Genomic DNA, 72,089 nt, shown 5'->3' with positions numbered 1-72,089 from the left:
TGCCTACAACTTATAGAATACTTTTATACACTTGCGAGTGTATATATATTTATAAACGGAAATCTTGTGGTCTATTAATATATTGAAATGATTGTTATGATAAACCTATGAACTCACCAACCTTTTGGTTGACACTTTAAAGCATGTTTATTCTCAGGTATTAAAGAAATCTTCCGCTGTGCATTAGCTCATTTTAAGGATATTACCTGGAGTCATTCATGACATACTTTGAAAGACGTTGCATTCGAGTCGTTGAGTTCATCAAGATTAATATTAAGTCAATTATAGTTGGATGTAATATGAAATGGTATGCATGCCGTCAATTTTTGATGTAAAGAAAGTTTGTCTTTTAAAAACGAATGCAATATTTGTAAAACGTATCATATAGAGGTCAAATACCTCGCGATGTAATCAAATATTGTGAATCGTTTATAATGTATATGAACGGGTCCTTTCAGTACTATTGCTAATTCTACGACAGAAGCCGAGTATATAGCGGTAAATGAAGCTGCTAAAGAGGCCATGTGGATAAAGAAATTCATCGGGGATCTAGGATTGGTTCCTACAATCCATGATCCTGTTGAGATTTTCTGCGACAATGTGAGTGCGGTTGTCTTGGCTCAAGAACCGAGGTTACAAAAGCGCACACGATATATACTCAGAAAGTACCATTACATCCGTCAACTAGTAGCAGAAAATGACATATTATTAAGTAGAGTAGACACGACTAAGAACTTGGCTGATCCTTTCACCAAGCCTTTGCCACAGACTAAGCATGATGCTCATAGCATGTCTATTGGCATTCGTGTCATTGATGATAAAGTTTGATTGTATTTATTATGTTAAGTTTAAAACTTTAAACATTGGGCAATAATATATGTTGCAATTGATCTGATGATTAATATATTGAGATTATATTATACGCACGATGCGATCATTTCATTGTATATTGCCATGTTTCATTTTGCATGTTTTAACTTCCAATGAATACTATTTCATAAACTTCCACAGTCGGTCATTCTCTAAGGAAGAGAGAATTGAATTAAGGCTGCTATGAAGTGTAGTAATATAGGCTTATATGAAACTACATTCATGAGGAACTTGATAGTTGATTCAAGATTCTGGAATGACCACACTTAGATGCTACTTCATGGTTTTAAGTCACAAGTAAGCTCTAAGATGGAAATATCATTTATCCTAGAGTGGATATGTATGAGGAATTCTGACACAAACTATATTCTACTTTGACCTGTATTTAACGCTGTGTGTAAATGCCAGTCATAAGGGTGCAGATCAGGTACAATATGGGATGTGGTGGATGTCTATACAGTTGAAGCAATTTGTTCCTTCTTCTCATAGCAAGTTGAAGCGATATCTCTGGGCCCCTCATTGATTTGTGCTGCATTAAATGCATGGCCATGCTACGACTGAATTGATGCAATAGCAGTCTATTTGATCACCACAAATCTCTATCGGGAAATATAATCTTGAACGATGATGATTGACACTTAACCATGTCACACGTTCATAAAGATATCTAGAACAAAAGGATGATTGATATAAATAAAAATATAGGAGTGTAACGTAGCAGACTAGTTGTTACACATGGTGTGTCTTTAAGACTAGCCAATATTATTAATGTCAGTGCAAGTGGGAGTCTGTTGGAAATATGTTCTCGGGTTGGCTATGGTTCGACCGTGGTACATATATTCCTAAGATATGCCCATGACATTAAATAATAAAAGTCCATTTATCCTATTCGGTCACACACAAAGACCAATCGTAAATTGTTTGATATACCTTCTAATCGGAAATTAATTTATTAATCATTAGTTAATGGTTTAATAAATTAAGTAAGTTTTTTTTATGTGTGTACATATACTTACAAATCTAAATATGTAGAGATTTGATTAGATTTTGCAAATCATATTTTATATAATATATAAGATTTGATTTGATATAAATAAGATTTGATTTGATTTATAAATCTTATTTTATATAAAGATTTGTACTATAATCATATTTTATATAATATATAAGATTTGATTTGAGTTGTAAATCTTATTTTATATAAAGATTTGATTTTGCAAATCTTTCAAAATCTTTATATTTGTATTATATGTATTATTGTATCAATTTTAATTCTATATAATACCAAATCTTGGTATTGAAAAGATATAGAAATTTGAGATACAAAAACACACATACAAAATGATATTTCTCTTTCTCTTTTTCAAGTAACCAAAATACTTGAGATCTATAATTGGGTTCGGTTTTGGTGGAAATAAGAAAAAAAGAAAAGATCCGTTAAGTAGAATGTATAGATTGAAACAAGGTTGGAACTTTGGGTGTCTACCGTTTAGAGGAACTCTTCTTTGGGTTTTTCAGATTCGATCTTCAAAAGGCTACAAAGGTTGTATTCTAATATTCTCTTGTTTAATTTCGTTAATTTTGTTTTGTTTGCTAAAGTTTTGTACAATGATCCGTGGAAGAGTATGATTTTGTAAAGTTTTAAAAATGCTTCCGCTCGCTTTGAATTTGTATCATACTCCAACAAAAGGCGACATGGGTAGATACTTAAAGTCAGAGATAACATTGAGTGCAATGTTGCAGCCCAGCGAAGTCGAACTCCTGACCTCTTCCTAAGACACTATCAGTTGAGCTACAACTCAATGTTTCAAATAATTTATTCTACATCTATATAATTTTTCAGTGGAGGTATATATACACAGACGGAAACTATTTTAGTATTGGGAATCAAATGTAATTGATTATGCTCAAGATAGAACACATCGTCTATATATCTTCTATATATGTGTATATTTTAAAAGATTTACACCTAATAGTCTACCAGAAGTATGAATTCAGATGACCTTATAGCGTACATTGTCAATTCTCTTTTTTTACATCGATATTTACAAAGATTGTACCAAATTAATCCGATCACCATTCAACAAAGTATGACCGGACCCTGAAGTAACCAACTTCCGGCACACTGGACAATTAGGATGAACCTTCAACCACGTATCCACACACTTAATATGAAACAAGTGTCCACATTCAGGTAACAATCGTATAACATCTGTTTCTTTATAATCCGCCAAAAAAATCGAACAACCAGATCCATCAGTATCATTACCACTCTTTGACATCATATTATCAGAGTAAACAAAAGCCGGTAAAGTCATGAGGACATCGTCCTCAACACCTCTAGTGATTGTCATAATCTGCGCGTTGTTGGTATTGATATAATTAATGTTGTTGTCATGCGGCGACGAACATGTCATGCTCACGTACTTGTATATAACATACCCTACGAAGACCATGAAGGCAAAAATGATAAAGCCGATGCCATAGCTGAATCCTATACCGGCTTCTCCTGCATTACTGAAGAGATAGGAACCGTCTCCAGAGTTGAAAGGACCCGTCCTAATCCATCCGGACGAAGTCCGTATCGATTATAAACGATTCACAATAGTTGATTACATCGCGAGGTACTTGACCTCTATATGATACATTTTACAAACATTGCATTCATTTTTGAAAAGACAATATTTCATTTCATCGAAAGTTGGCGTCATGCATACCATTTCATAATATATCTAACTATAATTTACTTAATATTAATCTTGATGAGCTCAACGACTCGAATGCAACGTCTTTTGAAATATGTCATGAATGACTCCAAGTAATATCTCTAAAATGAGCAAATGCACAGCGGAAGATTTCTTTCGTACCTGAGAATAAACATGCTTTCAAGTGTCAACCAAAAGGTTGGTGAGTTCATTAGTTTATCATAAATAATCATTTCGTAACTTTTAATAGACCACAAGATTTCATATTTCCATTTCTTATAAACATACGTCCCATACATAGAGACAAAATAATCATTCATATGGATTGAACACCTGGTAACCGACATTCACAATATGCATATAAGAATATCCCCATCATTCCGGGATCCTCCTTCGGACATGATATAAATTTTGAAGTACTAAAGCATCTGGTACATTGGATGGGGCTTGTTGGGCCCGATAGATCTATCTTTAGAGTTCGTGTCAATTAGGGTGTCTGTTCCCTAATTCTTAGATTACCAGACTTAATAAAAAGGGTGATATTCGATTCGATAATCCAACCATAGAATGTAGTTTCGATTACTTGTGTCTATTTCGTAAAACATTAATAAAAATTGCGCATGTATTCTCAGCCCAAAAATATAAAGGGTAAAAAAAAGGCAAATGAAACTCACCTAATGTATTTTGTAGTAAAAATACATGTGACTATAATGAACAATGCGGGGTTGGCCTCGGATTCACGAACCTATATCATTTGTATATTCATTAATATATATAATCGTAATTGAATAAATATATATATTATTATTATTAGTGATGTAAATTATATATTTAATAAGTTATAAGTTTCATTATGTATTTATATATTTTTATTTTATATATATACAGAGGTTTTAATATAGTTAACTTAGGTGATTTAAAGATATTTTTGTATATAAAAATCTTTATGTTTATACTTATAATTTTTTTAACAACATTAATAAAACTTTCATTTTTATATTCATAGATTATTTTAATAATGATAATATCGATAATAATTATAATAATAATATTGATAGTTTTTAAGAATTACAAAGAGATAACTTTAGTAAAAATTAATATTAATGATAATACTTTTAGTAGTAACAATACATATATTGAAAGTTCTTGTTAAGTATAAATGACAATCTTTATAATAATAATAATAATTAAAAAATAATTAAAATAAAAGTAATAAAAATATACCCTTGAAGCTTTTTGTAAAAAGAATTGCCCCATACGGGACTCGAACCCGTGACCTCCCGTTCACTAACCCAACACCCTAACCATTCATCCATTTTCTCTATTCTATTTTGATATATAACTTATATTTCTATAACCCATATTTGTTGCTCCTCCTTCTTCTTCTTCATTTTCAATAAAAAAATGAAAATGCCACAGGTCAGGATTGAACCCGTGACCTCCTGGAAACCACACAACACCTCTTAACCATCTGATCCATCTCACTTCTCAGATATTATTCAGATCAAAATTTATTTAATCCAAGTAAGTTTCTCTTGTCTGTTTAAGATTTATGGCCCAAATAATAACTTAAGTTTATCAACCCAATTAGAAACTGAAACCCAGCTAGCGATTTTAATAAGTTCAAACACGAACCAAAGTTAAAATTATATCACTTTGTCCAGGTAATTCGTGAATCAGATAGCAGTCGACATCCCAAAAAAAATTTTGATGTTTGATTCGTATATATATATATTTTTATATATATATCCCAACTTTACACCTAAACACCACTCATCACTTTTACATTCTTTTTTTTTTATCATCACAGCCACTTTCTTTTCTTTTAAAAATAATCATGGTCCTTACAACTAATCAAACACCATCTTTGTTCTTTATATCCTTATCATAATACTTCACATCTTTGTTTTCATCAGAGAACTATCTTACATCTTGTAATCTTCAACAGAATATAATAGAAACAGAAACGGTTATGCAACAGCAGCAGAAGCAGGTAACAAACAATATAGTTTACATAAAATTACACGAAAAGTGAGGTAGTGTTACCAAAATACCCGGTTCGTGTGCATCCCATACGGATCGCGAAGTTTTCTATTATCCCTAATTATTTGTTGTTGCAGGTAGTAGAAAGACGTTTGGTTGGGTGGTCTTTTACAACATACAAGGTGTTGTGGCAGTCAACGGTGGTGTGGGTGATTTGCCGTGATGTTGGGTGGCTCGAAACAATAACCAGAAAAACAGAAGAATGGTGGTGATCATGGGTAGGTTTGTCGAACAATAATTATACAAGTCTTGATTCTTAGTCAAGCAATGAAAACAAGAAGTGTTAATCGATCAATGGTTCTTGTTAATCATTGGTAACGATTGTGGTGGTGATTCCATGGTGAAGATGGCGGTTGATGGTAGTAGGGTGGCGTGGTGGATGAACCTAGGTGGTAACAGTGGTTTATGGCCAAAGATTTATAGTTCAAAAGGTAATCGATTAAAAACATACACAAAGAAGTAGAAGGTGGTCATGGTTGTTATGGTGAATAAGATGGTGGATACGTAGCAGCACAATAACGGTATCACGATAGTGATTCATCGGACTTGTATAGGAGAGAGAATAGAGAGTAAAATGATGGTTCATACATGTGTGTATGTATGAGTAGATATGATGCTGTTTGTGTAATTCCAATCCAAAAAGAAATGACAAAAGTGTTGTTTAAAAGAATCAAACAAAGATTACATGTCGACATAATCTTCAATCAAGAATAATTAAATAAAAATAAAAATAAAAGTTGAGTATGACTCTCAACTGAATTTGGATATGTGTGCGTGATTAGTGTTATTACATGAGACTAGAAACAAGATGGGTAAAGTTTGATTGTGATAATAAATAGATTTTGGATTCAACTCTCAGACTACATACATAATTAATATTTATAATTAGTGCATATAAATATAAATATAATAATAATAATAATAATAATAATAATAATAATAATAATAATAATAATAATAATAATAATAATAATAATAATAATAATAATAATAGAAGAAATAATAATAATATTAATAATAGTATAACAATAATAATTGTTTATAGAATTCATACACATTTATATATAGTTTTATTTCTTAATAACTAATTTATTACCTTTTATAGTATTTTACATACTTAATCTTAATGACCTATTGTATTTTATGATTTAAATTTATTATACATACTTTTATTTATATTTATATATATATATTTATTTACAACCATTTGTTCGTGAATCGCCGGTAATAGCCAAAGGTTATTGATTACATGAATATAGTTTCCAAACTTTTGAGACTCAATATTACAGACTTTGCTTATCGTGTCGATTATAGATTAAGATTAAGTTTAAATTTGGTCGGAAATTCCCGGGTCATCACAGTACCTACCCGTTAAAGAAATTTCGTCCCGAAATTTGAGTGAGGTCGTCATAAATAACTATAAAAACGTTTTCATGACGAATATGAGTTGCTAAATAGAGTTTTATCATCATTGAGTAATATGGAATAACAATTCGATTATTCGAAGCGTACGAGTGAAGCTATCACGGAAGAGTGAAATAAGAAAGACATGTTTCATCATAACTTTTTGACTAGTCATGGTTGAATTCAGAAAAATAAGGTGCGTCTTAACTTTTGACGTTGTCTTGGTTGAATTCCGAAATTCAAGGGATTTAGAGGAAATCTTCGAAATCTAAAAGATTTGATTCTTCAGTGAATAAGGAAATTAAGATCTCTATAATTAAATACGGTGATCCGCCTCGGTTATTCTGTCTGTTATTTCCCTTATAAATTAAATTCTTCCGTTCAATTATTCTCATCATTCCTATACTTTCTTTCTTAGTTCATACATCCAAACGATCGTAAAAATGCTTAATCCAGGTCTGACCCTTGTCCTCATTCTTACTATCGCAACAATCATTCTCCTTTTCCAACTTCTACCAGAGGAATTTTCTTTCTACTAATTCACCCTTGGGGTTATAATGTTTTTAATTCTCACGTATCTTTATGTTGCAATAAACATTGATATACACGGTTTGTAATTTCCGTGTTGTTATTGGGCTTTATATTTTCTCTTATATTTTGGAGCTCTTTGCCTTTTTTTTAATTATTTTCTCGGCCTCTATCAAAGCGAGTAACGGTCCAGAATTCGTAATTATGTAGTTTCGAATGAACTTAATGTTCTAAACAAGAATAAACGTAATAGCAAGATTTGATTTGTCAAATTACCAGAATCACTGAGAATAGAACTATCAAGAATGTACATTTTTGATATGTTCAGAAGTTAAGCAGAACGAAAGAGTCATGTAACATGGCACATAATGACGTTATGATTTGTGAATCATCACGTTCCATTAGAAACTCAGCATGACTTACTATAATATAATCACGTTGATCAAGTGTCATTATATTATACTAACTCATGCATCAGTTCCCAACATTACTTCAATAACATTCTTATTTTAAGCTCGAAAGTTTACAGAATATAGAAACTAACAGTTTCTATATGATGTAATACTGATAGCACGAAGAGATTAATGATTTCAGATAAGAATAGTTATAAAAATATCTCAAGAAATATGGAGGATATTTATAATGAAAGATACGATAATATCTCGGAATATCTAAGATCAGAGGATGGTAGAAACTATTTTCTGCAAGGGTTTAGAGTAAGGAGCAAGGTATTCACTAAAGACTTTAGCAGACATTGAATCATTTGGATTCTTTGAAGTCAAACTTATTCTTTGTGATTTGTCCAAGGCTTTCTTCATAGTTTTGCATAATCTGCATTTCGGTACTAAATTTTCTATTGAATGTTTCCAATATAATGATACACAGGAAGCACAAAGAGGTATATAATTTTGGATGAGAATATTTATGAAAATATCCTCAGAAATATCGAAGATATTGATGATGATATTTTGAAATTTCTAAGTTCGATGGTTGATGGAAAAATATTTTTCGAAAGATTTTAACATGACTTCGGGGCAAGATATTCGCTAAAGATTTCAACGGTTCCAGAATTATCTGGATTCTTTGAATATAGGGTATGGTCCTTGTATTTGTCCTTGGTCTCCTTCATGGTTAACTTTATCCGTTTTCAGTTCCAACGTTTCTGAGATTTTCCAACATTCAGAGTATCGATTCGTAAACTGTGTGCCTTTTCAAAATTTCAGAATTGAAGATCGTAATCCTAGGAGATAATTGTTATATGTATACATATAACTATTGATGTAGAAATGCTACTAGATTCGAAATACTGATTGCTGATTCTCGGTAATTGGTATGGCAATTATTGTTACAGGGTATAGATGAATACAAGATGGGGTTTCAATGAATATAATGATTTTTCGGAAAGTCCAAATTCATTGAAGTTGCTGGTAATTTTACTGCTAATGTGGTGAAATATAAACGGTTCTCCGGTAACGATGACGACAAGCAAACTTATATATCGAGGTTATAATAAGGCTAATTCGAATGGAAGTTGAAGTTGATTTGTTGAAGCTGTGATAAAATTGGCTAATTTTGAAAAAAAATTGCATTGTTATTTTCGGTAATAACAATGCCAAAGGAGCTAACACAGACACGGGTTAAACTTTTACTTAGGGTCCAGGAGTTTTCAGGTGCATAACTATATGCGTCAATCTTTTCTTCCATAGATGAAGTGCGGTTGGTTCATCTTCTCAGTTGTTTCTTAATTGAGAGGTTTCAAGAATCATGAAAGATTTGAATGCAGATTGTAATCGTCGAGATACAAATGAAGTTTAAGATGAATTCAAGTGGCAAACTTGAAGAAATGTTTAGTTTCATATGTTATAGTCAATATTTTAATTCATTTTAATTGTCCAATGTTGGTAGTCCACAGTTGATAGTCCACAGTTAGCAATTCAATAATTCATATATAGTTTAATATATAACATTCGAATTAATTAATACGTGTCGTGACCCGTATACGTCTCAGACTCGATCACAACTCAAAGTATATATATTATTGTAGAATAAACCTCAACCCTGTATAGAGAACTCGATCATTACTGCATATAGAGTGTCTATGGTTATTCCAAATAATATATATAGATGCGTCGATATGATATGTCAAAACCTTGTATACGTGTCCCGATATTTAAAGTGCGTAAAATAAATAGCAGGAATTAAATGACGATAAATAAAATTGCAAGAATTTAAATTGCGATAATTAAATTGCGATAAATAAAGTGTAATCAGTTAGCTAGGAACAGTTAGCTAGGATTTTGTTAGCGTGGATTCTTAACAAAATTTCTCATAGTTAATTTGTTTGTTTCTATCAAATTTTATTTTGTCCAATGTTTTCTTCATTATGCCACTTGTTGAATTTTTGATGAGTCAAAATCGAAATATGAAATTGAATGAAAATAGTTATTCTTTTTGTAAACGGATACGTATATCGATGATTGTAAATAGGATAGTAAATGACTGTTGAATTAGATTTGAAGAATGTACAGTGTAACTTATTAATGTGAAATCTAAATATTCCTCGGGTATTACCTACCCGTTAAAATATTTTCACCATTAACAGTTTGTTCAAAAGTATTTTCAATTACAATCTTTATGAAAATATACTTACATATATATTTCCTTCAGATGTAATCATAGATTTAATGAGTTAATATAATATTAATCTCATTTGATTTACCGTTATAACTAGAATACATAATCTCTAAAACATTAGAGATTACATAATCTTCATGAAGAACGAAGATAATTGATGTAGAACGATACATAGAACGATGATTGTACTCGAGGTACTGAATGAGATGTTGAGGCACGGATTGTTGGTGATACTGGTGCTGTTGCTGATGGTACTGTTGGTACCGGTGATGTTGCTGAAGCTGGTAAGTTTTGCACCATATTCTCAAAATTGATTACACGGGAGCGCGAAGTTTGTTGACTTTTTCTATTATTCCGGGATGATTTTCGGTCAGAACGAGCGGATAAATAAGGTTTGGAATCTGAGTTATGATATAGTCGTGGTGAGATACTCTGAGAGAGATATTGGTGTTTCGAACAGGTTCGTCGGTAAGTGTTTCAGGTTCTTCGCCAAGAAGTGAATTCGGTTGACGGAAAAGATCGCCTTCTTCGCGTCTCCATTGATTAAGTCGACTACGAACACATCAGATGAATTGGAGATGGCTGATTGGTTGATTCATGCCGATGACGCTATTTTTGGAGCTTAGGTGAACATCTATGTCGGAATAGCTGTCGGAATAACTATCAGAATTGCTATCAGAATCTGAGGGACTCGAACTGGTTGCAGGATTCATCTCGTACGATCAGATGAAGGATTTTCGATAAGAAATAGATTATAGGATGTAGATTAGTACCCTGCAATACATAATTTACATATGCATATATAATACTAAAATCCCATAAGTTACGGAGGAATCTACGGAAGTTGTCAGGCAAAGTTACAGTAACAGATACGCTAAGATATGAAGTAGCAAATATGCTAAGATATGAATTTTGTCTATACACTATTCATGCAGTCAATGCAGTAAAACGTGTCTAGACTAAGAATGATAAGTAAGTGATTCTCTAAGAATGATAAGCAGGTAATTTTTGACACGAAATGATAAGCAAAACTTTTAATATGCAGACACGGTCAAAGTCCAGACTCACTAATGCATCCTAACGACTTATCAGTTAGACACACTAATGCAGACATGGTTCGCTAAGACCACCGCTCTGATACCAACTGAAAGGACCCGTCCTAATCCATCCGGACGAAGTCCGTATCGATTATAAACGATTCACAATAGTTGATTACATCGCAAGGTACTTCACCTCTATATGATACATTTTACAAACATTTCATTCGTTTTTGAAAAGACAATATTTCATTTCATATGCATACCATTTCATAATATATCTACCTATAATTTACTTAATATTAATCTTGATGAACTCAACGACTCGAATGCAACGTCTTTTGAAATATGTCATGAATGACTCCAAGTAATATCTCTAAAATGAGCAAATGCACAGCGAAAGATTTCTTTCGTACCTGAGAATAAACATGCTTTCAAGTGTCAACCAAAAGGTTGGTGAGTTCATTAGTTTATCATAAATAATCATTTCGTAACTTTTAATAGACCACAAGATTTCATATTTCCATTTCTTATAAACATACGTCCCATACATAGAGACAAAATAATCATTCATATGGATTGAACACCTGGTAACCGACATTCACAATATGCATATAAGAATATCCCCATCATTCCGGGATCCTCCTTCGGACATGATATAAATTTCGAAGTACTAAAGCATCCGGTACATTGGATGGGGCTTGTTGGGCCCGATAGATCTATCTTTAGAGTTCGCGTCAATTAGGGTGTCTGTTCCCTAATTCTTAGATTACCAGACTTAATAAAAAGGGTGATATTCGATTCGATAATCCAACCATAGAATGTAGTTTCGATTACTTGTGTCTATTTCGTAAAACATTAATAAAAATTGCGCATGTATTCTCAGCCCAAAAATATAAAGGGTAAAAAAAGGCAAATGAAACTCACCTAATGTATTTTGTAGTAAAAATACATATGACTATAATGAACAATGCGGGGTTGGCCTCGAATTCACGAACCTATATCATTTGTATATTCATTAATATATATAATCGTAATTGAATAAATATATATATTATTATTATTATTAGTGATGTAAATTATATATTTAATAAGTTATAAGTTTCATTATGTATTTATATAATTTTATTTTATATATATACAGAGGTTTTAATATAGTTAACTTAGGTGATTTAAAGATATTTTTGTATATAAAAATCTTTATGTTTATACTTATAATTTTTTTAACAACATTAATAAAACTTTCATTTTTATATTCATAGATTATTTTAATAATGATAATATCGATAATAATTATAATAATAATATTGATAGTTTTTAAGAATTACAAAGAGATAACTTTAGTAAAAATTAATATTAATGATAATACTTTTATTAGTAACAATACATATATTGAAAGTTCATGTTAAGTATAAATGACAATCTTTATAATAATAATAATAATAATAATAATAATAATAATAATAATAATAATAATAATAATAATAATAATAATTAAAATAAAAGTAATAAAAATATACCCTTGAAGCTTTTTGTAAAAAGAATTGCCCCATACGGGACTCGAACCCGTGACCTCCCGTTCACTAACCCAACACCCTAACCATTCATCCATTTTCTCTATTCTGTTTTGATATATAACTTATATTTCTATAACCCGTATTTGTTGCTCCTCCTTCTTCTTCTTCATTTTCAAAAAAAAAAACGAAAACGCCACAGGTCAGGATTGAACCCGTGACCTCCTGGAAACCACACAACACCTCTTAACCATCTGATCCATCTCACTTCTCAGATATTATTCAGATCAAAATTTATTTAACCCAAGTAAGGTTCTCTTGTCTGTTTAAGATTTATGGCCCAAATAATAACTTAAGTTTATCAACCCAATTAGAAACTGAAACCCAGCTAGCGATTTTAATAAGTTTAAACACGAACCAAAGTTAAAATTATATCACTTTATCCAGGTAATTCGTGAATCAGATAGCAGTCGACATCCCAAAAATTTTTTTGATGTTTGATTCGTATATATATATATATATATATATATATATATATATATATATATATATCCCAACTTTACACCTAAACACCACTCATCACTTTTACATTCTTTTTTTTTTTATCATCACAGCCACTTTCTTTTCTTTTTAAAATAATCATGGTCCTTACAACTAATCAAACACCATCTTTGTTCTTTATATCCTTATCATAATACTTCACATCTTTGTTTTCATCAGAGAACTATCTTACATCTTGTAATCTTCAACAGAATATAGTAGAAACAGAAACGGTTATGCAACAGCAGAAGCAGGTAACAAACAATATAGTTTACATAAAATTACACGAAAAGTGAGGTAGTGTTACCAAAATACCCGGTTCGTGTGCATCCCATACGGATTGCGAAGTTTTCTATTATCCCTAATTATTTGTTGTTGCAGGTAGTAGAAAGACGTTTGGTTGGGTGGTCTTTTACAACATACAAGGTGTTGTGGCAGTCAACGATGGTGTGGGTGGTTTGCTGTGATGTTGGGTGGCTCGAAACAATAACCAGAAAAACAGAAGAATGGTGGTGATCATGGGTAGGTTTGTTGAACAATAATTATACAAGTCTTGATTCTTGGTCAAGCAATGAAAACAAGAAGTGTTAATCGATCAATGGTTCTTGTTGATCATTGGTGACGATTGTGGTGGTGATTCCATGGTGAAGATGGCGGTTGATGGTAGTAGGGTGGCGTGGTGGATGAACATAGGTGGTAAGAGTGGTTTATGGCCAAAGATTTATAGTTCAAAAGGTAATCGATTAAAAACACACACAAAGAAGTAGAAGGTGGTCATGGTTGTTATGGTGAATAAGATGGTGGATACGTAGCAGCACAATAACGGTATCACGATAGTGATTCATCGGACTTGTATAGGAGAGAGAATAGAGAGTAAAATGATGGTCTTACAACTTCATACATGTGTGTATGTATGAGTAGATATGATGCTGTTTGTGTAATTCCAATCCAAAAAGAAATGACAAAAGTGTTGTTTAAAAGAATCAAACAAAGATTAAATGTCGACATAATCTTCAATCAAGAATAATTAAATAAAAATAAAAATAAAAGTTGAGTATGACTCTCAACTGAATTTGGATATGTGTGCGTGATTAGTGTTATTACATGAGACTAGAAACAAGATGGGTAAAGTTTGATTGTGATAATAAATAGATTTTGGATTCAACTCTCAGACTACATACATAATTAATATTTATAATTAGTGCATATAAATATAAATATAATAATAATAATAATAATAATAATAATAATAATAATAATAATAATAATAATAATAATAATAATAATAATATTAATAATAGTATAACAATAATAATTGTTTATAGAATTCATACACATTTATATATAGTTTTATTTCTTAATAACTAATTTATTACCTTTTATAGTATTTTACATACTTAATCTTAATGACCTATTGTATTTTATGATTTAAATTTATTATACATACTTTTATTTATATTTATATATATATATTTATTTACAACCATTTGTTCGTGAATCACCGGGAATAGCCAAAGGTTATTGATTACATGAATATAGTTTCCAAACTTTTGAGACTCAATATTACAGACTTTGCTTATCGTGTCGATTATAGATTAAGATTAAGTTTAAATTTGGTCGAAAATTCCCGGGTCATCACAAGAGTCATCCATAGCGCGTGCCGCTTAATTATATTGTATGTGAGGCAGAGTTTGATGGTGTTTATGTTTAGTGTTAGGTTGTTTTTATATGTCAAGAGATTTTAATTCTCTTAACCTTTGGGTTTAGTCAAGAAACAATATCAATGTTGAACTTGGGAGAATATCATATAATATAAAGAGGTGATGCAAATTGCACGTTATTGGTGTCATTCAAGCGAAGAATTAAATGGTCAATGATACACATATCTTTTGTAAAGCAAATTTTATTTTAGTTTAAATAGTAAATTCAATATATAAAATATGTGAGATAATTAATAATTATTTGTTTTGAAAAAAATTAAAGACTCTTTCTCATTGAATGGCCGGAAGAGTGTAAATCTGCAACAAAATAACATTTTTGTCAGCCATTTGGACATTTGGTATGGATCAAATTAAAGAAGAAGAAATTACATGGATAGGCTTAAAGTTTCTTTTGGCACGAATGATCCGTTATGAATCTGGATATAACGAGATTTCTAACGACCCGTCCTAATCCATCAGGACGAATACATTACATTTGGTTACATCGTGAGGTACTTGACCTCTATATGATACAATTTTACAAACATTGCATTCATTTTTAAAAGACAAATTTCATTACATCGAAAGTTGACGGCATGCATACCATTTCATAATATATCCAACTATAATTGACTTAATAATAATCTTGATGAACTCAATGACTCGAATGCAACGTATTTTGAAATATGTCATGAACGACTCTAAGTAGTATCTCTAAAATGAGCAAATGCACAGCGGAAGATTTCTTTCTTACCTGAGAATAAACATGTTTTAAAATGTCAACCAAAAGGTTGGTGAGTTCATTAGTTTATCATAACATTCATTTCCATCATTTTAATAGACAACAAAATTTTCGTTTCTCATAAATATACGTCCCATGCATAGAGACAAAAATATCATTCATATGGATTGAACACCTGGTAACCGACATTAACAAGATGCATATAAGAATATCCCCTATCATTCCGGGAAATCCTTCGGACATGATAAAAACAAATTCTAAGTACTAAAGCATCCGGTACTTTGGATGGTGTTCGTTAGACCCAATAGATCTATCTTTAGGATTCGCGTCAATTAGTAAACTAGTTTACTAATTCTTAGGTTACCAAGTAAAAAGGGGCATATTCGGCTTCGATCATTCAACCATATAATGTAGTTTCGATTACTTATGTCTATTTCGTAAAACATTTATAAAAATTGCGCATGTATTCTCAGTCCAAAAATATAAAGGGTAAAAAGGTAAATGAAACTCACCATAATGTATTTTGTAGTAAAATACATATGACTATATTGAACAATGCAGGGTTGGCCTCGGATTCACGAACCTATATCATTTATATGTATATTAACACATATAATGGTAATCGAACAAATTTAGGTATTATTATTAATTGTTATTTTAGTAACTTGTATGATTCATTAATAACTAAATTAACTATATTTATTTTATATACATTAGATAGATAATTAATATTTATTACAAAAATATTAGTATGGTTATGTTTCATGTTAATAATATGTTTTTATATAGAAAATCTTTATTTGATATATTAATAATACTAATAATGATATTGATAATAATAACAATAATAATTTTTATAGTAATAATAATAATAATAATAGTTGTGATAAAAATAATAATAATGTTTCTAAAAAATAATTCAATTGATAATAATAATAATAGTAATTAAAATGATAATTTTAATAAAAGTGTTATTTTTAATAGTAATGATAATAGTAATTTTAATAAAATAATACTTTTGCTAAAATGATACTTGTCATAGTAATGCTACTAATAATAGTAGTAATAATAATTATATTAATAATAATAATAATAATAATAATAATAATAATAATAATAATAATAATAATAATAATAATAATAATAATAATAATAAAATGACCATTTTTATAAAAATGATACTTTTAGTAATAGTCGTAGTTTTTAAATGATAAGTTTAATAATAATGATAATAATAATAATAATAATACTAATACTTAATAATACTAATACTTAATACTTAATAATAATAATAATAATAATAATAATAATAATAATAATAATAATAATAATAATCATCATCATCATAATTAGAATAATAATAATAATAATAATAATAATAATAATGGTTAGAATAATAATAATAATACCTAATAAAAGAAACAAATTACGCGTTTTATTTTCATTACCCAAAATCAGATCTAATCTCAGCAGATGTCATACGCAGAGAAAAACACCATCATCGTTAGTTCAATCGACAACCATTTTCATCAACCATAGATCAATCGATCAACAATAATCCTCGATGATTCATCAGTATCATCATTTAATTGCCCCCATCAGTATTAATCATCATCGTTATCGAATAAAAATAAAGAAAATCGAAGCAGTAGTTGGTGTCCGTTCAATCAACAATCACCGTAGCGTATATATACGGGTACTGCACCAATTTTTCATCATCATCCTTCAATCGTCGTCGATTATTATTATTATTGAGTAACAACATAGAACAGAATAGTTTTTAGTGTTCTTCTTATTCGTTTACATATCTACTGATATAAAATATATATTTCTATTAACCGTCATCGTTCATCGTAGGTTATAATCATTTAGATTTACTGCCATATAATCTATCTGTTTTGTTCATATACAAAGTATTGGAGCATTTTGTTTTCTTTTGCTAATTTGAAAACAGGCCCGATTTAATTCGTGTAAATAATTTGATGGTATTTTGTGGAAAGGTTGTTTGATGGTATTGAATGAGAAGGCAGTAGCAGTCTTGGTAAGTTTGTTGTGTCTGTGGTTTTTGAAGCAGGAACAGATTGTGGCAGCATAGATCTCAAGTAGGGTTCATAAGTGTTGTTTTGTTGGTTTGAGTTCTGATGGTAGTAATTAGAAAACAGCTGGAGACGAACAAGATGGAATATTTGGTGATGGTTTGATTATTGCAGTGAAAGTGATCAGAGATGAGGGTTTGTTTGGTGAGTGTCAAATAATATGGTTGCAGTAATGTTAACCTTAACAAGTAGTAGTAAGAGTCATTGTATTTGGGTGGTATAATCATTGCAGGTGTAGCAGCTTCAATGGGTTAGATTTTAAACAGGAAGACAGAGAGGAAATGTAGCAGGCAGTTCAAGTGTTGGTGGTGTGAGGCTTGTTTCCAGAAACAGAAGAGAGGAAGAAGGAGAATAATCGAATGATAATCCTTTCAATTAGTGAAAGCCTTTCCATATATGAGTATATGTATATGTATATATTATATAAAGAGAATGAGTGATTGTTTTGGTGTCGATGTTAAAATGTAACAGAAGGTAGAAAGGAAAAGTGGTAATTGGTTCAGGAAAACAAGAAGGAAATGTGGGTGATGGTTTGTAATGTATGAATGCATCTATATTTATGCATACCTATTATAATATTACAACATGTTAAAGATTAAAAAGGACAACAGTGTAGCCATCGATTTCTTCCTTCTATGTTTGAAATATTGGTCATAAAGTGTTGTTGTGATTGAGATGTGGAACAGAAAGGGGTTTTGTGATGTAAGTGCTTTTGGATTACTTGTGGGAAAAATGAGATAGAAATAAAGAATTGATAGATGGGTAGTGGTTTGGTTTAGATTGATATCTCCATATTTTGTATGTATGTCGATAAATATATATAGAATATATGTATTCTTGTAAAAATAGTAATTAATGGGAGTGATGATTAATCTTTCTACATAAACATAAATATTGAATTTGTGGAAACAAGAAAGAACCAAGTAATGAGATAGATAGATGACTAAGTTTAATAATCAAGTGCGGAGAAAAGGAAACAACTTATAATAATGATAATCTTAAATATAAATAAATTTATAATTTTACTAACAACAATGATACTAATAATGTTAATATTAACATTTATCCTTAATCATATTGAAAGTAATATTAACTACATTAATAACTACATTGTAACTTTTAATTTCTTTTACAATTTATTAATTGTATCAATTCATAAAAATGATAACACCCATATTAATATTAAACATTTATTCTAATAATAGTAATAAAGGTAATAATAGTAATATTTGTAAAGATAACAAATTAAATGCATTAACTTTCATACATATATACTTTTCTATTTATAATTAAAGGTTCGTGAATCGTCGGGAATAGTTAAAGGTCCTTTTAATATATAACAACAGTTCAAAATTTTTGAGACTCAATATTATAGACTTTGCTTATCGTGTCGTATTCATATAAAGATTAAGTTTAAATTTGGTTGAAAATTTTCGGGTCGTCACAGTACCTACCCGTTAAAGAAATTTCGTCCCCAAATTTGACCGAGGATGTCATGGCTAACAATAAAAATGTTTTCATGACGAATATAAGTTGATAAATAGAGTTTTATTATCATTGAGAAATATGGAAAAGACAATTCGATTATTCGAAGCGCACGAGTGAAGCTATCACTAAATAGTGAAATGATAAAGACGGTTTCATCATAACTTTTGACTAGTCATGGTTGATTTCTAGAATTCAAGGAATTTAAAGAAAATCTTCTAAATCTATAAGATTTGATCCTTCGGTGAATAAGGATATTAAGATCTCTTTAATTAAATGCGATCATGTAACGACCCGGATTTTTCCGATCGTTTTATACATATAAGATTAATATTTACATAAATTAAACATTACCAACATGATAAGCAATCCAAATTGTTGAGTCTTGTGCTTTTGAAAAGAGTTTTACACAATGTTTGACCGTCCAATTTGACCGATGATATCACGAACTATATAACATACGATAATTATACGATTGTGTACATATATGTATTTATACATATTTAACATGATTTAAGGATGGTTTAACATATCATTGTGTACTAATAACAATGAGTTATAAGTATACTTTGAGACTACTAACTTAAGTTTTCAAAACGGTAACTATACGTAACGTTCTTTGACATATATACCTATAATCTATAATGCTTATACAAGTATTGTATAAATACGTATTTAATCACTTTTAAAGGGCTTAAATACATAAAACAACATAAGTATATTCACAAAATATAGTTATATTTGAATTCTCGTTCCATTTCCTCAAGATTTCTACACGTATACTTAGGGTATATGTACCCGTATTATACACAGCTTCTAGATGTATTTACTATTGATAAATACCAATTATTAGACCTCAATTATCTGCTCTTAGCAGCCATTGTTAGTCAACAACATGTGGAATCAATTAGGAAGACTTATGAGCTAAAAAACAAACTTAAGGATTTTTTTTTTCTATATAACAAGTAAATTTGTTTTTATGATTTTACCCCATTTTTTCATTCCATTTTCTCATACTTACACTCCAAATTCTCTCTCAAAATACTCCTAACATCATACTTGATCATCTCCAAGCATTTTCACCATCTTTTAGCTTCATAATCAAGGTAAAACTATGTTTAAACTTTGATTCAATTCATGTAAGTTATTTATCTTAAATCAAGATATAAACTTACTTACAACCTTTGTTTCTTTTCATGATTTCACTTCTTAATCTTCCAAGTCATCAAGAACAAGTTCATATCTTGTTTATTCAGTAACTTTCTTCATCATACTTGAGGTATAACCTTTGTTCATCATCTTGTTCAATTATAACTATCTTATTAAAAATATACAAATCATAACAACAAGAACATAGTTTGAATGATTTCAAACTTGTTCGCAAACTAAATAGATCCTTCTAACTTGACTTTTAAAACACTTCAAGACCTGTAATATATCATAATGATATGCTAACTTAACAAGATACAACTTGATTTTACAAAGAACACCTTAAAACTGAATCTACATCGTTGGAGTGCAACCGGGGGCTGTTTTGGGTTGGATAATTAAAAATCATCTTAAACTTTGAATTGGAAGTTTATATTCTGGAAAAATTATATTTCTTATGAATTGTTAATATACAAAAATCTCATGCTGTAACTCAAAGTGTAAGTATTTTTGTAAAAATGATCATATAGGTGTTGTTTTTACAACAGAAATGATCACTTTCATAAGATTCACCAAAGTTTGACCTATAACCTGTGATTTTGAATGCAAACTAAGGTATTTACAGTTCATATTCATAAATAATGGCTCGATCCAAGGAAGTGGCAAGTTGAACCAACAAAAACGGAGTTGTATTGAAGAAACTGCGGCTAAAACAAAATTGGGTATCCGAAGCTAGTTTAGCTACGAAATTAATTGGAGTAAAACTAAACTAATCATGTCTTTGCTAATTAATATGATATTTTATATATATTTACTTATGATTTGATTTTATATATTTCAGGACCACCCGTAAACAACACGAGAGGATTAATTATAAGACCTCATGATTGTACGCAACACGTCATTTGAAAACACGGTACTTTATGTACGCAACACGTCATTTGACAACATGGTACCATGGGTCGAGATTAATTCCAATAAATACGAATACGATGAGGTCTTTATTTATTTTATTGAGCAACTAATTGTGGACCACTAACATCGGACTGCTAACTACGGACTAATAGATATTAAAAGTATTATAAGTATATATGAAACGATTATTTGAAAAGAAAATATGTTGATATATTATATATATGGTTAGGTTCGTGATATCTATCAGAGACCAAGTCGTGTTAAATATCTTCAAGGCAAAAGTGAGTATATAGTCCAACTTTTAAACTCTAAATATTTCGGGATGAGAATACATGCATTTTATGATTTACGTTATGGACACAAGTGATAAAAAATATATATTCTACGTTGAGTTGTACCACTGGCATACTTCCCTGTAACTTGGTAACTACTATTTACATGCGGTATTGTAAACGCGAATCCTGTTGATAGATCTATCGGGCCTGACAACCCCAACCGGACTGGACGACCAGTATTCAACGGTTGCACAGTACTTCATTTCGGTGACTACACTTGGTACGGTGTAGTGAGATTTCATAATAAAGGGAATATGCGACGTTGATTAAATGTTAAGTATGGTTATCAAGTGCTCAACCATTTAGAATATTTTTATTAAAACGTTTATGTATATTAAATCTTGTGGTTTATATTTATAACGCTGCTAGCATTAAACCTATATCTCACCAACTTTATGTTGACGTTTTAAGCATGTTTATTCTCAGGTGATAATTAAAAGCTTCCGCTGCATTATGCCGAATTTAAGCAAGATTTGGAGTATGCATATTTGTGTCAAAAATAAAACTGCATATCGGAAGATTTGTAATGTGAAATATGTTGGAAATCGTATTGTTATTATCAAATGTAAAGTTTGTAAAACTAAGATTATCACTAAACGATAATCATTATTATGCTATTTGAACCTTCGATTATAATAAAGGTTATGGTTTATATTATAAAAACGTATGCAGATATTGAAAAATGTCACATATAGAGGTCAATACCTCGCAATGACACCAATGAGTACGTGACATTTATATTCGATATGAACGGGACGCTTCAGGTGGTATCAGAGCGTTGGTTTTAGAGAACCAGAAAATTTGCATTAGTGTGTCTTATCGAGTTTGTTAGGATGCATTAGTGAGTCTGGACTTTGACCGCGTTTGATTTCGAAAACTATTGCTTATCCTCATTGGTTAAAAATTAATTTGTAAATATTATGTGGTACTAACATGCTAGTTGTTGTGTGATAGATGTTTGGCTTAGAACTTGTTATCACATTCAGCGACTCCGAACCAGAATCCTCAGATGGTGTTCCAGTCATTAACCTATCCGATGATGAAAATGACACCTTTGGGGAAGACTCACAATTTCCGGATGAATCAATTGAAGAGGAACCGGAAAGTGATCCTGAGGAGGAAGAAATACAGGAAATTACGAAAGACAAGTTCGAACGAGGAAAGAAACGAAAGGCTACTGAATTGGAAAATCCAAATCCCGAGTTTAGTGAGGATGTTGTGGCACCAACTCCACCAGACACTTCCACCCCTATTCCCGCTATTCCTATTAGTTCTATCCCGGCATCCAGTTCTTCGGCCCCTCAGCCAAAACGTAGGGAGACATCCAGGAGAAGCTTTAAGCGATTTCTTTGAACACAAACATTTTGGGTTAAATGATGCGCTGTTGTTTTAAACCATGGGATCGTATAACATTTTGTATAATATTACTAGTGTGGTTTGCTTAATGTTTGATGTAAGATAAGCATATGTAAAATAGTGAAGTGTGAAATGCAATAATTTTCCATGGTGGAGTATTATTTGGATGGTAGTAATTGATTTCCGTACTATGCTATTAAGTATGAACTTTAACGGGTAGGTACTACCCTAGATATAATTATAAAACGCTAATAAGAAGAAAAGGCTTTTATAATAATAACTGGTTCATATTATTAATAAGCTACGATGTACTGTAAATACACACTACATCTATAATATTCCATGTGAATAATTATTTTTTCATTCTTATTGAAGAATATGGCGCGAATGAACCGAATGACGGAACAAGAAATCGAGGAACTCATCAATCAGTGAGTGAACAACAGAATGTTATGGATCGAGGCTGCAAGAGGTGCTGCAGTTAACCCAAATCCTCGTGTGGGATGCACCTACAAAACTTTTCAAGGTTGCAAGCCCTCATCATTCAGTGGAACAGAAGGACCGATCGGTTTAACCCGGTGGATCGAAAAGATTGAGTCTGTGTTTAAAATCAGTGGTTGTATTGAGAAGGATATGACCAAGTATGCATCGTGCACCTTACAAGATAGTGCACTCACGTGGTGGAAAAACTATGTGAAGGCTGTAGGAGGAGATGTAGCTTATGATACTCCATGGGAAGAATTCAAAACAATGCTAATCAACGAGTATTGTCCAAGGAACGAGGTTAGGAAGTTGGAAGCTGAATTACGAAGCCTGAAAGTTGTTGGTACTAAACTCACCAACTACAATCGGCGATTCATGGAATTAGCTTTGCTATGTCCCGAATTGGTACCAACCAAAGAACGGAAGATAGAACTGTACAAAGATGGTTTGCCTAAAAATGTCAAGGCAAATGTTACAGCATCGAAACTCAAGACTATTCATGAAGCCATCACTATGTCAAACGAGTTGATGGACCAGATTATTCTGGATAAGAACACCGATGTCAAGACATCAGAAAACAAAAGAAAGTGGGAAGGTAATCAACAATCCAATAAGAAACAAGAAACCACGCAAGGTGTGGGTAGTGGTTCAAGCTCAGGTTACAAAGGATGAAATCCTTTATGTAACAGGTGCCACAAACATCACTCTGGTTATTGTAATGTGGTGTGCGATAATTATAATCGAAGGGGTCATCTTGCTGAAGATTGTAGGATTCCCGTTACAAATATCAATGGCACCAAGACTCCTGCCACCAATGCAAATAGGGTCATTATAAGAGCCTTGGCCACTGTTACTTGTTATGGGTGTGGGAAACATGTTCATTATAAGAGCCAGTGCCCCGAATCCAGAGAAGAATAACGGATCTGCACGTGGAAGAGAATTATTATTAATACTAGAGAGGCGTGTGAAGACCTGGAGCTTGTTACGGGTACGTTTACCATTAATAACTTATCAGCATCTATTATATTTGATACTGGTGCCGATAGAAGTTACGTGTGTAGAGACTTTTACGCTAAATTGAATTGCTCATCATTACCTCTAGATGCTAAGTACATGATTGAGTTAGCTAATGGTAAACTAATTAAAGCCGATAAAATTTGCCGTGATTGTAAAATAAATTTAGCCGGAGAAACGTTTAAAATTGATTTGATACCCGTAGAATTAGGAAGTTTTGATGTAATAGTAGGCATGGACTGGATGTCCAAAATAGGAGCTGAAGTTGTGTGTGCCAAGAAGGCAATTCGCATTCCTCGTAAGGATAAAACACCAGTAATGATTTATGGAGAGAAGGGTAACTCAAAGCTAAAACTCATTAGCTGTTTGAAAGCCCAAAAGTGCTTGAAGAAAGGGTGCTATGCTATCTTAGCACATCTTAATAAAGCCGAAACAAAGGAAAAAGAGAAGAGCATCAATGACGTGCCTGTAGCAAAAGATTTTCCTGATGTATTTCCGGAAGAGTTGCCGGGATTACCTCCATTTAGATCTGTAGAATTTCAAATAGATCTAGTACCAGGGGCGGCACCAGTGGCTCGTGCTCCATACAGACTTGCACCATCTGAGATGAAAGAATTACAAAGCCAGTTACAAGAATTACTGGACCGTGGTTTCATTCGACCGAGCACTTCACCGTGGGGAGCTCCGATTTTATTCGTCAAGAAGAAAGATGGATCCTTCCGAATGTGTATAGATTACCGTGAATTAAATAAGTTAACTATCAAGAATCGGTATCCACTACCGAGAATTGACGACTTATTTGATCAACTGCAAGGATCATGTGTTTACTCGAAAATCAACCTAAGATCGGGCTATCATCAACTACGCGTCAAAGAAGAAGATATTCCGAAAACTGCTTTCCGGACACGCTACGATCATTACGAATTTTTGGTCATGCCATTTGGATTGACGAATGCGCCAGCTGTATTCATGGACCTCATGAATCGAGTTTGTAGTCCGTATTTAGATAAGTTTGTTATCATTTTTATTGACGATATTCTCATCTATTCCAAAAATGAGCAAGAGCATGAGCAGCATTTAAGGTTGGTATTAGAATTGTTAAGAAAAAAACAGTTATACGCCAAATTTTCTAAGTGTGCATTTTGGTTGAAAGAAGTGCAATTTCTTGGTCACGTTGTTAGTATTAAAGGAATTCAGGTTGATCCAGCTAAAATTGAGGCCATTGAAAAATGGGAGACTCCTAAGACACCAACACAAATACGTCAATTTTTGGGTTTAGCCGGTTATTATAGAAGGTTTATTCAAGATTTTTCCCGAATAGCTAAACCATTAACAGCGTTAACGCAAAAAGGGAAGAAGTATGAATGGACTTCTGAGCAGGAGAGTGCATTTCAATTACTGAAGAAGAAGTTGACTACATAGCCTATTTTATCGTTACCTGAAGGGAACGATGATTTTGAGATATATTGTGACGCTTCGCGACAAGGTTTTGGTTGCGTCCTTATGCAACGAAAGAAATTTATTGCATACGCATCCCGACAATTGAAGATTCACGAGCGAAATTATACGACGCATGATCTAGAACTGGGAGCAGTCGTGTTTGCATTGAAAATATGGAGACACTACCTATATGGGGTTAAATGCACTGTGTTTACCAATCATAAAAGCCTTCAACATATTTTCGATCAGAAACAGCTGAACATGAGGCAACGTAGGTGGGTCGAACTGATAAACGACTATGATTGTGAGATTCGTTATCATCCCGGGAAAGCGAATGTAGTGGCCGACGCTCTAAGCAGAAAGGAACAAGAGCCAATTCGAGTATGAGCGATGAACATAAAAATTCGCATGAATCTTAACTCACAAATCAAAGAGGCTCAACGAGAAGCTCTTACTAAAGAAAACATAGGAAATGAAACAATGAAGAAGTATGAGAAGCAACTCATTATACGGGGAGATGGAATTCGATATTTTGCAAAACGTATATGGGTACCAAAGTTGGGTGGATTAAGGAAGTTGATATTGAACGAGGCACATAAGACAAGATACTCGATACATCCTGGAGTTGGAAAGATGTATCAAGATCTTAAGACGCATTATTGGTGGCCTAATTTAAAGACAGACGTTGCAACATATGTCGGGAAATGTTTAACTTGTTCCAAAGTCAAAGCAGAACACCAGAAGCCGTCAGTGTTACTTCAACAACCAGAAATCCCAGAATGGAAGTGGGACAGTATTACCATGGATTTTATCATGAAGTTACCCAAGACTGCATGGGGTTATGACACCATTTGGGTAATAGTTGATCGTCTCACCAAATCTGCACATTTCTTGCCTATAAAAGAAACGGATAGAATGGAGAAACTATTACGATTATATATAAAGGAAATTGTTTCAAGGCATGGAATACCTATTTCCATTATATCCAATCATGATAGTAGATTTACATCAAAGTTCTGGCAATCACTACAAGAGGCCCTGGGAACTCGTTTGGATATGAGCACCGCATATCATCCGCAAACTGACGGGCAGAGTGAAAGAAAAATTCAGACTCTTGAAGACATGCTCAGGGCATGTGTGATCGATTTTGGAAACGAATGGGATAAATATCTACCATTAGCAGAATTCTCGTATAATAATAGTTATCATGCGAGCATTAAAGCTGCACGATTTGAAGCACTGTATGGAAGGAAGTGTAGATCCCCTATCTGTTGGAATGAAGTAGGAGATCGACGATTAACTGGTCCCGAGATCATACACGAAACTACTGAGAAGATAGTACAAATCAAGGAGAGATTGAAAACAGCCCGTAGTCGCCAAAAGAGCTACGCTGATGTTCGAAGGAAACCATTAGAGTTTCAGATCGGTGACATGGTTATGCTAAAGGTGTCACCTTGGAAAGGTGTAATACGTTTCAGCAAAATGGGTAAACTGAACCCAAGGTATGTAGGCCCGTTCAAGATCATCGAACGCATTGGACCGGTAGCTTATCGACTCGAGTTACCACAACAACTCGCCGGAGTACATAATACATTTCACGTTTCAAACCTTAAGAAGTGTCTTGCAAAAGAAGACCTCACCATTCCCCTTGAAGAAATCCAAGTCGACGAGAAACTACAATTCATAGAAGAACCAGTCGAAATCATGGACCGTGAAGTTAAACAGCTCAAGCAGAGCAACATACCAATCGTTAAGGTTTTTTGGAATGCTCGAAGGGGTCCAGAGTTTACTTGGGAACGAGAGGATCAGATAAAACAAAAGTACCCACATTTGTTTCGCGAGAACCCAAAATAGGTACAACTTTAAAATTTCGGGACGAAATTTATTTAACGGGTAGGTACAGTAACGACCCGAATTTTTCCGATCATTTTATACATATAAGATTAATATTTACATAAATTAAACATTACCAACATGATAAGAAATCCAAATTGTTGAGTCTTGTGCTTTTGAAAAGAGTTTTACACAACGTTTGACCGTCCAATTTGACAGATGATATCACGAACTATATAACATACGATAATTATACGATTGTGTACATATACTTATTTATACATATTTAACATGATTTAAGGATGATTTAACATATCATTGTGTACTAATAACAATGAGTTATAAGTATACTTTGAGACTACTAACTTAAGTTTTCAAAACGGTAACTATACGTAACGTTCTTTGACATATATACCTATAATCTATAATGCTTATACAAGTATCGTATAAATACGTATTTAATCACTTTTAAAGGGCATAAATACATAAAACAACATAAGTATATTCACAAAAGATAGTTATATTTGAATTCTCGTTCCATTTCCTCAAGATTTCTACACGTATACTTAGGGTATATGTACCCGTATTATACGCAACTTCTAGATGTATTTACTATTGATAAATACCAATTATTAGACCTCAATTATCTGCTCTTAGCAGCCATTGTTAGTCAACAACATGTGGGATCAATTAGGAAGACTTATGAGCTAAAAAACAAACTTAAGGATTTTTTTTTCTATATAACAAGTAAATTTGTTTTTATGATTTCACCCCATTTTTTCATTCCATTTTCTCATACTTACACTCCAAATTATCTCTCAAAATACTCCTAACATCATACTTTATCATCTCCAAGAATTTTCACCATCTTTTAGCTTCATAATCAAGGTAAAACTATGTTTAAACTTTGATTCAATTCATGTAAGTTATTTATCTTAAATCAAGATATAAACTTACTTACAACCTTTGTTTCTTTTCATGATTTCACTCCTTAATCTTCCAAGTCATCAAGAACAAGTTCATATCTTGTTTATTCAGTAACTTTCTTCATCATACTTGAGGTATAACCTTTGTTCATCATCTTGTTCAATTATAACTATCTTATTAAAAATATACAAATCATAACAACAAGAACATAGTTTGAATGATTTCAAACTTGTTCGCAAACTAAATAGATCCTTCTAACTTGACTTTTAAAACACTTCAAGACCTATAATATATCATAATGATATGCTAACTTAACAAGATACAACTTGATTTTACAAAGAACACCTTAAAACTGAATCTACATCGTTGGAGTGCAACCGGGGGCTGTTTTGGGTTGGATAATTAAAAACTATCTTAAACTTTGAATTGGAAGTTTATATTCTGGAAAAATGATATTTCTTATGAATATGTTAATATATAAGAATCTCATGCTGTAACTCAAAGTGTAAGTATTTTTGTAAAAATGATCATCTAGGTGTTGTTTTTACAACGGAAATGATCACTTTCATAAGATTCACCAAAGTTTGACCTATAACCTGTGATTTCGAATGCAAACTAAGGTATTTACAGTTCATATTCATAAATAATGGCTCGATCCAAGGAAGTGGCAAGTTGAACTAACAAAAACGGAGTTGTATTGAAGAAACTGCGACTAAAACAAAATTGGGTATCCGAAGCTAGTTTAGCTACGAAATTAATTGGAGTAAAACTAAACTAATCATGTCTTTGCTAATTAATATGATATTTTATATATATTTACTTATGATTTGATTTTTTATATTTCAGGACCACCCGTAAACAACACGAGAGGATTAATTATAAGACCTCATGATTGAACGCAACACGTCATTTAACAACACGGTACTTTATGTACGCAACACGTCATTTGACAACATGGTACCATGGATCGAGATTAATTCCGATCAATACGAATATGATGGGGTCTTTATTTATTTTATTGAGCAACTAATTGTGAACCACTAACATCGGACTGCTAACTGCGGACTAATAGATATTAAAAGTATTATAAGTATATATGAAACGATTATTTGAAAAGAAAATATGTTGATATATTATATATATGGTTAGGTTCGTGATATCTATCAGAGACCAAGTCGTGTTAAATATCTTCAAGGCAAAAGTGAGTATATAGTCCCACTTTTAAACTCTAAATATTTCGGGATGAGAATACATGCATTTTATGATTTACGTTATGGACACAAGTGATAAAAAATATATATTCTAAGTTGAGTTGTACCACTGACATACTTCCCTGTAACTTGGTAACTACTATTTACATGCGGTATTGTAAACGCGAATCCTGTTGATAGATCTATCGGGCCTGACAACCCCAACCGGACTGGACGACCAGTATTCAACGGTTGCACAGTACTTCATTTCGGTGACTACACTTGGTACGGTGTAGTGAGATTTCATAATAAAGGGAATATGCGACGTTGATTAAATGTTAAGTATGGTTATCAAGTGCTCAACCACTTAGAATATTTTTATTAAAACGTTTATGTATATTAAATCTTGTGGTCTATATTTATAACGCTGCTAGCATTAAACCTATATCTCACCAACTTTATGTTGATGTTTTAAGCATGTTTATTCTTAGGTGATAATTAAAAGCTTCCGCTGCATTATGCCGAATTTAAGCAAGATTTGGAGTGTGCATATTTGTGTCAAAAATAAAACTGTATATCGGAAGATTTGTAATGTGAAATATGTTGGAAATCGTATTGTTATTATCAAATGTAAAGTTTGTAAAACTAAGATTATCACTAAACGATAATCATTATTATGCTGTTTAAACCTTCGATTATAATAAAGGTTATGGTTTGTATTATAAAAACGTATGCAGATTTTGAAAAATGTCACATATAGAGGTCAATACCTCGCAATGACACCAATGAGTACGTGACGTTTATATTCGATATGAACGGGACGCTTCAGATCATCCGCCTCGATTGCTTTATCAAGTAATTTCATTATAAATTTACCTCTTCCGTTTTATTATTCTTACCATTCCTATACTTTCTTCCCTAATCCATACATCTAAAAATTGTAACAATGCTTAATCCAGTTCTGATCCTTGTTCTTATTCTGACTATCGTATATGTCTTTATTCTTTTCCAACTCCCACCGGAGGATTCTATTCACTTCTACTATTACCTTGGGGTTATAGTATTTCTAATTCTCTCGTGTCTTTATCTTGCTATTCGCGTTGATATACACGGTTTGTAATTCCTGTGTTGTTGTTGGGCTTTATATTTTCCTTTATATTTCGGAGCTCCATGTTCATGTTTTCTCTTCCCGATTCTAAATCAAGCGAATAATGGTCCAAAATTCATTTGTATGAAATTTTGAATGATCATAATATACTAAGTAGAAGAATTGTAATAGCACGATTTGATTGGTTAAATTACCAGAATTACAGGAGATAGAACTATCAAGAATACATTTTTCTTGATATGTTCGGAGGTTAAGTAGAATGAAAGAGTTATGTAACATGACACATGATGATGGTATGATTTACTGTGAACTATCATCTCGTTTCATTAGAAACTCAACATGATTTACTGTAATATAATCACGTTGGCCGGGCGTCATTATATTATACTAACTCATGCTTCAATTTCCAACACTTCTCCACAATTCATTCATAATTTATACTTAGATTTTACAGAAGTTTCCAATATAATGGAATACATAAAACACAAAGAGGTAGATAATTTCGGTCAAGAATATTTATGAAAATATCCTCAGAAATATCGAAGATATTTATGATGATATTTTAAAATTTCTAAGTTTGAAGTTTGATGAAGAAAAATTTCTCGCAAGATTTTAACATGACTTCGGAGCAAGATATTCTCTAAAGATTTCATCGGGTACAGAGTTATCTGCATTCTCTGAATATAGGGTTTGGTCCTTGTATTTGTCCTTGGTCTCCTTCCGGGTTAGCTCAATCCGTTTTTTAGTTTAACTTTTCCGAGCTTTGCCAACATACTATTTTTTATCATCAAACCTTTGACGGTTAAAGTCATTTACAGTTTTTGCTGCTTCCTCAGCAGTTTTCAGAATTTGGAGTGTTGATTCGTGAACTGAGTGTTTTTCAGAAGTTCACAATTGAAGTACGTAAGTCTAGGAGATAGATGTTATATATATATATATATATATATATATATATATATATATATATATACATATAACTGTTAAAGTAGAAATGCTGCGAGATTCAAAATACTGATTGCTGATTCTCGGTAATTGGTATGGCAATTCTTGTTACAAGATGCAGATGAGTATATGATAGATGGTATATGACAGGGTTTAATGTAATAATTTTTTGGAGAGACTGAATCCGATGAGTAATGAAGTTGCAGGTAAGTTTCTGCTAACGTGGTGAGATATAAACTGTTCTCCGGTAACGATGAGGAAGGGGTAATCTTTATAATAAGGTTTATTCGAATGAAACATTGAAGTTGATTTGCTGAAGCTGTGACAAAATTGGCTAATTTGAAAAAGAATTGTAATGTTAATTTCGGTAATAACAATGCCAAAAGAGCTAGCACAGATACGTGTTAAACGTTTACTCGTGTTCCGAGTGTTTTCAGGTGTATAACTATATGCATCAATCTTTTCTTCCGTAGATGAAGTGCGGTTGGTTCATGCTCTCGATTGAGGTGTCTTCAAGAATCGTGAAAGGTTTGAACGCAGATTATAATTGTCAAGATACAAATGAGGTTTAAGATGAAATCAAGTGGCAAACTTGAAGAATTGTTTAGTTTCATATATTATAAGCAATATTTTAATTCATTTTGAATTGTTCAATGTCGGCAGTCCATAGTTGATACTCCACAATTAGCTGTTCAATAAATTAATATATAATATTCAAATTAATTAATATGTATCATGACCCGTGTACATGTCTCAGACTCGATCACAACTCAAATTATATATATTATTTGAGAATCAACCCCAACCCTGTATAGCTAACTCCATCATTACTACATATAGAGTGTCTATGGTTATTCCAAATAATATATATAAATGCGTCGATATGATATGCCAAAACCTTGTACACGTGTCCCGATATTTAAAGTGCGTAAAATAAATAACAGAAATTAAATGACGATAAATAAAGTGCGTAAAGTAAATAACAGAAATTAAATGACGATAAATAAAATTGGGATAATTAAATTGTAATAAATAAATTGCGATAAATAAAATGTAATCAGTTAGCTAGGAACAGTTAGCGTGGATTCTTAACAAAATTTCTCATAGTTAATTTGTTTGTTTCTAACAAATTTTATTTTTGTCCAATGTTTTCTTCATTATGCCACTTTTTGGATTCTGATAGGTCAAAATCCAAATATGAAATAGAATGAAAATGGTTATTCTGCGTTGAACGGATTCGTATCTCTGTAGTTGTAAGTAGGATAGTAAATAGCTGTTGAATCAGATTCGAAGAATGTACAGTGTAACTTATTAATGTGAAATCTAAATATTCCTCGAGTATTACCTACCCGTTAAAATATTTTCACCATTAACAGTTTGTATGAAAGAATTTTTAATTACAATCTTTATGAAAATATATGTACATATATATTTTCTTCAGATGTAATCATGGATTTAATGAGTTAATATGATATTAAACTCATTTGATTTACGGCTAGAACTAGAGTACATAATCTCTAAAACATTTAGAGATTACATATTCATCATGTCATACGAAGATAAATGTTGTAGAACGTCATATAGAACGATGATTATGCTCGAGGTACAGAATGAGATATTGAGACATGGATTGTTGATGGTACTGGTGATGTTACTGATGGTACTGTTAGTACCGGTGGTGTTGCTGAAGTTGGTAAATTTTGCACCATATTCTCCAAATTGATTACTCAAGCGCGAAGTTCGTTGACTTCTTCTATTATTCCCGGATGATTGTCGGTCGGAACGAGCAGATGAATAAGGTTTAGAATTTTAGATAGAATATAATCGTGTTGAGATATTCGGTAAATGAGGGTGAAAATGGTGTTTCGAACAGGTTCACCGGTAAGTGCTTCAGGTTTTTCGCCAAGAGGGATAATCGGTGGGTGGAAAGGATCGCCTTCTTCTCGTCTCCATTGGTTAAGTCGACTACGAACTCATCAGATGAATTGGGGATGAATGATTGGTTGATTCATTCTAGTGACGCATGCTTTCGGAGCTCAGGTGGATATCCATATCGGAATAGCTGTCGGGATCCGAGGAATTTGAACTGGTTGAGGGATCCATCTCGTACGATCAGATGAAGGATTTTCGATAAGAAATAGATTATAGGATGTAGATTAGTACCCTGCAATACATAATTTACATATGCATATATAATACTAAAATCCCATAAGTTACGGATGAATCTACGGAAGTTATCAGGCAAAGGTAACAATAACAGATACGCTAAGATATGAATTTATCTATACATTGTCAATGCAATAGAGGCAGTAAGACGTATCTAGACTAAGAATGATAAGCAAGTGATATCCTAAGAATGATAAGCAGGAAATTTTCGACACGAAATGATAAGCAAAATTTTTGACATGCAGACACGGTCGAAGTCCAGACTCACTAATGCATCTAAACAACTATCAGTTAGACACACTAATGCAAGACCTGGTTCGCTAAGACCACCGCTCTGATACCAACTCTAACGACCCGTCCTAATCCATCAGGACGAATACATTACATTTGGTTACATCGCGAGGTACTTGACCTCTATATGATACAATTTTACAAACATTGCATTCGTTTTTAAAAGACAAACTTTCATTACATCGAAAGTTGATGGCATGCATACCATTTCATAATATATCCAACTATAATTGACTTAATAATAATCTTGATGAACTCAATGACTCGAATGCAACGTCTTTTGAAATATGTCATGAACGACTCTAAGTAATATCTCTAAAATGAGCAAATGCACAGCAAAAGATTTCTTTCATACCTGAGAATAAACATGTTTTAAAGTGTCAACCAAAAGGTTGGTGAGTTCATTAGTTTATCATAATATTCATTTCCATCATTTTAATAGACCACAAGATTTTCATTTCTCATAAATATACGTCCCATGCATAGAGACAAAAATATCATTCATATGGATTGAACACCTGGTAACCGACATTAACAAGATGCATATAAGAATATCCCCTATCATTCCGGGAAATCCTTCGGACACGATAAAAATGAATTCGAAGTACTAAAGCATCCGGTACTTTGGATGGGGTTCGTTAGACCCAATAGATCTATCTTTAGGATTCGCGTCAATTAGTAGACTGGTTTACTAATTCTTAGGTTACCAAGTAAAAAGGGGCATATTCGGCTTCGATCATTCAACCATATAATGTAGTTTCGATTACTTGTGTCTATTTCGTAAAACATTTATAAAAATTGCGCATGTATTCTCAGCCCAAAAATATAAAGGGTAAAAAGGCAAATGAAACTCACCATAATGTATTTTGTAGTAAAAATACATATGACTATATTGAACGATGCAGGGTTGGCCTCGGATTCACGAACCTATATCATTTATATGTATATTAACACATATAATGGTAATCGAACAAATTTAGGTATTATTATTAATTGTTATTTTAGTAACTTGTTTGATTCATTAATAACTAAATTAACTATATTTATTTTATATACATTAAATAGATAATTAATATTTATTACAAAAATATTAATATGGTCATGTTTCATGTTAGTAATATATTTTTATATAGAAAATCTTTATTTGATATATTAATAATACTAATAATGATATTGATAATAATTATAATAATAATAATTTTTATAGTAATAATAATAATAATAATAATAATAATAATAATAATAATAATAATAATAATAATAATAGTTGTGATAAAAATAATAATAATGTTTCTAAAAAATAATTCAATTGATAATAATAATAGTAATTAAAATGATAATTTTAATAAAAGTGTTATTTTTAATAGTAATTTTAATAAAATAATACTTTTGCTAAAATGATACTTTTCATAGTAATGCTAATAATAATAGTAGTAATAATAATTGTGTTAATAATAATAATAATAATAATAATAATAATAATAATAATAATAATAATAATAATAATAATAATAATAATAATAAAATGACCATTTTTATAAAAATGATACTTTTAGTAATATTCGTAGTTTTTAAATGATAAGTTTAATAATAATAATAATAATAATAATAATAATAATAATAATAATAATAATAATAATAATAATAATACTAATACTTATTAACACTAATACTTAATACTTAATAATAATAATAATAATAAAAATAATAATAATAATAATAATAATAATAATAATCATAATAATAATCATAATTAGAATAATTAGAATAATAATAATAATAATAATAATAGTTAGACTAATAATAATAATAATACCTAATAAAAGAAACAAATTACGCGTTTTATTTTCATTACCCAAAATCAGATCTAATCTCAGTAGATGTCATACGCAGAGAAAAATACCATCATCCCTAGTTCAATCGACAACCATTTTCATCAACCATAGATCAATCGATCAATAATAATCCTCGATGATTCACCAGTATCATCATTTAATCGCCCCCATCAGTATTAATCATCATCGCTATCGAATAAAAATAAAGAAAATCGAAGCAGTAGTTGGTGTCCGTTCAATCAACAATCACCGTAGCGTATATATAGAGGTACTGCACCAATTTTTCATCATCATCGTTCAATCCTCATCGATTATTGTTATTATTGAGTAACAACAGAGAACATAGCAGTTTTTAGTGTTCTTCTTATTCGTTTACATATTTACTGATATAAAATATATATTTCTATTAACCGTCATCGTTCATCGTAGGTTATAATCATTTAGATTTACTGCCATATGATCTATCTATTTTGTTCATATACAAAGTATTGGAGCATTTTGTTTTCTTTTGCTAATTTGTAAACATGCCCGATTTAATTCGTGTAAATAATTTGATGGTATTTTGTGGAAAGGTTGTTTGATGGTATTGAATGAGAAGGCAGTAGCAGTCTTGGTAAGTTTGTTGTGTCTGTGGTTTTTGAAGCAGGAACAGATTGTGGCAGCATAGATCTCAAGTAGGGTTCATAAGTGTTGTTTTGTTGGTTTGAGTTCTTATGGTAGTAATTAGAAAACAGCTGGAGACGAACAAGATGGAATATTTGGTAATGGTTTGATTATTGCAGTGAAAGTGATCAGAGATGAGGGTTTGTTTGGTGAGTGTCAAATAATATGGTTGCAGTAATGTTAACCTTAACAAGTAGTAGTAAGAGTCATTGTATTTGTGTGGTATGATCATTGCAGGTGTAGCAGCTTCAATGGGTTAGATTTTAAACAGGAAGACAGAGAGGAAATGTAGCAGGCAGTTCAAGTGTTGGTGGTGTGAGGCTTGTTTCCAGAAATAGAAGAGAGGAAGAAGGAGAATAATCGAATGATAATCCTTTCAATTAGTGAAAGCCTTTCCATATATGAGTATATGTATATGTATATATTATATAAAGAGAATGAGTGATTGTTTTGGTGTCGATGTTAAAATGTAACAGAAGGTAGAAAGGAAAAGTGGTAATTGGTTCAGGAAAACAAGAAGGAAATGTGGGTGATGATTTGTAATGTATGAATGCATCTATATTTATGCATACCTATTATAGTATTACAACATGTTAAAGATTAAAAAGGACAACAGTGTAGCCATCGATTTCTTCCTTCTATGTTTGAAATATTGGTCATAAAGTATTGCTGTGATTGAGATGTGGAACAGAAAGGGTTTTTGTGATGTAAGTGCTTTTGGATTACTTTTGGGAAAAATGAGATAGAAATAAAGAATTGATAGATGGGTAGTGGTTTGGTTTAGATTGATATCTCCATATTTTGTATGTATGTCGATAAATATATATAGAATATATGTATTCTTGTAAAAATAGTAATTAATGTTAGTGATGATTAATCTTTCTACATAAACATAAATATTGAATTTGTGGAAACAAGAAAGAACCAAGTAATGAGATAGATAGATGACTAAGTTTAATAATCAAGTGCGGAGAAAAGGAAACAACTTATAATAATGATAATCTTAAATATAAATAAATTTATAATTTTACTAACAACAATGATACTAATAATGTTAATATTAACATTTATCCTTAATCATATTGAAAGTAATATTAACTACATTAATAACTACATTGTAACTTTTAATTTCTTTTACAATTTATTAATTGTATCAATTCATAAAAATGATAACACCCATATTAATATTAAACATTTATTCTAATAATAGTAATAAAGGTAATAATAGTAACATTTGTAAAGATAACAAATTAAATGCATTAACTTTCATACCTATATACTTTTCTATTTATAATTAAAGGTTCGTGAATCGTCGAGAATAATCAAAGGTCCTTTTAATATATAACAACAGTTCAAAATTTTTGAGACTCAATATTATAGACTTTGCTTATCGTGTCGTATTCATATAAAGATTAAGTTTAAATTTGGTTGGAAATTTCCGGGTCGTCACAAGATTCACAAGGATGTTTGATTAATTTTGTTTCCTAATCGTTAATATGTAATATTAAAGAAGAAACACAATAACGACTTGGGGAAATAATTGCTTTTTATTGCTATCATTCTCTCTAATTACATTCAATGGTAAAAAGAGGCCATCCCCTTTTAATCCGTCCTTGCCTATATTCAACCAAATGAGATCACCAACATGAAAATTCCTTTTTAGTCGATAACGATCATGGCGTCCTTTGTACTTTTGTTGAAAACGTTGCAACTGTTGCTCCACAGTTTGGTGCACATGTCTTATTTTATCCAAAAACCTTGTAGCCCTTTCTGAATCCTTGAAGCTTTTTTTGTTTGCTGTAAAGAAATTGAAAGTCCACTCCATTTTAAACGGGCCATGAGGAAGGAACTTGAAACAAACTTCAACGAGTGTGTAATTTTTCAAACTGTGCACCACGTGATTAATGACTCGGTCAGGTGGTAACAGATCTATCTCAACAAATAGATCTGAGTATCTACGTCCAAACTCACTTATTTCGTTAGTAGCATTACTACCAGTGATGGAAAAAGTTGATACCCCGATGTCTACCTTAGTAGAGCGAAGCAACAATAATACAAAACATTTTGTTGTAGTAACCAGCTTCCTTATATGACCAGTCGTTACCAGATCAACACCTTATGGCATTTTATTATTTTTTGTAACGACCCGACAAAATCGTCATTGACGGCGCCGTTAACTTAGGTCCCGTTACGTGGTCATAGTCCCTAAATGAGACGCGTTTGACCAAAATTATGTCGCATTCATTTGAAACGTGTATGACTTGCAAAGTTTAAGTTACCAAACGGTTCGACAAAAAGTTTAAGTTTACAAAAGTATAAAGTATAAATGAAACAACTTGCGACATAATATAAGTTGAAAATCACGGTTGCTATAAATAGCGTAAGTATGTATGCTTAAAGTTCGAATCCAAAGGTGCTATCACTAGCGTATGCATGTATGCTTGACCCCAAGCAAGTAATCAAAGTATGCGGAAGCATGTATCAATTAGCCAAGTATGAACCTGAGAAACATATAGAAAACTGTCAACGAAAAACGTTGGTGAAATCATAGGTGTATTTGTAAACGTATGTTTTTGAACCACAAGATTTTGTATAGTTGATTATCCAAATCGTTTGCATTCCAAAGATGTTGTTTGTATGTCGAGCACCCAATTATCAAGGCTTTAATGAATGGTACCTCTGAATCATAGTGTTAGAACCTACATTATACATGATAAAATTACATTTCATCCGCTAACGGTAGCGAACCCTCCGAATGAGGGTTCGTCAAACCCGTATGGCCACACAACATAATTTCACGCTTACACCCTACAAGTGTAACTAATGATAATTGAATTGAGGCTTTTTGTTCTAACTCGTACGTGAAATGTTTGTTTTCGTACTTGTGTTCAACGTATAAAAGTATAAACCGTATAAGTTTCTCATCCCATGATTTAAAAGTAATAAAGTTGTTGAAAGATGGCTCGTTATGACTCGATTATTATAGCATGTGAGTCAAATTGTCAAGTTTCATGCAAGGTATAAGTATAAAAGCATGTTAGAACGATTGCATAAGTGTTTGGTTAAGTTTGACTAAAAGTCAAACTTGGTCAAAGTCAACGGGGTCGGGTCGGGTTTCCAACCATTCCACATAAAAACGTAGTCATATATAAGCATGTTGGCAAAATTTCATGTTAAACGGAGTTGCGGTTAAGCGGGAACGAAACTGTGAAAAACAAAGTGGTTTTTGGTCAGGGGCACCTCGCGATCGCGAGGTCCAGATCATGCGATCGCGAGGTTGTGGTTTTCCATGCTGTTTGCTGAATTTTTGACTAGTGCACGAATTTAACTTCAAACAATCACAATTTATGAACCGTAAACAATTAGGACACGTATCTTATATCGTTGGAAAGGTAATTTAACGAGGAATATAACTAAACACATTTCATCAAACAAAAACATCATTTACAATAATCGAATCCTCGTCAAGTGATCATTAAAGGTTCATTTTCAAAGTTTCAAGTTCATAAATTGCATAAGATGATTCGGGAACTTAATACACACATATAATACGCTGTTTCGTAGGTAATTACGCATACAATACTACTAAACACTTACAAACAACATTGCAAGGCTTTTAATGCATCAAAAATCACATTTAAAGCTACCAAACCCTAACCAAAAATCACAAAATCAATAATCATGTTAGTGATGTTTTTTCAAGTCAACCTACACATCAAATTGAAGCTAATGATGCTAGTAACACATTTAATACATAAACTTTAACATTAAAACAAAATTTAATCAACCAAAATCAAGGATTAAATACACCCATTTCAAGTTCATGCTAGTTTATGCAAAACAACAAGATCGAGCAAATAAATTACATATTCATGCTAGACTCGAGCCATAGACACTAACTAACACCATTTCAAGGCTATAAAATGAATTTAGAAAAATCTAGAGTTTTTAGAAACCTTACCCCAAGTAGTGAAATTGGTACCAAATCGAAGAGGATGAAGAGAAGATCACGAATATGTAATTTGTTTTGATGTTTGCTTCCTTAAAATGATTTAGATGATGATTCTTTGTATTGTGAGTTTGAGAGAAAATGGTGGAAGTATTAAGAAAAATGAAAAGGAGATGGATAATGAATGGTGGAGATGGTAGGTTGACTAGTTGACCTTGTCAACTAGTTTGCCCACTAGACAACTTTGGTCCCTCGAGTTTAAAGCGGGTGCTTGAATAAACCACCGAATTTATTTTAAATACGCGAGAGTAAACGGGAGATGTTATAATCGAATAACGGAATTATTTAAGAATGTTAGTTAACAAAGATACGAATTTAGATGACGAAAAATATTATCTAAAAAAAAAAAGAGACGGCGTTAAAATTATTTAATGGAAAAATGCGGGATGTTACATTTTTAACAACGAACAATCTTCCATCTTTTTCCAACTGGTATTTTTGCTCACGATGATAATAAATAGCATTTCGTTCCCACAAATATGGACTACCAAATATAACTTGGCAAATGTCCAGTGAGACAACCTCGCAAATAACTTCATCAATGTATTGGTTAGTTATAGCGAAACGTAACTTACATTGGAGAGTGACCCTTGTAACCGTGTCTTTTTGAACCCAGCCCAGCGTATACGGATGTGGATGAGGAGTCGTTTCTAACCCCAAGCGTTTACAAGACTAGCCGAAACTAAATTCTTTTCGCTTCCCGTGTCGATGATTGCATTAATCAATTTTTGTTTTACCTGTAGTTTTAGTGTAAACAACTCCTCCTTCTCGGCATCCCCACTCAACGTGTTAGTCACCCGTGTCTTCTGGCCCGCTATTAAGGCTAAACTCTTATCCACCGAATTAATAGGCTCGAGTTCTACTACTCCATCGCATGTTGTAGTTGTTGTAGTACGCTTCCCCTTGTCCTTATTAAACTTTTTTGGCAACAAGGATAGGTTTGCCCTCCAGCACTTGTCTTTGGTGTGACCATCAATCATCCAATGTTCAAGGTACATGGTTGAGTTTGTGGATTTTTTTTTCTAAGTTCTAAGATTCATTCTTGGTTGTACTACTTTTCGATCCACCACCTTTACTTCGATCATCCTGGTTGAACGACCCCATCATGTTCTTCTCTTCTATTGCCATAACGATATTACTAGTGTTTGAGATGCTAGAAATAGAGTGCAATCGTAATTCTATCCCGATTTTTTGTGTCAAACCTACCACATATTTGGTGCAAGTCTCTTCAGTGTCAATGGCAATACCCAATGACACCGCAAGCCTCTGAAATTCGGTAGTATACTCCTGCACCAACTAGCCATTTTGTTGTCATAAATTGTGCCAACGAGTCCAAGGGTCTTGAGAATAACCCATAGGGTAAAATTCTTGGCGCAGTAATCTGACAAATTCAGACCACCTTACTTTGTCACCATGCAACGTCTTCAAATACGAATTCCACCAAGCCAAAGCGTGACTTGCTAGCTTCATACGAGCAAACGAAACCTTCTCGGTACTACCGAAACCATAAAGAGTGAAGTATATTTCGAGTTGATCGATCCACGAGTCTAATTTAACGGTGTCGATGATCCCATCATATGTGGGAATGCCGATCCTTGCCTCAACCTTAAAAGGCCTGTTTGATTTTCATCTTCGGCATCTGATTGTGAATTCGATTTATCGTCTATTCTCCCTTTCAATGGTGTTGCTCTAGCCTTGGGTTTCGATTATGTTTGTATCCACAATAGCACAGATTCAAGCTGGGATGTGAGTTTGTCCACTTTAGCAGAAAGTTTGGTTGAACAATGTGAAATCTCTTCATCTCCAGCCATTGTAGATGTTGATGCTTTATGGGTTGTCGACTTTCGATGCTTTTGTAATTCTAACAACGGTTCACCGGTTGCTTGATATGCGGATTTAGTGTGCACCATACACGAGGTAGGAACATGGCTCTGATACCACTTGATCTGTTATGAGATTTAAGTACACGGCGATCTCGTAAGGGTATAGAAGTTTACATTGATGTTTTGATAATTGAACAATAATTGAAGGAAGATATATATAAAAAACAATATAATATGGGAAAAATAAAAGTTTATTACTTTCTCTCTATGATTACATACAAAGTAACTAAAGGCTTAAAACCACTTTTTCTCTTTTGCTCACATATACATGAAACCAGAGGCCTTCCCTTCTTTCATTTTTATATCCCTACACACACACACATACACATACATACATACATACATACATACATACATACATACATACATACATACATACATACATACATACATACATACATATATATATATATATATATATATATATATATATATATATATATATATATATATATATATATATATATATATATATATATAAATGAAGCAACTATCTCCATAATCCTAAATAATCAGATCATGGGCCAACTCTCCCACTTTATGCGCACGTGGGGATGTGGAGCAAACATCACCAACTGATTTTATTCCAACTCTTTCTTCAACATATATATTTATAAAGAAATTATGTAAAAGAAGCTAGCTCTCCATGTCCTATGTAATTGTAACAACATGGGATTATGGGTGTGATCATGACTTTTTCTAACATGCCACTACCCACATTTTTAGTTGAGAAATTATTGAATCCACATTTGTTCTCGGATACGATTACGGGTATGAATCCTCCGGATCGATGAATGACCCAGTCGTTTAACATATGTAACACGGTTGGTACACTAGCCTAACGATCGTCAGTCAATCTTGGTCAAGTGCCCACATATATAAGGCATTTGGGGTAGAATCGTTATTTAATTATTCAATTTTCTCAAAATTCAGCCATCTTCATTTCTTTCTTATCTTCAAGACTCTTTTGCTTCGTTGGTCTTGTATTATACCTCATATTGCTAACAGTGTTCCTCGAGATATTTTTTCTTTTGTAATCCTTTATTTTTCAAAAATTTACAATCAACATCCCTCCGCCTAAATTCCGTTAAAAATGTCCGTTAACCTTTAACATTTGCCTTGCATGTGAAAGTAAATTCGTCTTTGTACATGTTTCTTCACTAAAAACGAAAGACCACCGGCGCAATTTTTTTTTTAGAATTTATATATTTAATTTATAAATTTATAATGTCAAATAAAAATCTATAAACATAATTGTATACTTACTTTTATTTTAATTTAATTTACTTTTAAATTTTTGTTTATCTACATTATACAAATTAAAAAATAAAAAGAGAAAATCAGATCTACATCTTCTTCATCATTCTTGCAAAGTCATCTTCATCTTCTTCATCACCGTCATCATGTTTAATCTTCATCATCGTCATCATGTTTAAATTTGGGCATTTTCATCTACCAATCTTTTAACCTAATTTTCAATCTCAATATCAACTTCAAATCAATTTTATAAGTTGCATCGTTATTCTCCAATACATATTTCGAGTTCGCATTACTTTTAAGAATCATGTATTTATTACAATTACTATTACTAGTACTATTACTATTACTACTCTTTCTAAAACATAAAGTTTTATGAATAATAAACTTTATATTCTTTACAAAGAGCACACGACATTTTGAATTTTATAAAAGATCACAAAACATTTTAGTTTTACAAATGAACGCGCACGTTCTATTTTACGAAAGAGCACAAAACTTTTTGCTTCTTACAAATGAACACATCTACTAAAACAAAACATATTTACTTTTTATGAATGAACACAGATCTTTTCGCTTATTACAAATAAACACGAAACTTTTCATTTTTTACAAATAAACATAAAACTTTTGAATTAATATAAATCAACCACATAACGTTTCACTTTTTAATAGCTACTCAAATTTTTATTAATATTAATATTAATATTAATATTATTATTATTATTATTATTATTATTATTATTATTATTATTATTATTATTATTATTATTATTATCTTCTGACGTTCAAAAAAAAAATATATATATTATTCTCTTCTCACCCATACTTCTTCCACGAAGTAATGCTAGTGATTTTAGATCCGGTAATCGGAACTCATATTGTTATACGTTTAGATGCTATTATCCTAAATGGATGTCAAATAAACAAAAATAATTAGTAATTTATATGATTAACATAAAAGACATACAATAGCAGAAGTTTTGCTTAAAATCGCGGCAACAATGACAACCTCTGTTACTGGATCCCTGCAAAGAAACAAATGGACGTTCGACGCATCAACGTTTTCGATGTTGTGACGGAAGCGGCGATTTCTGATTCGGAACGTCGGTGCCGGAGCTACTATACCTAAATCGCAAAATTGTTTACCATATGAAACACTTCCTTCTTCACTTCCATTCAAGGGAGATAACAACGAAGACGAGTTCGTTGACCTATACGACAACGAGAGCGACGAAGACGTTGTTTCCATAGCAGATTTATCGTATAGATATTCGTTTGAATTTTGCGTTAACTGGAACAAAACCGGTGCCGATTGTGTAGAAGTAGACGGACCGTAAGAATCGGAACAGTGAACGTCCGCGGAGAAAATGAGTGTGGCCAGTGCGTTTAATGGCGGATGGACTGGTAAAGTTGTGATATGTTAACTGGAACATGAGATTGAGATGTGCGGTAGATTGAATTCCAACGAAGTCAACGACCATGATTTGTTATTGTTGAAGGGAAGAACGTATTATATTATAAGAAAAAATAAAATAGGATATTAAAGAGGAAATTTGAAGAAAATAAAGGGAGTTATTTATTATAAAGGGAGGTCATAAAAGAGATGATGAAGTAGGTTGACTTTTTTTGGAATTCGATATAAAAAACGACAAATATAGAAGGCCTTTTATATAGAATTAAATATTCGATCGGACGAAATTACCCTCACATTCGTTGCACATTTGAGGAGTTAACGATTAATGCATAACGCCAGTTAATCTGGGGTATCAACCACGTAATTAAAGCAAACGTTAGGTATCAACGACGCAAAATTTAAAGTTTAGGTGTTGTGACGAAAATGTGAACAAACCACAAGTACCAACGGCGTAATTTTTTCTTTTCTAAGTCCCGCTAACTCAACTTCAACAAATTGAAAAACGTGCAATCACGTACATATTGTTGGAATCATCGGTTTCCACACGTAATTTTACTCGGTTCAGGTTCCACTCAAGATATGGACCCTTCCTTGCATAAACCCAAACTCTACACCAAATATACACTAAAAACTAAAATACGCACGCCAATTTTGACATTATACGATAATACCAAACTTTGTCTTATTTCGATATTTACAATATGCCTGAAAAAATACATAAAGGAAAAATAATTAATACATATAGAAGTAAAAAATGTATTGTCGATCATACTTAAGTTTATGTATTCAAAACAAGTGGTGATTTACGGCACACAGGACAAGTTGGATGAACCTTTAACCACGTATCTATACATTTGACATGAAAAAAGTGACCACATTCGGGTAACAACCGGATCACATCCGACGGGTTATAATCCGCTAAGCATACAGAACAATCATTGCTGTTATTCTCTTTGTGATGGATCATGACATCAGAATAAACAAAAGTTGGGAACGTCACAAGGACATTGTCATCAAGGCCGTTAGAGAATTTTATAACATGATTATTGTCGTCTATGTTGTCGTTTGTGATGGCAAACGAAATAACGGGTGGTAGTGGTGGTGGTGATTGAAAGCGTAAGCGGCGCTTGTAGATGTAAGAGATATAAGAGATGGTTATGAGGATGAAGAAACCGAAGAAGAATCCGAGTGCGTATATGTAGAGGACACCTCGGTTAGTTTCCTCCGAGTCGTTGGTGTCATTTGATGTTTCTCCGTTGTCCATTTTTGATTTGGTGATGATTTTGTTTTGTGGATGAAGAGAATAGAAGAAAAATGAAGTCGTGTTGGACTTTAATATGTATGCAAAGTTTGAAAAGAAAAGTAGAAGGTAGATATGGTCTATGACTCTTGAGTTGAATCGAATTTTCATGATTTTTAATTAATAATAATAATAATAATAATAATAATAATAATAATAATAATAATAATAATAATAATTAATAATTTATAATATAATAATATCATATACGGAGTACATAGATGACAAGTGGATATGATATGTGTGCCCACGGTTGGGCCATTGCGATATAAAATACTCCTATGTCTTAAAAAAAAAATTTACTCCTATGTCTTTATGTCTTAAAAAAAATTTTTGATTTAAAAGAGGTATTATAAATTATAAATGTCATAGTATAAGGAGTATATCTTTATATATAAAGTAATCTCGATTAAACTTATTTAATATGTGAGTTATTGTAATAAATGAGAATAAATTAGTAAGTTTAATATTATTTAATTGTCATTTTATGTAAACGGACAATTATTTTGGGAGGGATACAAATAATAATAAAGAAACTTCTTTTTTGACTAAGAGAGTATTTAATTAGCTTGTTTTATGGAACATTATATGTACTTAATCTTACGTTGAAAAAGTGGTTTTTTTATAAGTATTTTTAAGAAGACTCATGAGTAATAATTGGTTCTTTTAGGTATACTAACTAATAATTAATGTTGGTCAATATAAATAGATACGGAGTAGATTTTTTCTATTGAGGTTAATTGAAAGATTATCTAAAAAGGACGAGTTTTTTTTTTTACAGTAATTAAAATATATGCCGTTTAATCGGGTGATCAATTAGGATTCTAGGTTACTTAGACGTACGAGTCGCCAATAATATCATGTTGTTATCAAGCTATTTACTGTTACTATTTCATTAATATTGTTTATTGTATATGTAGACTTGGGTTACAAAATTATTGGATGAATTTCATAAATCCACAATTTTAAATGAGATATCAGCGAATCAACGTGACAGCTTCTACGAAAAGGACTAGCATATTTAAAGTAACCATGTATTTAGTTAAAGATTATTGTATGTCTAGAAGTATACCAGTTAATTACACAGTAGGAAAGTCATACATACAACCACAAACAAGTAAAATACATCGTTTTTACATCTCCAAACGTACATGCAACAATTAGGTGTCGGTATTATTTTGGCTAAAAGAAAATAAGTAGTTGTTGATCTCACATACATCGGTGGATGAAAGATATATGTGTTATTTTCTTAATTATAAAAGAAAGTTGTCCGAGATGGATGTAAGAAGTTATAGATGAACTCATTTGTTATAAAATTAATATTAATTTTCAAATTACATCAATTAATACATTTTAAGTATCTGATTAATTTATTTCTTTCTCTTGTCTAAGAGTTGTATTAGAAATCTTTGAAGAGTGTAGTCGATTATAAGAGCTTTGTCTATATCATTATAACAATTTGTGATATAGTGAATTTCTTTCTTCGAATGTCTGTGGTTCTTTTTCCGGTTTTGGAGTTTTCATGTTAAATTATTTTGTCTTTATTTCTTTACTTTTTTTTTTCATTGGTCGTGTGCTGGAAATTAGTGAGACCGTTTTTTTCTCAACAACTGATATCAGAACCTCATGTTTGACGGGGGTCTCGGTTATTGATATCGGCTAAAAAGTCACGTTTTTACCCCCGATATTAACCTCTAAAATAATCAATTAATAAACTTTATCGAAGATTTAAGCGTTTATTTGCTTTATTTGGTAGATCAAGTGATTATGAAGAATCGAAGAAAACAGACTTACAACGAAGAATTTAGAGCGAAAACGATGGAAGTCAAGTTACAACCGGTGACCAGAGTTACGATCATGTGCAAAAACCAAGTCAGAGCCTCGACCACCCTGAACGACAGCTTGGAACGCGTGGCGTATAAATGAACGGGTTCCCATAACGGCTTGCCATGAACGTGCATATAGAGCGACTAACTCATGAACGATTGATTGAACGTGTGCCTTGAGCGGCTAAATGGAACGGCTGGACCCCATATGAATGGGTGTATGGAACGGCTTGTCCATGTTGATTTTCTAAAAATAGGCTCATTTGTCATCAATTTTTCACACACTTCCCTCTCTCACAATCTCACTCGCTCACTAGTTTCTCTCTTTAGGATTATAATAATAATTATCGATTAGCGATAATTACTTAAAGTTAGCGTTAAAAGGAGTCTGTAGCAGATTGGAGGTGTGTCAGAAGTTGTCACGATTATCTAGTAATTATCTTTTAGTGTATGTTAATGTCTTTCATTATTAATATGCTAAATATTGCTATTGCCATGAATAACGAGTAGTTATCATTAAGTGTATGTTACGATGTAGTTAGTTATAATGTTGAAATATAAAAAGTGAAATGTGATGTTGTCATAATACTATCCAATTATGCTTTAAACCCAATCATTTTCCAACTAATAGAACGTGGTTATCAACTTTGTTATTTGGACGTCGCGAACCTCAATACCGTAGTATACTGTCTGTCTCAAAACCTTGGTTAAGAAAACTCTGCCGGATACATAGTGTGTTGGACAGAGGCACAACGGTTGTAGTCAGTCCACCTACATTACAAACTCCGACATATGAATCTTTCATAATGGAACGTCTGTCCAAGAGCTTGGAGTACAAAGTTGGCCTTAGAGCTACGCGGTGTAGTCACCGACATAATAAACATAGTAAGAACGTTCTAAGGCACAACGATTATAGTAGGTTGTAACACTGCTATTGTAACGACCCGTCAAAATCGCTATTGACGCGGTACGTTATTCATTGATTTCATAGTGAGGTTTTGACATCTACATGATACGTTTTGTAAACATTGCATTCTTTTGAAAAGGCACACCATAAATGAATATCTAATTCCAAAGTTTTTGACATCTGATGATTTCTACATATAGACAATCACCGTAAATAATAGTAGTTTACAATAATACATCCGTTGACAATGCAGTCAAAATAAGATACATGGTGATGATTTTGTGAATGCAAAGTTTTCTCCAATAAAGCATGTATGACTCCATGCACATAGCTTGTATAACGTATAAGCAAACAGCGGAAGACTTCTAGGAACCTGAGAATAAACATGCTTAAAAGTGTCAACACAAAGGTTGGTGAGTTCATAGTTTTAATATTGCGCATACTCTGTATATAAAGGTGGATCACAAGATTTCAGTTGTTTCATCCAGAAACGTTTATCAAAATATTGTACAAGATTGAGCACCCTGGTAAGTAAACTTAACGTATATATAATAAGTACCCCTGTTTTAACATACATGCAACCAACATGTACAATACACGCAAACCAGCGTGTACTAAACTCAAATAGCATACGTCCGCTTTATAGTTCAGGCTAGGGTCTCTATACCTGGAACGGACGGGTCAAGCCCTATGGATCCATATACAACTATTCACGCCCACAAGTTCTTATAACTGGCAGTTACTAGTTACCAAAGCTAAGGAATTTCTGGTTCAAGCTCAGTGTAGAATTTAGTATGTACTTGTATCCATTGCGTTTAAAATAAATTGCATGTATTCTTAGCTCAAAAATATAGATTGCAAAAGCAATTAAAAATGGAGCAAATGAAACTCACATATCAATATTGTGGTTCAATATTGTAGGAAAAGTATGCAGACGCAATGAAAATGATAAATGAAAGGTTAGCCTTTGATTCACCCATGGTACCCACGAACATTACCCATAACCTCCATAGCTATAACCCATAATTTCCCTAGCTTCATCTGGCTCGAACACTCGTTTTGAAAATCACCCGAACATAACCCCGTCGTATTTTATGTATATTATTATTTTTGTATCATAAAAATAATAATACTAATAATAATAAGATTGATAATAATAATATTAAGAATAATAATAAAATATTGATACTATGAAGTAACAAGTGTGTTTTAAAAAAAATGACGAAGTGTAATCCATCTATCTATCCATATGCGTATATATATAGAGATATAGATGTAGATATTTTAAATTTAATAATATAATAATATATTAACATATAATATAATAATATAATAATAATATAGAATCAAACGTGGGATTTAAAAGCCGCCCATGTTTTGTCATTTCTACCGACAGTTTTTACGAACCGGTATTTCGTACTCTGTTGCTAATAATTGACGGGTAAAAGTATAAATAAAAAGAATTCTACTTTTTATAATTGAATACATATATTTATTTTAGTCTTAAGCTTTATAAAACTAGTTGTAAAAAGGTCCATTTATTTATAAAATTACTATATACGTTCGATGTAGAGTGTACGTACTAGTCTGCTGATCATTGTGTGCCACCGTAAATTACTGAATTCGTTTAATTCAATCGAATTAACGAATTTTAATATTTTAAAAAGTCGTATTTATTAAATACTTCAGATGTATTTTATGTAACTTCTAATTAATAATTTCTATCATGTCGCTTTCATGTGAATAGTAAATTAATTAATTTCGTTTCATTTACTATTCATATGAATAGTAAATGAATTAATTTCGATTCAAGTATTTAAGTTACATTGTTGTACATTGTGCTTTACAGGTTGTACATTTTTGATTTAATTGCGTTTCTTTTTATAAATTAAAAAATATACATCATAAAAATAAAACGATCATATACGTAAAAATTTTAATTTTAAATTGCATCATTCAATAGTAAATTTTTATCGTTTCGTATATAAATATTATTCGCATGTTTCCGTATATATAATTATCACAAGTTATGACGTTCGTGAATCGTTAGACAAACAGGGTGGTCAACCGTTATATATAACTCATTTATAAAAGTTATAAAACTTGTCAAAATGCATTGCTTATCATGACAAAAATATTAAATCATATAGAGAATTGGTTTAAATATGTCGAAATTTTCCGGTCATCACGGTACCTCCCTGTTAAAGAAAATTTCATCCCGAAATTTGAGTGGGGTTGTCATGGTTAACAATAAGAAAGTTTTCATGACGAATATGAGTTGATATCTAGAGTTTTATCATTATTAAGTAATATAGATAAAACAATACGATTATTCGAAGCGTATGAGAGAAGCTATCGCAAAAGAGTGAAATGATGAAATCAAAGATTCGTTTCAACTCTTGACGTAATCACGGTTAATTTTCGAGATTTAAGGAAGTTAAACAAGATTTTCGTAATCTATATAAGATTTGATTAAGGAAATTAGGATCTTCTTTAATTAAATGCGGTAACCTGCCTCTATTGCTATGTCCGTTATTTCGCTATACATCAACCTCTCCCGTCCCATTATTTTCATCACTCCTCCATCTTCTTCCTCATTTCATACTTTCCAAAAGATTGTGAAAATGCTTCATCCAGTTCTGATCCTTGATCTCATTCTGACTATCAGCACAATCATCCTTCTATTCCAACTCCCATCGGAGGAATCTGTTTACTTCTACTTCACTCTTGGGGTAGTGGTTTTCATAATCCTTCCTTGCATTTATCTTTCCATAATTATTGACATCTACGGTTAATGATCCCTTCTGTTTGCTGTGATTTATACTCCTATATTTCGAAGCTTTGTGCTATTGTTTTCTCTTCTCAACTTTGTGTGAAGCAAATAATGGTCCAGAATTTGTAGGTATGAAGTTTCGGATGAACATAACTAATGTTCTAAGAAAGAAATGGTAATAGCACGATCTGACTTGTTAAATTACCAGAAAATCACGGAAAAGACCGAATCATCAAGAAAAATATTTTCTTGAAGTGTTTAGAGGTTAAATAGAATGAAAGAGTTATGTAACATGGCACATGATAAGGGTATGATCTGTGAACCTTTATCACGTTCCATTAGAAACTCAGCATGACTTACTGTAATATAACCACGTTGGTCCGACGTCATTATATTATATTAACTCATGCTTCAATTCCCAACACTACTTCAAAAACATCTATTTTTCGAATTTTTCAGAATTTAAAAACTAAAATAGTTTCTTTTATGATGTAACACAGATTGCGCGAAGAGATAAATAATTTCGGATAATAATAGTTATGAAGATATCTTCAGAAATATCGAAGATATTTATAATGAAAGATATGATGATATCTTAGAATTTCTAATATCGAAGGATGATGAAGAAAATTTGTTAGTAAAGGTTTGGAGTCAGGAGCAAGGTATTCGTTAATGACTTCAGCAGATACTGAATCATTTGGATTCTTTGAAGGTAGATTTAGTATTTGTGATTTGTCCACAGCCTCCTTCATGGTTTGCTCTATCCGTTTTTCAGTACCAAATTTTCTCATTTTCTGAGCTTTTTCACCACGCTATTCTTTATCATCAAACTTTTGACTGTTAAGGCTGTCTACAATTTTCGCTGCTTCATCAGCTTTTCCAAAACTCAAAGAATTGTTTCGTAGACTAGGTGTTTTTCAGAATTTCAGAATTGAAGTACAATAGACGTTATATGTAAAAGCGCTGCGATATTCGAAATAATGATTGATGATTCCCGGTATTTAGTATGGCAATTGTCGTTACATGATACAGATGAGTACATAACAGGGTTTCAATGAATGAATATCGTGATTTTTTGGAGAGACTTTCGCCAAAGAGTAATGAAGTTGTTGGTATGTTTACTGTTAATATTGTGGAATATAAAAGGTTCCCTGGTAACAAAAACGTATATATCGAGGTTATAATAAGGTTAATCTGAAAAGTTGAAGTTGACTGGTTGGAAGGGTGACAACACTGGGTACCTTAAAAAGGAATTGCAAGGTTATTTTCGGTAATAACAATTCTAAAGGATCTAGCACAGATACGTGTTAAACTTTTATTTTGGTTTTGAGAGTTTCCAGGTGCATAACTATATGCACATATCTTTCTTTTCGCAGATAATGTGTGGTTGGATCATCCTCTAGATTGTTTCTAAATTGAGGTGTTTTCAAGAATCATGAAGGGTTTGAACGTAGATTGTAATCGTCAATATACATATGATGTTCTAGAATTTTGAATGATACAAATATTTTTCTGGGTTTTATGAATAGAAGTGACGTCTTAGCACCGTTTTGAAGTCAAAGTATAGCGTTGAAAGATGTAGGAATCTAAGAGTGGTGCTATCTGTTATATCTTGACTTGGATTCTGGATTCTGATATGTTTAAAACCATAATATGTAATTGAATTTGAGTGAGAAAGGTTGTTCTGATTTCTATGAAAGAATGTATATCGTTGTGAAAGTAGTGAATATGGTTAATGATTATCGAGTAATTTAAGAATGTACAGTGTAACATATTAACGTGAAATCTAAATATTTCTCGGGTATTACCTACCCGTTAAAATATTTTCACAATTAATAGTTTGTACAAAAAGAATTTTTATTACAATCTTTATGAATTTATATGAATGTATATTTTCTTCAGATGTAATACAGATTTAATGAGTTAATATTCTATTAAACTCGTTTGATTTTCGGCTCGAACTAGAAATGAATAATCTCTAAAACATTAGAGATTACATAATCTTCGCAGAGTATTTCACTAATGTAATCAATACTTCATTATTTATTCTTATTAATATTCCTCAGTGAAGGATGTTGGTGCTCGTGGAATTCTTGTGAATTTCGCAAGGTACGAATGATGTTTTCTCGAAAGTTTCGAGTACATCAAAAAGGAAAGTGTAAAATCAAACATGTAAATGAATAATACACTTGGTTTATTATGAAATGGAATTATTGAGTTGAAACAGAGATTATAGTTAACGATGGTTAAGTCGTTAACTAAGGATGTGCATCATAGCATATTAGTAATATGAATTAACCGAGTAGTACTTACCCTTTAAAAATTTATACGTAATAGCTTAGTACAAAAAGATATATTATGGCTTCTAAAATTCATAGATATATATATATATATATATATATATATATATATATATATATATATATATATATATATATATATATATATATATATATATATATAATATAAATTCTTTGGAAATAATGAGTTAATACTCCATAACTCGTTATTTCAATATATCCATTGGTGATTGTGGTGTCGATATCGTCGATGGTTATGGAGCCGGTGGAGCTGGTGGAGCTTGTGGTGTTACAGGTGTCGCTGGTGTTGGTGATACTGATGGTGATGCTGGTGGTACTTCTCGTGACGCTTGTATAAGAAGTCTAGCTTGTAAATTACGCATCATTCTTGTCAGGGTTTCTACTCTCCCTTCTATCATCTCTATCCATTCACTCGTCAGATTTAGAACTAGAATAAGTAATCTCTAAAACTTTAGATATTACATAATCGCCGTAGAATATTTCTCAAATGAACTTATGAATCAATACTTCATCGTTTATTGTTGTTGGTACTCTTTGGTATCTACAGTGCGTATGACATTGATGTTCGAGGTACAGATTGTGATGTTAAGGCATGTGATGTGGATGTTGTTGTTGGTGGTGGTAATGGTACTGTTGGTGTTGATGATGGTACTGTTGATGTCGGTGTTGCTTGCGATGCCTGCAAGTTGCGCATCATACTCTCCAAAGCCACTACTTGAGCGCGACGCTCGTTGACTTCTTCTATTACACCGGGATGATTGGCGGTTCAGACGAGCAGATGAATAAGATTTAGAATAGTATATGTTACGTAATCGTTGCGAGCTATTCTGAAAATGAGGGTGAAAATGGTGTTACGGATTGGTTCGCCGGTAAGTGCTTCAGGTTCTTCGCCCAAAGGGAAATGTGGTGGCTGGAAAGGATCACCTTCTTCCTGTCTCCAATGATTAATTAGATTACGAACCCATCCCAAATTCATCCAGAATAGATGATGGCTAATTGGGTGATCCATTCCGGTTACGCTACTTTCGGAGCTCATGTAGAAATCCATATCGGAATAGCTGTCGGAATATGAGGAACTCGAACTAGATGCGGGATCCATCTTTTATAATCAGGGAAATGATTTTTGATATGAAATAGATTATAGGACTTAGATTGGTATTCTTCAATACATAATTTACATATGTATATATAATACTAAAATCCCATAAATTACGGAGGAATCTTCGAAAGATGTCAGACAAAGTTTACAGTAACAGATATGCTAAGATATGAATTCATCTGTACACTATCTATACAATAGATGCAGGAAAACGTGTCTAGAATTAAGAATGATAAGTATGTAATTTTCGACAAGAAATGATAAGCAAAAATGGGCAAAAACAGATACGGTCATAGTCCAGGCTCACTAATGCATCCTAACAATTACCAGTTAAACACACTAATGCAAATTCTGGTTCCCTATGACCTCAAGCTCGGATACCAACTGTAACGACCCGTCAAAATCGCTATTGACGAGGTACGTTATTCATTGATTTCATAGTGAGGTTTTGACCTTTACATGATACGTTTTGTAAACATTGCATTCTTTTGAAAAGGCACACCATAAATGAATATATAATTCCAAAGTTTTTGACATCTGATGATTTATACATATAGACAATCACCGTAAATAATAGTTTACAATAATACATCCGTTGATAATGCAGTCAAAATAAGATACATGGTGATGATTTTGTGAATGCAAAGTTTTCTCCAATAAAGCATGTATGACTCCATGCACATAGCTTGTATAACGTATAAGCAAACAGCGGAAGACTTCTAGGAACCTGAGAATAAACATGCTTAAAAGTGTCAGCACAATGGTTGGTGAGTTCATAGTTTTAATATTGCGCATACTCTGTATATAAAGGTGGATCACAAGATTTCAGTTGTTTCATCCAGAAACGTTTATCAAAATATTGTACAAGATTGAGCACCCTGGTAACTAAACTTAACGTATATATAATAAGTACCCCTGTTTTAACATACTTGCAACCAGCGTATACTAAACTCAAATAGCATACGTCCGCTTTATAGTTCAGGCTAGGGTCTCTATACCTGGAACGGACGGGGATGTCAAACCCTATGGATCCATATACAACTATTCACGTCCACCAGTTCTTATAACTGGCAGTTACTAGTTACCAAAGCTAAGGGATTTCTGGTTCAAACTCAGTGTAGAATTTAGTATGTACTTGTATCCATTGCGTTTAAAATAAATTGCATGTATTCTCAGCCCAAAAATATAGATTGCAAAAGCAATTAAAAATGGAGCAAATGAAACTCAGATATCAATATTGTGGTTCAATATTGTAGGAAAAGTATGCAGACGCAACGAAAATGACAAATGAAAGGTTAGCCTTTGATTCACCCATGGTACCCACGAACATTACTCATAACCTCCATAGCTATAACCCATAATTTCCCTAGCTTCATCTGGCTCGAAAACTCGTTTTGAAAATCACCCGAACATAACCCCGTCGTATTTTATGTATATTATTATTTTTGTATCATAAAAATAACAATACTAATAATAATAAGATTGATAATAATAATATTAAGAATATAATAAAATATTGATATTATGAAGTAACAAGTGTGTTTTAAAAAAAAATAACGAAGTGTAATCCATCTATCTATCCATATGCGTATATATATAGAGATATAGATGTAGATATTTTAAATTTAATAATATAATAATATATTAACATATAATATAATAATATAATAAAATAATAATATAATAATATAATAATAATATAGAATCAAACGTGGGATTTAAAAGCCGCCCATGTTTTTTCATTTCTACCGACAGTTTTTACGAACCGGTATTTCGTACTTTGTTGCTAATAATTGATGGGTAAAAATATAAATAAAAAGAATTCTACTTTTTATAATTGAATACATATATTTATTTTAGTCTTAAGCTTTATAAAACTAGTTGTAAAAAGGTCCATTTATTTATAAAATTACTATATATGTTCGATGTAGAGTGTACGTACTAGTCTGCTGATCATTCTGTGCCATCGTAAATTACTGAATTCGTTTAATTCAATCGAATTAACGAATTTTAATATTTTAAAAAGTCGTATTTATTAAATACTTCAGGGGTATTTTATGTAACTTCTAATTAATAATTTCTATCATGTCGCTTTCATGTGAATAGTAAATTAATTAATTTCGTTTCATTTACTATTCATATGAATAGTAAATGAATTAATTTCGATTCAAGTATTTAAGTTACATTGTTGTACATTGTGCTTTACAGCTTGTACATCTTTGATTTAATTGTGTTTCTTTTTATAAATTAAAAAATATACATCATAAAAATAAAACGATCATATACGTAAAAATTTTAATTTTAAATTGCATCATTCAATAGTAAATTTTTATCGTTTCGTATATAAATATTATTCGCATGTTTCCGTATATATAATTATCACAAGTTATGACGTTCGTGAATCGTTAGACAAACAGGGTGGTCAACCGTTATATAAAACTCATTTATAAAAGTTATAAAACTTGTCAAAATGCATTGTTTATCATGACAAAAATATTAAATCATATAGAGAATTGGTTTAAATATGTCGAAATTTTCCGGTCATCACAGTACCTCCCTGTTAAAGAAAATTTCGTCCCGAAATTTGAGTGGGGTTGTCATGGTTAACAATAAGAAAGTTTTCATGACGAATATGAGTTGATATCTAGAGTTTTATCATTATTGAGTAATATAGATAAAACAATTCGATTATTCGAAGCGTATGAGAGAAGCTATCGCAAAAGAGTGAAATGATGAAATCAAAGATTCGTTTCAACTCTGACGTAGTCATTGTTAATATTCGAGATTTAAGGAAGTTAAACAAGATTTTTGTAATCTATATAAGATTTGATTAAGGAAATTATGATCTTCTTTAATTAAATGCGGTAACCTGCCTCTATTGCTATGTCCGTTATTTCGCTATAAATCAACCTCTCTCGTCCCATTATTTTCATCACTCCTCCATCTTCTTCCTCATTTCATACTTTCCAAAAGATTGTAAAAATGCTTCATCCAGTTCTGATCCTTGATCTCATTCTGACTATCACCACAATCATCCTTCTATTCCAACTCCCATCGGAGGAATCTGTTTACTTCTACTTCGCTCTTGGGGTAGTGGTTTTCATAATCCTTCTTTGCATTTGTCTTTCCATAATTATTGACATCTACGGTTAATGATCCCTTCTGTTTGCTGTGATTTATACTCCTATATTTCGAAACTTTGTGCTATTGTTTTCTCTTCTCGACTTTGTGTGAAGCAAATAATGGTCCAGAATTTATAGGTATGAAGTTTCGGATGAACATAACTAATGTTCTAAGAAAGAAATGGTAATAGTTATGAAGATATCTTCAGAAATATTGAAGATATTTATAATGAAAGATATGATGATATCTTAGAATTTCTAATATCGAAGGATGATGAAGAAAATTTGTTAGTAAAGGTTTAGAGTCAGGAGCAAGGTATTCGTTAATGACTTCAGCAGATACTGAATCATTTGGATTCTTTGAAGGTAGATTTAGTCTTTGTGATTTGTCCACAGCCTCCTTCATGGTTTGCTCTATCCGTTTTTCAGTACCAAATTTTCTCATTTTCTGAGCTTTTTCATCACGCTATTCTTTATTGATGTCATGCGAGGTGTATATAAAATAGTTTATATTTTACTAGGAAAAACTATTTAAATACGATACAATTTTACACAAGATATTTATTTATTTATAGAATGGATATACTTAAACCTTGCTACAACACTTATAGGCAGTGTACCTAATCGTACAGTAGTGTAGTTTTTAGTAAGTCCGGTTCGTTCCACAGGGAAATCTTTAAACAAAGCTCAACGCTATATTAGTTTACTTTTATAAAAATACAAATATATATATAAGTAATATTATTATTATAAAGGGGGTTTTTTTTTTACCGTTTAATGACCGGTTTGTCGATTTTAAAACTTTAGTCGCAGTTAAAACCTAATGTAAAATATAAAATAAATACAAGACTTAAATTAAAGCGTAAAGTAAATAATGATAATGAAATTGCGAATAATAAAAGTGCGATAAAATAAAATTGCGATAATTAAAAAGTACGATAATTAAAAGTGCGATTAAATAACAATAAATAAAAGTGCGATAATTAGAAGTGCAATTAAATATAAAATAAAGGAAATTAAATATGAAATAAAAGAATTATGCTTATTTAAACTTCCGTAATCATGATGTTTGACGTGTTGATTTTAGTTTTATGCCCATGGGTTAATTGTCCTTTGTCCTGGATTATTTAATATGTCCGTCTGGTTTTTGTCCATAACAGTCCATCAGTCATAAATATAAAGTGCGAGTGTCCTCATCAAATTATTCTTATACCCGAAGTTAAATATTCCAACTAATTGGGGATTCGAATTGTAACAAGGTTTTAATACTTTGTTTAATGAATACACCAGGTTATCGACTGCGTGTAAACCAAGGTTTTACTACTTTGTTAACAATTACACCAATTACCCTTGAATGTAATTTCACCCCTGTTTTAATTATTCTAGTGGCTATTAATCCATTCCCGTGTCCGGTTAAATGAACGATTATTCGTACATATAAATACCCCGCCCATCGTGTCCGATCGAGTGTATATGGTAATTTATAGGGACGCCCAATTGTAAATCTTTAATATAAAGCCCATAATATAAAGCCCATTAATAGCCCATTAATAGCCCATAGTCTAATTTCCACAAGTGTCGTTCTTTTGTCCAAACCCCAATTATGGTACAAAGCCCAATTACCCAATTTTAGTAATTAGCCCAACATCATGATTACTTCGTTTTAAATAAGCATAATAATAACTTAGCTATGAGACATTAATATAAAAAGGTTGAACATAACTTACAATGATTAAAAATAGCGTAGCGTTACACGGACAGAATTTCGACTTACCCCCTTACAACATTCGCTAACATACCCTTATTATTAGAATTATAATTAAAATTAAAATTAAAATATAAATTATATATATATATTTTTCGTATATATGAGAGAAGAGAGATTATATATATTATGAAATTTTGATCAGAATTCGGTTTGCTTTATAGGGATTTTTGATTTTTGAGGCTCCGCGAATCGCGGTGAATTTTGCCTTCAAACCCCGCGAGTCGCGGAGATTGCAATTACAGCTCACATCTTTTGGAGTCTTTCTTGCCGACGGATTTTATATATAAATATAAAATATAAATAATTAATATAATTATTTATATATTATATTATATTCTTGTGCATAGTAGACTTGTAATTTTTAGTCCGTTGCGTCGAGCGTTAAGAGTTGACTCTGGTCCCGGTTCCGAATTTTCGAACGTCCTTGCGTACAATTTTATATTTTGTACTTTGCGTTTTGAATCTTGTACTCTTGTAATTTCGAGACGTTTCTTATCAATAATTGGAACCTTTTTGATTATCTTTTGTACTTTTGAGCTTTTTGGTCGTTTGCGTCTTCAATTCGTCGAATCTGTCTTTTGTCTTCACCTTTTATTATTTAAACGAATATCTCTTGTAAATAGAACAATTGCAACTAAAAGCTTGTCTTTCTTGAGGAATAATGCTATGAAATATATGTTCGTTTTTAGCATTATCATTTATCATCAAACTTTTGACTGTTAAGGCTGTCTACAATTTTCGCTGCTTCATAAGCTTTTTCAAAACTCAAAGAATTGTTTCGTAGACTGGGTGTTTTTCAAAATTTCAGAATTGAAGTACAATAGACGTTATATGTAAAAGCGCTGCGAGATTCGAAATAATGATTGATGATTCCCGGTATTTAGTATGGAAATTGTCGTTACATGATACAGATGAGTACATAACAGGGTTTCAATGAATGAATATCATGATTTTTCAGAGAGACTTACGCCAAAGAGTAATGAAGTTGCTGGTACGTTTACTGTTAATATTGTGGAATATAAAAGGTTCCCTGGTAATAAAAACGTATATATCAAGGTTATAATAAGGTTAATCTGAAAAGTTGAAGTTGACTGGTTGGAAGGGTGATAACACTGGGTACCTTAAAACGGAATTGCAAGGTTATTTTCGGTAATAACAATGCTAAAGGATCTAGCACAGATACGTGTTAAACTTTTATTTTGGTTTTGAGAGTTTCCAGGTGCATAACTATATGCACAAATATTTCTTTTCGCAGATAATGTGTGGTTGGATCATCCTCTCGATTGTTTCTAAATTGAGGTGTTTTCAAGAATCATGAAGGGTTTGAACGTAGATTGTAATCGTCAATATACATATGATGTTCTAGAATTTTGAATGATACAAATATTTTTCTGGGTTTTATGAATAGAAGTGACGTCTTAGCACCGTTTTGAAGTCAAAGTATAGCTTTGAAAGATGTAGGAATCTAAGAGTGATGCTATCTGTTATATCTTGACTTGGATTCTGGATTCTGATATGTTTAAAATCATAATATGTAATTGAATTTGAGTGAGAAAGGTTGTTCTGATTTCTATGAAAGAATGTATATCTTTGTGAAAGTAGTGAATATGGTTAATGATTATCGAGTAATTTAAGAATGTACAGTGTAACATATTAACGTGAAATCTAAATATTTCTCGGGTATTACCTACCCGTTAAAATATTTTCACAATTAATAGTTTGTACAAAAAGAATCTTTATTACAATCTTTATGAATTTATATGAATGTATATTTTCTTCAGATGTAATACAGATTTAATGAGTTAATATTCTATTAAACTCGTCTGATTTTCGGCTCGAACTAGAAATGAATAATCTCTGACACATTAGAGATTACATAATCTTCGCAGAGTATTTCACTAATGTAATCAATACTTCATTATTTATTCTTATTAATATTCCTCGGTGAAGGATGTTGGTGCTCGTGGAATTCTTATGAATTTCGCAAGGTACGAATGATGTTTTCTCGAAAGTTTCGAGTACATCAAAAATGAAAGTGTAAAATCAAACATGTAAATGAATAATACACTTGGTTTATTATGAAATGGAATTATTGAGTTGAAACAGAGATTATAATTAACGATGGTTAAGTCGTTAACTAAGGATGTACATCATAGCATATTAGTAATATGAATTAACCGAGTAGTACTTACCCTTTAAAAATTTATACGTAATAGCTTAGTACAAAAAGATATATTATGGCTTCTAAAATTCATATATATATATATATATATATATATATATATATATATATATATATATATATATATATATATATATATATATATATATATATATAATATAAATTCTTTGGAAATAATGAGTTAATACTCCATAACTCATTATTTCAATATATCCATTGGTGATTGTGGTGTCGATATCCTCAGTGGTTATGGAGCCGGTGGAGCTGGTGGAGCTTGTGGTGTTACAGGTGTCGCTGGTGTTGGTGATACTGATGGTGATGCTGGTGGTACTTCTCGTGACACTTGTATAACAAGTCTAGCTTGTAAATTACGCATCATTCTTGTCAGGGTTTCTACTCTCCCTTCTATCAGTCACTCGTCAGATTTAGAACTAGAATAAGTAATCTCTAAAACTTTAGATATTACATAATCTCCATAGAATATTTCTCCAATGAAATTATGAATCAATACTTCATCGTTTATTGTTGTTGGTACTCTTTGGTATCTACAGTGCGTATGACGTTGATGTTCGAGGTACAGATTGTGATGTTGAGGCATGTGATGTAGACGTTGTTGTTGGTGGTGGTAATGGTACTGTTGGTGTTGATGATGGTACTGTTGATGTCGGTGTTGCTTGCGATGCCTGCAAGTTGCGCATCATACTCTCCAAAGCCACTACTCGAGCGCGACGCTCGTTAACTTCTTCTATTACACTGGGATGATTGACGGTTTAGACGAGCGGATGAATAAGATTTAGAATAGTAGATGTTACGTAATCGTTGCGAGCTATTCTGAAAATGAGGGTGAAAATGGTGTTACGGATTGGTTCGCCGGTAAGTGCTTCAGGTTCTTCGCCTAAAGGGAAATGTGGTGGCTGGAAAGGATCACCTTCTTCCTGTCTCCAATGATTAAGTAGATTACGAACCTATCCCGAATTCATCTAGAATAGATGATGGCTAATTGGTTGATCCATTCCGGTTACGCTACTTTCGGAGCTCATGTAGAAATCCATATCGGAATAGCTGTCGGAATCTGAGGAACTCGTTAGACAAACAGGGTGGTCAACCGTTATATAAAACTCATTTATAAAAGTTATAAAACTTGTCAAAAAAGCATTGCTTATCATGACGAAAATATTAAATCATATAGAGAATTGGTTTAAATAAGTCGAAATTTTCCGGTAATCACAGCTATTGTGACGCCCCCGTACAAAATCAACGTGTACGGATCATCAACAACAGGATCATTACAAGGTCAAACACTATATGCTGTTTTAAAATAAGTTTGCATTCATAAAACGGAGTGACGTCTTACCCAACATTAAAAGTTTTACAACCGATAGTGTGCTTCTACGAATAGAAGGCAATAATAATAGTACGTGACCCATAGGTCGTTACAAATTCATTGTTCAAAAGTAATAAAGTTTGAATGCAAATTAAATGTTTCATGCGAAGACATCTCTAATAAGCGCAGCGGGAGTCTACAAAGCATGACAACTACAGCGAAAGCAACCAAACCTTAAGCACTTGAGAAAAACATGCTTAAAAATGTCAACACAAAGGTTGGTGAGCTATAGTTTAAGTATAACAGTAATGTAAGGTAGGCCACGAGATTTCAGTATTTCAAAACAGTATGAAAAGTATATGTATAACCGTGGGCACTTGGTAACTAACTTAACGTAAATAACACCCCCTAAAAGTACACTTGGCGAGTGCGTAAGTTTATGAAGTATTAAAAACCTGTTAAATGCTAGCGCTACTAGCCCGAGTGGGGATGTCAAACCCTATGGATCCATATCTAAGATTCGCGTTCACCGGTTCAATGACCAATGACTAAACGTTACCGAGCTAAGGGGAAAGTTTATGCCGTTGTATAACCCACACATATAATAATTTTAAGTACTCGTACCTAGTATGTAAAACATAAAATGCGCATGTATTCTCAGTTCCCAAAATAGTTAAAGTAAAAAGGGATGCTATAACTCACAGTGGAAAATAGTTAAGTTGGTACGAAAATAAGTAAGCAAGTAGTTGGTCCGGAAGGTCCTCAACCTAAGTCAAAAGTTACTAAGTCAGTAAATCGTTCCCAAAGGTTTAAAAGTATGTAAATTTGGTCTTAAGTATCATCATCATTCATCATTAATCAAAAAGTGTAAAGTAAGTTTCAATCAAGAATAGAGTTTGAAATAAAGGCTGACTTCGTTCAGTCGCCACGACATCTATACAAACTTAAATGAGGTGAGACCAGTGGCTATGGCTCCGTATATGAGTCCCCTAGAGGCTGACCAATTTCCAGAACCAAAATCGTCTTCGTTTGACCGTGGCGACGGTTTAAGTACGAGTAGGTCAGAAATTTCAGCACAACGTTAAAAGGGTGTAGTGACTTTCGGATGGCCATAAATCCTAAACCGTAACTCGGATTAAGACGAGGTCTAAACGGAAAATCATCTACTCGAACCGTACTAGCTGGAAATCAACTTTTATAGTAGCCCAGGTTACTGATCAGTTCCAGAAAATAGTAAGTAAAGTGTTCCGGTGGGTTCTTGGTGCTTGGTGCTTGGTGCTCATCACGGTTCTCATCCTTCATGCTTATAGCTTCAAGTGTACAACTCGTTGATGTGTTTACATCATATTAACCAAGTTTTGACCATCATAACACTAGTTTAAGTCTAAGATATGTAGCACAACTCAATTAAGGGTTGTAAGTAGTTTGATGAACCAAAGTTACATCAAGATCTTAGATCTGACACATACATGAGTTCTAATAGTAATATTAAGCTACAAACTTGAAAGTAAACTAAATAAACAAGATCTTAAGTTGTAGAACTTAGATCTTAGCTAGATCTTAAAGATCCTAGACTAGAAAGTCTAGATCTAGTGTTCTTAAGTTAGATCCTAAGTTATAGAACTTGGATCTTCACTTTAATGAAACCATAAGTTATGAAACTTAGATTTTTATCTTGTAAAATGTATGTAAGCTTATAAGCTCTTATTTACAACAAAACTAGAAGACCACAAGCTATAAAAACTTAGATCCAACATAAGTGTGTGAAGTTATAACTAGAAAGTTATACTTCCATGTTCTTGAACTTATAAAGTTAACTTTAGTTTCAAGAAATATGAGATCAAGTTTAACTAGTAATACTTGACCAATTTAACAACATCACAACTTTAAAGTACTTACAAAAGAAAGAAATAAACTAAAGTTACAAGTATTATGTTCATATTTGTTTCATACTTAAGAAGATTCAAGTCACGCTTGGATCTTAAGAATTTAAGTCTACAAAACATGAACACAAGTATGGTTATAAAGCTCATGAACTTTTCTTTTTAACAAGTTTTATGGAGGAATCAAACTATAAACTTGATCCTCATTGCTTCTTGTATGTTCTTGTATAAACAAGATAATATGAAGAATAAACTAGAAAGTTTGATTCTTAACAACTAGTAAGTAAACAACAACAAAAGAACAAGTAACAAAAAAAGCAAATAATAAATGCCATTAAGTGTGTAGGGTGGGCTTCCAAGTCCATATAATAAAAGCCCAAGTCCAAGTAACCAACAAATAAATAAAAAAAGCCCAAGTAATTAACTACTAACATTAGTTAATTAAAAATGACTAATAATAATTAATCATGCACGTAAATAATATTCGAAATATTATTCGTGAAAAGTACGTGTGTCACAAAGACAAGTCGGGCAATGTAAAGTCAAATACGGCAACAAGTAAATGTGTAAAAATACATTTAATAAAGCGCAAGTATTAATAATATATATTAATAAATATAGGTTGGAAAATCCAGGGTCGTTACATTACCCACCTGTTAAAGAAAATTTCGTCCCGAAATTTTAAGCAGAGGTAGATGGAGGAGTTGGGAAAAGGTGAGGATACTTCTGCATCATTTGATCCTCTCACTCCCAGGTAAACTCAGGTCCTCGTTTGGCATTCCATCGGACTCGGACGATTGGAATCCTGTTGTGTTTCAAAGTTTTGACCTCACGGTCCATAATTTCGATAGGCTCTTCCATGAAGTGGAGTTTGTCATCAATCGTAAGTTCCTCCAGTGGTATGACATGTTCCGGTTCAGCAAGACACTTCTTCAAATTCGATACATGAAAGGTAGGATGAACTGAGCTCAATTGAGTTAGAAGATCCAAATGGTAAGCAACGGGTCCAACACGTTCCAAAATTTCAAAAGGACCAATGTATCGCGGATTGAGCTTCCCACGTTTTCCAAAACGAATTACACCTTTCCAAGGTGCGGCTTTCAACATTACACGGCCACCCACATTGAATTCAAAGTCTTTAAGTTTAAGTTCGGCATAACTCTTTTGGCGATCACGGGCCGTCTTAAGTCTCGCTTGAATTTGGACAATCTTCTCGGTTGTTTCATGGACTATCTCGGGTCCGGTGATTTGCGTTTCGCCTACTTCGGCCCAACAAATAGGAGATCGGCATTTGCGTCCATACAACGCTTCAAAAGGTGCGGCATTAATACTCGAATGATAACTAATTGTTGTAAGAGAATTCGGCTAGCGGCAAATGCATTTCCCAAGCCTTTCCGAAATCAATGACACATGCACGCAACATGTCTTCCAAAGTCTGAATCGTGCGTTCACTTTGTCCGTCGGTGTGCAGGTGATACGCAGTACTCATGTCGAGACGAGTCCCCAAGGATTCTTGCAAAGAACTCCAAAATCTGGAAGCAAAATAGGGATCGCGATCTGAGATGATTGATAAGGGCACACCATGACGAGATACAACCTCTTTTATGTATAGTTGAGCGAGTCTCTCCATCGTATCAGTTTCCTTCATGGCTAAAAAGTGTGCAGATTTGGTAAGACGGTCAACGATAACCCAGATGGTATCGTATCCGCCCACTGTCTTTGGTAACTTTGTAATGAAATCCATTGTTATCCTTTCCTACTTCCATTGCGGGATTTTCGGTTGTTGAAGTAACCCAGAATGCCTCTGATGTTCGGCCTTAACTTTCGAGCAAGTCAAACACTTCCCAACATAAGTTGCAACGTCCTTCTTAAGATTAGACCACCAGTACCGTTCCTTAAGATCGTGGTACATTTTACCAGCTCCTGGATGAATCAAATATCTCAACTTGTGGGCTACATCAAGTATAAGGCTTCATAGATCTCCATAACGAGGTACCCAAATTCTTCCGGCATAGCATCGGAGTTCAGTCTCCTTAACATCAAATCGAGAGACGAGAATGTTCAAGTATTCATGAGATATATTCTCCTCCTTGAGAGCCCCATCTTAGGCTGTTCGAATCTGGCTATTGAGGTTCGAATGAATGGTGATGTTCAAGGCTCGGACATGAAGAGGTGTCATCCTCTCTTTTCGACTTAAAGCATCGGCTACAACATTGGCCTTGCCAGGATGATAACGAAGTTCACAATCATAGTCGTTCAGCTCTCGATCCATCGACACTGTCTCATATTTAGTTGCTTCTGATCAAAGATGTGTTGGAAGCTTTTATAATCGGTGAAAATAGTGCTCTTAGTTCCATAGAGATAGTGTCTCCACAGCTTTATTGCAAATACAACGGCTCCAAGCTCGAGATCGTGCGTTGTGTAATTTCGCTCGTGAATCTTCAGTTGTCGGGAGGCGTAAGTGATAACCTTTGTGCGTTGCATCAGTACACAACCAAAACCACTTTTCGAAGCATCGCAATAAACGACGAAATCGTCACTGCCTTCATGAAGTGATAAGATAGGTGCGGTGGTTAACTTCTTTTTCAAGGTTTGAAATGCTGATTCCTGTTCGGGTGCCCAAATGAACTTCTTCCCTTTGTGAGTCAGCACAGTCAAAGGGCGCGCAATCAGAGAGAAACCTTCAATAAATCTTTGGTAGTAATCGGCGAGGCTTAAAAATTGGTGAATGTGAGTCGGAGTAGTGGGGGTTTCCCACTTGCTGATAGCTTCGATCTTTGCGGGATCAACTTTGATACCCTGGTCGCTCACAACATGACCCAGAAATTGGACTTCATTCAACCAAAATTCACTCTTGGAGAATTTGACGTAAAGTTGCTCTTGTCTCAAGAGTTCCAACACTAGACGAAGATGTTGTTCATGTTCTTCTTCGCTTTTGGAGTAGATGAGGATATCATCCATGAAGACGATAATGAACTTATCCAGGTATGGCTTGCATACACGATCCATGAGATCCATAAATACGGCAGGTGCGTTGGTTAAACCGAATGGCATCACGAGAAAATCATAATGACCATAACGGGTTCTGAACGTAGTCTTCATCACGTCACTCTCTTTCACCCTCAACTGGTGATAACCGGATCACAAATCGATCTTAGAGTAAACGCTCGATCCTTGTAGCTGATCGAAAAGATCGTCAATTCGGGGAAGAGGATACCGATTCTTGATCGTCAATTTTTTGGGTTCACGGTAGTCGATACACATGTGGAATGATCCATCCTTCATCTTCACAAATAAAACAGGTGCGCCCCAAGGCGAGAAACTTGGTTGGATAAATCCAAGGTCTAGCAGTTCTTGTAGTTGACTCTGCAACTCTTGCATTTTGGAAGGTGCGAGTCGATAAGGTGCGCGAGCTACAGGTGCAGCCCCTGGCACTAAATCTATCTGAAACTCCACTGCTTTTGATGGCGGTAATCCAGGCAATTCTTCCGGAAAGACATCGGAAAATTCGTTCACAATTCGTACGTCATCCACGCTCTTCACCTCGGTTTCTAATGTTTTCACATATGCTAAAACAGCAAGACGTCATTTCTTCATGATCTTTTGCGCTTTCATGCAACTAATGAGATTCAGTTTCGAGCTACATCTCTCTCCGTAAATAATCAGTGGCTCGTCATCTCCGTGTGGTATACGAAGAGCTTTATCTCCACAGATAATGTCGGCCCTTATCTTGGTCAACCAGTCTATACCGACAATAACATCAAAGCTTCCCAATTTAGTGGGTATCAAGTCAATCTCGAAATCCACACCAGCTATATTGATAATAGCTCTGATAGTGCTCCAAATGAACATATATTTCATAGAAATATCCTTCAAATATGTAAAGCTTTTAGTTGCAATTGTTCTATTTTTATGTAATATTCGTTTAAATAAATAAGTGCGAAGACAAAAGAAGAAAACGACGATTTGAAGACGCAAATGACCAAAAAGCTCAAATGAACAAGATATAATCCAAGAGGTTCAATTTATTGATGAGAAACGTCTCAAAATTACAAGAGTACGAGCCGCGAAACGCAAAGTACAAGATATTAAATAGTACGCAAGGACGTTTGAAAATTCAGAACCGGGACCAGAGTCAACTCTCAACGCGCGACGCAACGGAGCTAAAATTACAAATCAACTATGCACATGAATATAATATAATATATAAATAATTCTTAAAATTATATATATATGTATTATATTATATTATAAAACGTCGGCAAATAAGAAAACAAAAATATGTGAGCTGTCCCAGGCCGCCATGCGATCGCATGGCCAGAAGGCACAAAATCCATGCGATTGCATGGGCATCAGAATCTGGCCAAGTGCTATAAAAAGCGACGAATTGAACGAGTAATATACACCATCTTTTTCTTTTCCTTCTCTGTAAAAAAACATATATATATATATATATATATATATATATATATATATATATATATATATATATATATATATTTATAATTTAAAGTTTAATTTAAGTTTAATAATAATTGGGTTATTATAAGAAATGTTTTAAGGTTTTGTAAGTCGGAACTCTGTCCGTGTAACGCTACGCGATTAATCACCACTGTAAGCTATGTTCTTCCTTTTTAAATTAATGTCTCGTAACTAAGTTATTATTATGCTTATTTGAGCCAAAGTAATCGTGATATTAGACTAAATATTAAGACGGGGTTATTAGATTTTGTACCATAATTAAGGTTTGGACAAAAGACCGACACTTGTGGACATTGGAATATTGATTATTAATAGATAAGGGGTATTGTCTAATTGAGCGAAAACTCATTGGAACCTGTCGAACCTATCTTCAAATTAGTTAATCTAATAATTATTAAAATGATTATGTATGTCCTATTTAGTGACGTTTATACGACATCTTTTACGATCATTTAATTAATTATTCGGGTTGGGTAATTGATTATTCATTCTGATCAAGTGGGTAAAGTAATATTCATATCTCATTAAAACAGGGGTCGATTACATACAAGAATAATTGGTGTAATTGTTAACAAAGTATTAAAACCTTGGATTACGCGCAGTCGATAACCTGGTGTAATTATTAACAAAGTATTAAAACCTTGTTACAGTTCGAATCCCTAATTAGTTGGAATATTTGACTTCGAGAATAAGGTTAATTTGACGAGAATTTTATAATTATGACCGATGAACTATTATGGACAAAAACCAAATAGGTATCAAATAATCCAGAACAAAGGACAATTAACCCGGGTAATAAATTAAAATCAACACGTCGAACATCATGATTACGGAAGTTTAAATAAGCATAATACTTTTATTTCATATTTCATCGTACCTTTATTTACTGTCATTTTAATTACTGCAATTTACTTTATCGCAATTTAAATTCTGTCATTTATATTATCGTCATTTATCTTTACGCTTTATTTAAAATCGACAAACCGGTCATTAAACGGTAAAAACCCCCTTTTATAATAATATTAATATATATAATTATATATATTTTATATAAATATAGTTGTTAAAAATATAGCGTTAAACTCAGCTAGCTCCCTGTGGAACGAACCGGACTTACTAAAAACTACACTACTCTACGATTAGGTACACTGCCTATAAGTGTTGTAGCAAGGTTTAAGTATATCCCATCTATATAAATAAATAAAACTTGTGTAAAATTGTATCGTATTTAATAGTATTTCGTAGTAAAAATATAACTATTTCATATACACCTCGCATAACATCAAGTATTTTTGGCGCCGCTGCCGGGGACGCCGAAGCGAAACGCTATAAAAAAGATTTTTATTAAGTTTTAATTTCTTTTTGTAAAAATACATTTTAAATATTAAAAATACAAAAATATAAAAAGAAAAATATATATATATTTTTAAGAGTTGTTCAAAATATATAAAATTATAAAGTATTTTTATTTCTATTTTAGTTTTTAAATATAAGTTTTATTTAATTTATATCAATATTTTATAAATAAATTAAAAACAGAATAATAATAATAATAATAATAATAATAATAATAATAATAATAATAATAATA

At 32.3% G+C, this 72,089-nt stretch overlaps 2 protein-coding genes and 1 pseudogene across 2 annotated transcripts; all 3 read right to left on the bottom strand.

Moving 5' to 3' along the window:
- Positions 1-2,915: 2,915 nt before the first annotated feature.
- LOC139863391 (putative RING-H2 finger protein ATL71) lies at positions 2,916-3,224 on the bottom strand. Its single transcript, XM_071852027.1, has one exon. The coding sequence runs from the start codon at positions 3,222-3,224 to the stop codon at positions 2,916-2,918; it is 309 nt and encodes a 102-aa protein (XP_071708128.1).
- Positions 3,225-45,038: 41,814 nt separating this feature from the next.
- LOC139863390 (uncharacterized) lies at positions 45,039-46,240 on the bottom strand (annotated as a pseudogene).
- Positions 45,999-46,775, bottom strand: LOC139863389 (putative RING-H2 finger protein ATL71). The gene is made up of 3 exons (XM_071852026.1): positions 46,319-46,775; positions 46,210-46,216; positions 45,999-46,119 (listed from the first exon to the last, which is right to left on the bottom strand). The coding sequence occupies exons 1-3, from the start codon at positions 46,773-46,775 to the stop codon at positions 45,999-46,001; spliced, it is 585 nt and encodes a 194-aa protein (XP_071708127.1).
- Between the last annotated feature and the right edge of the window lie 25,314 nt (positions 46,776-72,089).

This window comes from Rutidosis leptorrhynchoides, chromosome 8, assembly GCF_046630445.1.
Source record: "Rutidosis leptorrhynchoides isolate AG116_Rl617_1_P2 chromosome 8, CSIRO_AGI_Rlap_v1, whole genome shotgun sequence".
In the NCBI taxonomy this organism is placed as follows: Eukaryota; Viridiplantae; Streptophyta; class Magnoliopsida; order Asterales; family Asteraceae; genus Rutidosis; species Rutidosis leptorrhynchoides.
This window is presented reverse-complemented; position numbering and strand designations above follow the sequence as displayed.

Bases quoted from the DNA above. Each gene is read 5' to 3' on its own strand.
- LOC139863391 (XM_071852027.1), bottom strand. From the start codon at position 3,224: ATGACAATCACTAGAGGTGTTGAGGACGATGTCCTCATGACTTTACCG.
- LOC139863389 (XM_071852026.1), bottom strand. From the start codon at position 46,775: ATGGACAACGGAGAAACATCAAATGACACCAACGACTCGGAGGAAACT.